General features: G+C 43.7%; 1 protein-coding gene and 3 long non-coding RNA genes across 11 annotated transcripts; 2 read left to right on the top strand and 2 right to left on the bottom strand.

Annotated features, from left to right (window-relative positions):
- Positions 1 to 3,159: 3,159 nt before the first annotated feature.
- On the bottom strand, positions 3,160 to 8,829 carry LOC125722453 (uncharacterized). Of its 2 annotated transcripts, none has more exons than XR_007386388.1 (2): positions 8,661 to 8,829; positions 3,160 to 5,724 (listed from the first exon to the last, which is right to left on the bottom strand). It is a non-coding gene; the product is annotated as an uncharacterized LOC125722453 (long non-coding RNA). The 2 variants fall into 2 exon arrangements; XR_007386389.1 differs by having other exon boundaries at positions 8,550 to 8,829.
- A 133-nt stretch (positions 8,830 to 8,962) lies between these two features.
- Positions 8,963 to 33,835, top strand: LOC125722454 (uncharacterized). The gene is made up of 6 exons (XR_007386390.1): positions 8,963 to 9,029; positions 17,840 to 18,868; positions 19,014 to 19,147; positions 29,387 to 29,464; positions 31,863 to 31,955; positions 32,363 to 33,835. It is a non-coding gene; the product is annotated as an uncharacterized LOC125722454 (long non-coding RNA).
- On the bottom strand, positions 13,934 to 18,079 carry LOC125722452 (kelch-like protein 10). Of its 4 annotated transcripts, none has more exons than XR_007386386.1 (6): positions 17,934 to 18,079; positions 16,914 to 17,403; positions 15,928 to 16,539; positions 15,269 to 15,418; positions 14,279 to 14,635; positions 13,934 to 14,142 (listed from the first exon to the last, which is right to left on the bottom strand). XR_007386386.1 is itself a non-coding variant. In XM_048998615.1 (5 exons), the coding sequence occupies exons 1-5, from the start codon at positions 18,077 to 18,079 to the stop codon at positions 13,960 to 13,962; spliced, it is 1,581 nt and encodes a 526-aa protein (XP_048854572.1). In that variant the 3' UTR covers positions 13,934 to 13,959. The 4 variants fall into 4 exon arrangements, 2 of the variants coding, with proteins under 2 accessions (XP_048854572.1, XP_048854571.1); XR_007386387.1 differs by having other exon boundaries at positions 13,934 to 14,145; XM_048998615.1 differs by lacking the exon at positions 14,279 to 14,635.
- Positions 33,836 to 57,968: 24,133 nt separating the features above from the next.
- LOC125722357 (uncharacterized) lies at positions 57,969 to 62,823 on the top strand. 4 transcript variants are annotated; one of them, XR_007386328.1, is made up of 5 exons: positions 57,969 to 58,166; positions 58,963 to 59,028; positions 59,518 to 59,559; positions 59,831 to 59,998; positions 60,191 to 62,823. It is a non-coding gene; the product is annotated as an uncharacterized LOC125722357 (long non-coding RNA). The 4 variants fall into 4 exon arrangements; XR_007386326.1 differs by having other exon boundaries at positions 59,871 to 59,998; XR_007386327.1 differs by having other exon boundaries at positions 59,518 to 59,998; positions 60,191 to 62,535; positions 62,701 to 62,790.
- Positions 62,824 to 72,089: the final 9,266 nt, after the last annotated feature.

Below are 72,089 nucleotides of genomic sequence, written 5' to 3' on the forward strand. Positions count from 1 at the left end.
GGAGCACAGACACAGTATGTGTCATGGGCAGAACAGTCCTGGCAGACGGAGCTGGAAAATGGATGAAAGTATTTGAGGAGGAAACTATGGGACGGCTCTTGGTGATGGGGGACATAAAAGCGGTTCAGGCTTGTGTCCTGGGGGTAGACGGAATGGAGAGAATGCTGGCAGTGGTGACAGGGACTCCGTGACTGAGTGTGGCTGAAATGAAGGTGGAGCCCGTAAAGGAGGGGGAGAGCCCAGCTGCCTATCTGCAAGCCCAAGAAAAGCGGTGGAGCACTGAGGCAGAGCAGGACCTGCAGGATTCGCTGTTTAGAGGTCTGTACCGGAGGGCACTGCAGGACACGCTCCCAAAGCCAGTGAGAAGCAGGCTAAGGCAAGTGGTGGGGCTTATTACTATTCCTGAGGAGCAGCTGATCCACGCTATTGACTTGTACAGAGAGGAGGAGGACTCTGCTGAAGAGCATGAGAGGGAGCTGACGAAGAAATTGAGTTAGTCACCGCCAAAAAAACAAGGCCTCTAATTGGCCTCTGGTCCCTAATTAGAACAGAGTGAGTATATACAATGGATGGGGGTTTCCTCAGAGGGCACCCATTTACTCACAAATTTGATGATCCTAGAACACGGAGAGACTGGGGAACAGGCTGATTCAGCTGGTGTGCTGGAGCTGTGATCAGCCTGGACACACCTGTCCAACCTGCATGTTCCAGAATCTTGTTTAGTAGATGTTCAGATAGGGGCCAAAAATGTAAATATGTCTAAACTAACATCAGAGCATATCCCAGTGAATTTGTTAGGCAGAGATGCTTTGTGTCAGCTGCAGATAGACATAAAATGTACGAAGGGGGAGTAGAGGTACTCAGTGGACAGTTCACCCTTCTGCAACAAAGGTTGTTGTCCAGCAGGGATAGTATAGCTTATACGGATTAGAAGAAGTTATTGGAAAGGTTTGGGAAATCCTAGAACAGTGGAGACCATTTATACAGGAACAATATAGCAATGTGCTAAATTGGAAATAGGATAAATACAGTTGTTAGTTGCGATGGGAGATTTCAGTGATCCTGGAGTGAGGGATGAGTGGGATCGGCTGATAGATCCGCTGCCTTGCCGAGAGAAAGACGGGATGCGCATGACGGCAGACTGGATAATATTAGGCCCTGAGGGAGTAGCCATTCAGATACGGAGGATGGGAGTAGTGGGAGAATGGTACAACACACCAGAGGAGGAGCCCCCCTTAGCAGTGGCTTTTAATCAGCCCACGCTGGATCTGGGAGAAATGATGGGGCGAGCAAAGCAGGTGGTTTGGGTGCCGACAGAACATGGAGGAGTGCAGGCAGCAGCAGGAGAGAAGCTGGTAAGGAGTCAGTCGAGTGCAGAGAGTGTAGGAGATTTCAGAGGTTTGTGGTTGTGGAGCATGATAGGAGTGCAGTGTGAAGGGAAATAAAGGACAGAGGAATGTTGGCAGGAGATGGAAGTGCCTGAGGAGGTGTGGTTCCGCTTTGGAACCCCGCCCCTCCCATCTGTGGTCAACCTTCCCCTTCTCAGTCTCTTATTTCTGGCCAGACGCGAGATCTTCATGGTTTATGCAGCGTGCAAGCGTTTTTCCCCTCCTTGTGTTCCTGTCTTCCTGTGTACTGATCTCTGCTTCGCCTCCTTGGCTCCAAGTCATGCCTGGCGCGCTTACTGCCATCTACGATCAGCCGACCTGGATTACCGACAGCGTCTGCCGTTTCAGCCCTCTGACAGCCGACGCCGGACCCCCGGTTACATAGGATGGATGGATGGCTTCGAGCTTGTATTTGAAATAGAAACATCGCAGCGGTTCTCAGGCAAGAGCTGGACATATTTATTTTTCAGCTTGTTTTTGGTAAAAGCAAGAAATATAAGCTTTGTGCGTCTGTACTCTGGTCTTACTCCCTGCACACATTGATTGCACGGAAGGACAGTCACTGCAGTCAGCTATTCTCACAGACTGACTTTCTCCTTTAAGTGCTGATACTGCAGAAGAAGATGGATCATTTGCTTGCTTAATAACCACAAGCACCCATATTGCAGAATGAATGAGACTGAAGTGGATGAAAGGCCACGTCATTCTGTCTGCAGTGAAAGAAATAATAGCAGGAGTTGGAATTGATTATGATTATGGAGAAAATGGCTGGCTATGGTGAGAAAGCTGTGGAAATTTGTACCAATTCACATCGGTGAGGGCATAAAGGGTTATTTCATTCAGTATGGGAAGAATTCACATATTTGTGCGAGGAAGGTAACAAAGGTTCACTAAAGTACACTATATTAACTTTGAATATCCTTAATTAAAATATTATGTACAGTATAACACTGCACCTTTTAACAGGCTGCATGTCTGGCAGTGAAGGTCACATTCAGTTTGCTGAATGTATTCTCTGTCTTAAATGGTCGGCCTATTTTTCCTTCTGCTGGATGATGTATCCAGTTTTCTAATAAACAAAGAGTATACTAAACAAGTTGATGTTCTGTGTGTCTGATACCTGTACCTGTTTGGCAAAGCAGTATATAGTTACTGCCTACACTTTTGGCTGTGCATGTGTGATTTTGATGGGAATATTATATTTTTATATCTGTGTAGACTTTTTCAGCAATAATTGAGTTTATCCTTCTGTACAGTATTTAAGGTTTTGGTAATTCATCATTTATTTGTATTTGTGCAGTGTGCAGTTACCAGGTTATAAATAAATAAACAAATAAATAAATGTGACATCAGAAGAGATGTACAATGACAGTAAAATGTGTGAAAGTACTGGAATGTGAAAAATGTGTGTGAGTCTCCACATGTATAAAGCGGCTGTATACCATAAGGAAAAGGAGCAATGGATGAATTACATAAAGTGCTTACTGTCCAAAACGACAATGAGTCATGTTTGGCGTAACATAAATATTCAGTGAGTTAACCCTTCGAACTCGACAAACGCAAAATGCGTTTTTCGCACCTATTAATCTGAAGCTCTTAACTTTGGATATGCATAATGCACAGACAAGAATCATATGTCTTTGGAATCAAGAGAACTATCAGCTAACTTCACCAAGTCACCATATGGATGCAAAATCAAAGATTTCTGCCTGGCACTAAGCATGTATTCCTCTGTCACGTCACCGGTGGGAAGTAGGACCCAAATGCAAGCTGTAGGGCAGAATCCCCTTCGTGGGGAGTTTTATTGACAGGCAGGTTTGGGCACAGAGACGCAAACAGACAAGGACACAACTGGAGAAGATAAGACTGGGCACTTTACCAGACTAAGGAATGGGAAAACACAAGGAAGCTGATAGTGACTGACAGAAGGGGAGGAAGGTTGACTAAATGGGCAAGACATGACAGTAAACGCCCCCCTCCCAATCCTGTGCCCTCCGGGTACAAGGGCATCATTAAGGGGACACACAGACCAGGGCAAAACCAAGGACAACAGGGGAGACTAACCCCCAGGACACAACTCATGACAGGCCAGGTAATCCAACAGGGATGCTGACTATGGACCAAAAGACAGACAGTGGGTGTCAGTGGGTAAGTGGGAACAAAGGACACAGTAGAAGGAGACAAAAGGGAGGGATTGGGCATCAAAAGGACCAAAGATGGCACAGGGACAGACAAGGCAGGACACAACCAGACAAGACAGGCAAGCAATGGAACCAGTGCAACAATAATATGGCCAGGAGAGGGGAACCTAAAGCGGGAAGCAAGAGTGACTGGAGTGGGGGCTGGAACAGTGAAATCAGGCTAAGAGGTGAAACCAGGGAGAGCCACGGGGAAGCAAGACTACAGACCAAAGACTGAGGTATTAGGAGGGGCAAGACACTAGGTAGCATGGGAGGTAAAGTGAACAGTTCAGGGCCTCTGATGGGCTCCGGGGTGCCGCAGAAGGGTCACGGCCAGGGGGGCCTTTGGAATCCTGTCTGGGTCTGTAGAAGCTCTACTCGTCTGCGGCAGCCGAGGGAAGAACAGCATCGGTAGACGGCGAGGGGTTGGCAGAGTCGGAGGGTGTCGAGGGGCAGGCAGGACAGGAACTGGACCAAACCAGGGACCCTGCAAAACAAAAACACAGGCCAGTACCAGCGCCATGAGGAGACCGGAGGTGGTTCCTTTTGGGAATCATTGAATGGGATAACCTGAAAGACCATCTTGGACCAAGCTTGGATCAGGAGGCAGGTCTGGGTAGCATAACCTCGTTTTTTCCTCCTGGACCTCAGCCCACGACTGGATTTCCGTTGACCCTGCCGTTGTCGCGGCGATAGCCTCCTCGGCTGGGGAAACTTTGGCCACGGGGCTGACACCACGGAGTGGGACTCAGGTCAAGACCTGGAGGCTCCCACTCCATGTCCTCCGGGGGAATGTCCTCCAGGTCAGCCCCCTCTGGGCTGGCATTGTCCGGAGAGTCTGATGCCAGGCTGGGGATGCCTTAATCCAGGCTGACTGTGCCTTAATCCATACTAAATGTAAATAAACATAATGAAATTTAAAAGAATAAAATGGTAATTAGAGGAAAATTTAACGTGTAAGTTTTAAAAAAAATGGGCTTTTCCTTTTATCCAGATGTCTGCAAGCGCTGTGACTGATGAATGGTGATGTATGAGATCCTGAGACTGGGCGACGCTTCCAAGGATGGGTGGCAGGTGGCATTTCCCAGGAATTACAGGCTGGAGATGCCTGAGGAGCTCTCCTGGAGGGAAGACAGAAAGAGAAGAAGGGAACAAGCAGAGGCTGTGGGGAGAAAAAGGCTGCAGAACCAGTTAAAGTTGTACAGGTGGATTGTACAAATGCCCTCAAGTCTTGGTCCATGAGGGTTCCTGTTTTTAATTTACAAAAAAACAATAAATTAATTTTAAATAAATCTTAAGGCTTCTCATTTACATCTTTCTAGTAGTTAAAACACATACAATCGAATAACTTGCCTGGTGATTTTGGAACTTCCGACTCCAAAGCAAAATAATACAGATTACAAGTACATGCATTATTCTACTTGCGGAAAAGGGATAAATTAAATAAAGGGTTAACTTTGGAATCTAAAACAAAAACAGCAATATCATATCAAGGGTCTTCAATACCTTTTTCCTGTGTCTGCTCCCTTTACATGTAGATACTGATATAAACACGTACCTTTAAAATATATTATGTTTAGTTTATAAGCTTATTTCATTACAACAAACAAGCACAATCCATAAGTGCACTAGGCCTAACACATGGTTCAGAAGCCTCCTACCCCACCTTACACCAGCCACATGGACACCATCTGTCCAACTGGGCAACTTCAGCGTCTTGTGCCTCCTGAAACGCCACCTCAGTTTCTTCTTCTTCCTCACATCCTTCTTCCTGAATGGTTTCCAGCCATGATCTGCCTCCTTGTGACACAATAGATCCCAAAGCATTCCCTCTACTTTTCTCTCCTTCTCCCTTAACCTCCTCCACATTCACTCCTACCTCACATCCATTCTCCTCACCTCCATTTACCATATGCATTACATTCATACCAGCCTCCGCCCCCTCCATCTCACCATTGGAGGCCCCTTTCTGATACCTCCACATTTTCCCAAGTAGCCCTTCCCAATCCCTCCTTATCCCCCCCAACCTGGACAGTGGGGGTGTCGCTCGTGAGCACTCCTCCACACCGACTCCCCAGTCGATCACCTCGTCACACAGGTTCCAGGCATCCCAGTACTGGGTGTTGATCCAGGCAACCGCTGTCTGAATTTGCTTTCTGAGGAGTAAATGATAGATAGCTAACCAGCTATTTACAGTGATAATTAAATGAATAAAGACCAGACAGATCTTCAACCATACACAAAATACAGTTGCTATAATTATTATAATCATGGGCATAAATTTTATTTAACAGTAGGGGGGGGACAATAGATATAAAATTTCTCATAAGCAATTTTTGAAGGGGACACAAATAATACAGTCAAATTGTACTTATGAAGATTTGTCCCCACAGTGAAAAACTTTATTTCTGTCATTATTATTGTAGCATGGAGACTGTGTCATTATGTTTATTTTCAAAGTTTTTCTCAGGTTCAATGACAAAGCAGATTTTTCTTCAAAACTATTTATTACATTTTTTGTTATGTTGTTTACGGTCAAGCCATCAACATTCAATAAAATTTAAACATGACTATTATTGTGAAAGATATAAAATAAGTAATGTTTTGTATCAAAATCAACAATTAAATTATCGATTTACAGTAACTGTTCTATGCAAAAAAAAAAAACATCTGCAATTTAAAGCAAACTTACATTAATGAATAGACACTAAACAAAAGTACCAAATGTGTTTTTCCTGGTATAACTGGGCCCCACAAACTCTTGGCATATGTTGTTTATGTTAAAGTTGTCCAGCTCGTCTTTCTGCATATTGCAGACTAACAGACTGTGAAGTCTGTCTTGGCCCATAGTAGCCCTTAGCCACGTCTTTAGTCTGCGCAATGCACTGAAGCTCCTCTCAGCTTCACATGAGGACACTGGAACCACCAACAAAATTCTGACAAGGACCTCAATCTGGTCAAACAAGCCTGAAGGGCCAGTGCTTTGGACAGGATCTTAGTCCGTATTCAATAAGCCTTTAGGTGAAAGGAGGTGTAAGAATGAGGATCTTTCCCCTTTTTTAGCATGAGAAATATTAGCTTGGGCAAGAGGTTCAGGTTGTTGAACATGTCCAATAGGAGAGAGGACAACTGGGGCCATAACTTTTTATAGAACTCTGAAGGAAAGCCATCGGGTCTGGGACATTAACCACTTTGCGAAGCAGCCGCCATGGTGGTCAGTTCAGTTACAGTGAGAGTGATAGTGACATCTAAATCATTCACAGCCACACATTCCTATGAAGGAATGGCTAAATCCCTAAAGAAACTATTGAACTCTAGACAACAAGTGAGAGGAGAAAAACTTGAATGCATTATTCATTTCTAGAGGATTTGCTCGTAATAATGAGACCTTGTTTGCATCAGTAGTTCAGCAGTATGTTGAGACACTAGAAATTCAAACTCTGCTTGTATCGTTAGATGCTCCTTATAAACATCATCAGATGGGGAGAAACATATCAATTGTCAAGATCTGCTTCACGCTGTGTTAAATATGCCATCTTCTCCTTCCACAGCTCTCTATCATTGCTTACATATCAGATAATCTGCCCACTGGTATCAGTCTGCAAGGTTTCCAGCGATATGGAAACAAATACATCTGGAGATATATTTAAAGAAAGAAAATTGGCAATTTGTTGTGAAATAAAATCAACAAGGAAAGCAACTGAGTGTTGAACCGTCAAGGACACCATGTTCTAACAAAATTTTCGAGGAGACTGGAACATGATCTGAGAAAGCTATTTTATCATAGCTACTCAGATATTGAGCAAGAAGTCTTATCAACTAAGAAATAGTCAATTTGGGTAAACGTGTGATGAATCTCAGAGAAAAAAACTATACTCTTTTCGAGTGGGATTAAAAAATTGTGAAAACACCTGACACATTAAATTTGTTGGTAAAAGAATTGATCGTTTCGACAGATTTTGAAGGCAGAGCTAACTTGGGGGATGGATGATCCAATTTCGGATTAAAGCGACAATTTAAATCACTCCCCAAGATAAGGTGATAGTTAGAGGTATCAGGTACCAGTGAGAACAGACGCTTAAAGAAAATATCATCACAATTAGGAGCACATGCGTTAACCAATAGTACAGGCGTAATGAACAATAAACTAGTAATTATGACAGATCTCCCATTTGGATCGGGAATCCACATCAGATATGCAAAGAACAAAGGGAATAGATGTATGCAACAATATTGTTACATCCCTTGCTCTACAGCAGAAAGATTGTAGAATGATAGATGTAATCTGTCCATCCACACCTGTCGTCTGATGGTTTAAAATGAGTTTCTTGAAAGAGCATCATACGAGACCTTCAGCGATAAAGGTATTGCAGTATTTCACTGTGTTTGATAGGATTATTAAGGCTGTTATAGTTAAAACTAAGCAATTTACAATAGTATCCCCCCACGCCTCCCTGGTGAGTCCCAGGTTAATCATTACTAAGGCGTACTCCTAACTGAAGTCTGCTATGAAAATTCGGGTTGAAGGCTGTGGCGCAATATGTTAGACTGACTGAAATAAAGCAGAGAAAACGTAATATAAAGAAGTAAGGAAAATAGAGGTTAAAATGCACGGTAATTTCTTGTCATATCGCCGCAAATGCACATAAAGTACGTACGAATTCACACTGTTACAACAACCGATTGCTGCACATATCGCTTTTGAAGGTGAATGCGTACTTGCTTACCAGTTATATCCATCCCTGCGTATATAGCTAACAGAATGTCAAACACCATTGCTGTGCTCTAGAAGTTGCAAAGTAACTTGCTTGCCTGCTAGTGGCACTCCAGTACATTTCTAAAAGCATGCTCAGGCAGTGCCATCTTGTGGTTTGTCATATGTGGAAGCCTCAACAAGCCAAAATCAGCTACTTTTTTTTCCAAAGTACAAAATTAATTTGTATCAGCTAAATGTATGAGTGTTTATAGCCACCGAGCTTACCTTATTGGAAGACAAAGCAGGACATTCACGTATCATGTAATTAATTTAAGAAAGCGGTATTTTGCCTCATTACGCGTGTATTTAAGCTGCAGTGTGGTGGAAGCTTATTACCTTTGAATAACATTCCTTTAAATGTTATGCCTCGGCTCCATTTGCTTGAACAAAATAACGCTTCCTATTGTACTGAACATTCGCTATACAATTTGTTTTTATGAAACTTTCTTTAACATTTAAAAGAAAAGTAGAACTTTCTACATCTGAACTACATAGTACGTCTTCGACATTCCCCGGAAAAATTGACTCTACGCAAGAGTTATGACGTAATACGCACGTAGCGTAATACAGCTCATTAGCCAGTTTCAACGTACGTACTATTACACTAATGTTAAGCGGACAGTGGGAGTAGTTTCCATAGAAACAACGTAAATATTCTTTACCGTTTGCAGCACAGCAAACTCTACGCATGAAAATGGCACTGAGGTGAGCAGTTTGTTAGCTCTCCAAAATTTCCTTTTATTCTTCAAATTATATTATGCAACTTTGATTATTTTCTCTTTTATACTATACTAATGTAGTACATGTCGATAAAATTATTGCATGTTTTTAATGTCATTAAAACTTGTGGTCTTTATTTTTATTGGAGGTGTTCTTATATCGAAGTGATGATGATAGACAGCTATTTGGTTAGTAAAATCTTCCCAAACTTCAAAAACTGTCACTGATCCCTAAAACGGCGGTGTAATTTGCCGGGGTGTCCACGATAAAATATGCGGAACGGTGGGAGATTGGTTATGCGAACGGAAATCCGGCACTAAACAATACAGACAGTTTTCTTTTTAATACGGCGCGAACCCGTAATAAACGGGACGGTAGGCACCGCCCGCCCCCCCCCTGAGCACTGAGCGCTGAGCGCGGACGGTACCGGTACACTGACCGGGGGCTGGGAACCCTTACGGTAATGGATGGTAAAATGTTTACTTAAAATGTTTAAGTAATTTGGGGCATTGCTTTCGTAATAAGGTAAATGCTTCAAGACTATTACATTTTTAAAAAAACAATGTTGCACAGAACTAAAAAAATACTCTTAGTTTTATCAGTGTTAACACAGTTCTCAGTAGCATTCATCTGGGTTTTCACTTGTGGAGGGCTGTTGTTTCCTATTCCATGTTAGTTATAATCGCTAGCACAGTTTTTTTCTATAAACCCCACAATTTCCATTTCCATTTTCCAAACCGCTTATCTTACTGGGTCTCGGGGTGTCCGGAGCCTATCCCGAAAGCAATAAACCCCACAATTATTCATTATAATCCATCCATCCATCCATTCATCCATTTTCCAAACCGCTTATCCTACGGAAGCAATAAACCCCACAATTATTCATTATAATCATGGGCGTAAATCGCGGGGGGGGACGGAGGGAACATGCCCCCCCCCCCCAATAAATTATTTTAAAAAACGCACTCTCTATTGTGAAAAATATATGTATGTATACCTAAAATAATTGTTTAGGTAGAAAATAAAACAAACGCAAACAATGCCTTTAGAAACAGTTGCGCCCCCCCCCTTCCTCACAGTGGTTTGGCCCGCTGCCTGCTTTCCCAGTTCATCTCACCTACTCTACACACACGAGTCAGGTGTGTGGCTGCGGCTCTATTAATGTTGAACTCCAATAATTAGAGTATTTTATTTAATTTAAATAAAGCGATTATCTTTAATGTAGTTAATGCAGACTCATTCATAAATTAGTTTCGGCAAAAATGCTGATTACCGATGTAATTTTCCATGAATCAGATATATTAGCGATTAAAATATTACTTATTTAGTTAACGTTCGCTTGTTTACAATAACTTGTTCCATAGTGCACTGCAACTAACGCGCCAGAGCCGTTTCCAATGCATGGTTTTATTTGTGACGACTTGGCATAATGGGGCGGCATGGTGGTGCAGTGGTTAGCACTGTTGCCTCACACCTCTGGGACCCAGGTTCGAGTCTCCGCCTGGGTCACATGTGTGTGGAGTTTGCATGTTCTCCCCATGTCATCGTGGGGTTTCCTCCGGGTACTCCGGTTTCCCCCCACAGTCCAAAAACATGCTGAGGCTAATTGGAGTCGCTAAATTGCCCATAGGTGTGCCTGTGTGAGTGAATGGTGTGTGAGTGTGCCCTGCGATGGGCTGGCCCCCCATCCTGGGTTGTTCCCAGCCTCGTGCCCATTGCTTCCGGGATAGGCTCCGGACCCCCCGCGACCCGATAGGATAAGCGGTTTGGAAAATGGATGGATGGATGGACTTGGCATAATATTAACTTAACATTAACGGCCACAGTTAGCATATTGTTTAGCTGTGCATTTACTAAATGAGCACTGTGCTACGTCCGAACTGACCCCACTGTATTTTTTTGTATAATCAGTTTCTATTCTGTTCTTAAGTGTCTTAATTAATTTTAAATACAAATTTAAACCTTTTTTAATTCCTTGTTTTTATTGTTGTGATTATTTTATGATAGTTTTACTTTCTTTATGTAAAGCACTTTTAATTACCATTGTGTATAAAATGGCTACAGCATAAATAAACTCGCCTTGCCTTACAGTGTCATAAACTAGATAAAATGACAGAGAAAAGGAAAATGGACATAGGAACATTTTTCAGTGCATCTAAACGCCAAGTAACTACGAAAAGTTCACATATTATGGCAATTTGGCTTTAAGAATGGGTGCTTATCATACCTGTCAAGTTTTGGATTTGAAAATAAGGGAAATTTTCCGGCGCCCGCCGCGAGCAGTCCCACCACCCCAACCAAGCTGCAGTATCCCTTACATTTTAAGACAGGCGACAAGAAAGCTAATCACCACTTGTCAACCACTTATAAACTACAACTGGCTTTATGCACAGCTGCACTACTTCCTGAACTTCAAAGGCAGCTCCTTTGTTTCCTGTCTGCCATTATTGGACAAACTAATTAATCCAGGTGATCAGTTTGTCCAATAATGGCAGACAGGAAACAAAGGAGCCTTCGTTTTTCCTGTTGAGTATTTTCGTGCAATAGCAGAGTCCGGGAACATGTCAGCTACACACTTGTTGAAGTCATCATGGAAGGAGAAAGGAATGTTGTTTTTGGCACACAGTATTGCCATTTTTACCTCTGCACTTGTGACCTGGTCTGCCTCAGTGGCATTTCTCGTCACGAATGCTGACATCGCCTGGGCATGTTTTTGTGCCTTTAGCCCGCGCTTGTGCTTGGCGGATTTGTCATGCTGGCAACATCATTCCTTCCCCCGTGTGCGATGCTAAAGTCGCAGTTACACATTTTACAAAACGCGTGACTGCCCCCCACCCTGCTCTTCTTCAGAAAAATTAATTCGTTGTCCCATTGATCGCGGTATTTACACGAGGGTTTTGGTTTTTTGGCAGGAGTGCCTTCCTTCTCTGTCCTGGCGTCCATCATCTGTCTGTTTTCTTCTTTTTTTCCCATGTTTTTTTCCCGCGTAGTAGGCTACTGCAGGTGGTAGTTATCGCGAGGCTAGTGACAGAGCTCAGATTTTGGGGGGGGTAACGCTTTTTTTTTTTAATAACGCAGGTTAAAATACGGGACATTTACGGGAAAATACTAATACGGGAGGACGGCGGGAAAGAAGGGTAAATTACGGGACTTTCCCGGCCAAAACGGGATACTTGACAGGTATGATTCTATGGCAAATGCCAATCGAGCTCCATGGTGCTGGGCAGTGAGCACAGGGCCCATTAGAGGATGTTGGACCCTCAAGCCAACCTCATGAAGTCCAAACAATCAGAAACATTCACACCAGTGGCTTGATGAAGGTCATTTTGTAGGGCTCCAGCAGTGTTCATCCTGTTCCTCCTTGCACAAAGGAGCAGATCCCGGTCCTGCTGATGGGTTAAGGACCTTCTATGATCCTGTCCACCTCTCCTAGAGTAACTGCCTGTCTCCTGGGATCTCCTCCATACCCTTGAGACTGTGCTGGGAGACACAGCAAACTTTCTGGCAATGGCACGTATTGATGTGCCATCCTGGAGGAGTTGGACTACCTGTGCAACCTCTGTAGGGTCCAGGTATCGCCTCATGCTACCAGTAGTGACACTGACCGTCGCCAAATGCAAAACTAGTGAAAAAACCGTCAGAAAAAATGCCAGTGGCCTCCACCTGTTAAACCATTCCTGTTTTGGGGGTCGTCCCATTGTTACCCCTCTAGTTCACCTGTTCATAATTTCATTAACACCAAAGCAGCTGAAACTGATTAATCACCCCCTCCGCTACTTAACTGACCAGATCAATATCCCAGAAGTTTAAAAGACTTGATGCTATACTCTAATTAAAAAGTGTTCCTTAAATTTTTTTGAGCAGTGTATAATCGTAGCATCACTTCCCTTGTCTTAAACTCCACACACCTAGACTTGTAACCCAACATCCTATTGGCCTTTTTTATTGCTTCCCCACACTGGCGAAAGTGGGACATAGAAGCATCAAGATACACATCGAGATCTTTCTCATAATCAGCTACCTTTATTTCAGTGGAACCCATAAAATACAAGTACTTTATATTTCTGCTCTCTGCATGATTATCTTACATGTATCTACTGTATGTTAAATTTCATCTGACAGGTATCAGCGCAGTCGCTAATTAAATCCAGATCCCGTTGTAGCCTCTCCGCTGCTAGATCAATATCTGCTACGCCACCCACCCTGGTGTCGTCTGCAAATGTAGCCAGTTTACTGTATGTATTGCTGTCAATATCATTAATGTAAATTAGGAACAGTACTGGTCCTAAAATTGAACCCTACAGTACCCCACTATGAACACAGACCCACTGTCATGCCCGGCTCATACGATCGTTGTGTGCCACGCCCCCTGATTATCCACGTGTTCTTCCCCTATCATGCCTAGCTGTACCTTGTCGTTTTGCCATGTCTTTTGTCTATATCAGTCCACATCTTGCCCTGTCCGATGTCCGTCATTGATGTTAGTGCTGTTGTCATGTCCCGTTCTGCCCATAGCCGTCTTCCCCCTAATAAAACCCCAGTTTTCCCCGTATTCTACCTCCCTGCTTCGTCCTTCCCTGCCTCCTTCCTGCCAGCCTGCCCGTCCGCACCCGCAAACTCTGATACCCACAATATAATAATATTGTGTACAGTACATACTGTAATCAATGCAGAGGTAACATCCCTTCTCCAAATTCAAGTTGCCAGTTATGTTTACTGTAGGTCCCAGGGGAAGGGGCTGCACTAAACCAGTATTTCAATTGATTACGAAAAACCTTAGTGCTTAATTAGCAATCACCGATGGTTGCAGCGGAATTTCTGAAGAGAACCGTCAAACGAGAACAACGTTTATCCAAAATGGGAAATTTATGACGCTTTCACAAACTAGATAATATGAAAAAGAGAAAACTTTATTTTAAGTATGCAATGTCAGGAGAAGATTCAACTCCGACCTCCAGCAGAGCTTCTCCCATGTCCTGGAGGACGCAGGGGACATTGAGTCCGAATGGGCCTTGTTCCATGCCTCCGTTGTGGAGGCGGCTGACTGGAGCTGTGGTCGTAAGGTGGTCGGTGCCTGTTGTGGCGGCATTCCCCGAACCTGCTGGTGGACAGCGGTGATGAAATGATGGAATGCGGCTTCGGCGGTCGTCGAGGCAAAAACTCAGGTGTGGGAGGAGTTTAGCGAGGCCATGGAAAATGACTTCGGGGTGGGGGGTGTAAATGAGGTTACGTACTGGGCATGCTGTTGTGGGCAGATGGGTTTCCTCCTTGGTGGCCATCAGGGACTAACGAGGTGAAGCGTATTGTATGATGCGGGGGTGCGCAGGCACTACGCAGCAGCTGAAGTGTTTTCTGGGTCTGCTCATGTCCTGCGCACGAAACCAGCTGCCTGTCCCCGCATCATAACACTCCACCTTGTTAGTTACCCTAAACCCATCGTGGCCGCCCATCACAAATAGGAGGTCGTCCACCACTGCGATGCCAAATTCACTGCGCGGTGTGGACATGGGGGCCACAGCATGCCAGCGGTTTGTGGTAGGGTCATAGACCTCCATGGTCTGCAGGTGATCAGACCTGTTGATACCGCCCACCTGAGAGATGCCAAAGATTCATTATCACTTGCTTGCCAAAAGGATGGGCAAACATCAACTTTCCCAAAGTCATGAACTCTTAAGCAATTTTCACCCTATGAAAGCAGGCTCCTTAGAACCTCCCATTGTCTATAAATGACACAAGCTTATATACACATGTCAACCTATATGCAATGAAAACATGGATTTGGGCAACAGAAAACTTGTATGATTCGGTGAAAACTGTGAGCCATCAAAAATGACTCCTTATGCTAATATATTTTGCTTTTTTATTGTTATTACTTAAAACGAACACTTGAAGCTAATCAGACACTGAAAAAAACAACAATCTGACCAATTATATCTAGAACTAGAGAAAATAATTAATAAAAAATCTAAACTTTACAGCCCGAGCTAGTAGCAGAGACCCCCAGCAGATCCATTTATAACCCAGAAATGAATGCAGGGAGGCTAAAGAGGGTAGCATATATGTTTTTATGTGTATTAAGATAAGCCTTTGCAGCAGGTATTTCTGGCATTTAACTGTTATGTTTGGTTTAAATGCATCACAATGAAAGACACAGCAGCAAAGACAAAAAAACCATGAGTCTTACAGGTAAAATGTGAGATTTGACACAGAAAGGAATCACTCACCGCATAGATCTTCCCTTTATACGCCGTGACTCCAAGGCTGTGACGGGGAGTGCTCATTGGAGTGATCAAGCTCCATTCGTTAGTGAGTGGGTCAAAGCACTCCACTGTAGAAAGGCTCTCTGTTCCACTGTGGCCCCCACAGATGTATATCTATGAAAAACAATTTAACTGTGAACACCGTTATACTGTATATGACTGGGGTTTGGAGGTTACAGATGAAGTTCATTGTGACTCAAAAATAAAAGTATGTGCTATGCATAGTGTATGACAGGGTTCCCCAGTTCCGGTCCTGGCGGAACACAGTTTGCAGATTTCCCTTCTCAAACACACCATAATCAGCTAATTTTCAGGTTTAGTATGGCTGTTTGAAAAGGGAAATCTGCAAAGAGTTTTCAATTCTGCTCCCCTAGGAACAGAATAAAGGAAACCTGACATGGGAACACCATTTCATCTATCTCACAAGTCTTGGATATGACACCACAGCACTACCCAATATGCCCCTAATGGAGACCAATAATGCATTTATCCAAATGAACTAAATGAATTATCCAAAAAAACTCAGTAATCTGAAGAGAAAGAGAACTCATGACTGTGTAAAATACTCAATTTCAAGGGGAAGATGAGGGTAAACACAGTCAGACGCCCTCCCATTACCCTACCTTGCCATTCAGGGTGGTGGCACTGGCATCGCTTCTCCTCTCATTCATGGGCTCGATCTGGGTCCATTCGTTGGTTACTGGGTTGTACCGCTCTACTTTATTGAGGGGCCTGAAAACAATATGGCCACCCATGGCGTAGATGAACCCATCGAGCACAACCACACTAACATTACAGCGATGCCAGTGCATGGGGGCCATCTGCTGCCATTCTCGTGTTATCGGGTCATATCTGCGCACGGAATTAATGAAGTGTTGGCCATCAAACCCCCCAATGCAGTACACAAATCCATTATGGTACACCATGCCATGACCAGCTAAGTTGCTCTGCTCCTCCTGCGTGATATCCACCCAGCGGTCGGCCCGTGTGTCATACGCATCAATGCAGTTAGTAGTGCCCATGTTCCATCCACCGACAGCCAGCAAAACGTCAGAGGGCAAGCGTGGGCGGATCAGCGGGTTCTCAAAGTCAGAGAGTGGACTTTCATCATCAAGATCATAGATGACCTTCATGACATCACTGATAATTCGCCTGCACGCCGCATTGGCCTTCACTAGATCGTTTTTTTTGACGATCTTCATGAAATATTCTGGATCCATACGAGCCATGCGAACCTACACAGGAAACAAGAATGAGAGAATTCCCATGAGTTCCTTAGTGCTTTCTGTGAATCTCTGGAGATGAGCAATTCCTAACATTAAGGATACAGCAGTAAGTGCAAATTTTAATTTCTTTAGCTGAAGCCATTTACATAGAAAGTCTCAGATGTGTCAGCTAACACTTATTTCATGTAAGACATTTGAGTGTGTTGTTTTCCATTATTTGTTACACTCTCCTCCCAGGTGTAATACCTGGAAGCCTTGGTTGTAGACTCATGGGACATGAAAATGGAGGTTCAGTCTCTAGCTACAGTAATAAGGACTTCACTCAATGAGCATTCTATTGTTATATACACAAGTCAATGAGAACATAGTATAACTATACTCACCTTGGGCAACAGAACTGAAATGTGGGCCTCTCGGGTGGCAGGATCGTGCTCGATCCACCGGAGGATGGCGTGAAACACCACATCCTCTTCTCTGACATTCAGTTCATCCCGCTCCATGATGTCACAAAGTTCTTCGAGCGTGAGTTCTAGGAACTCGTTTGAGTTGATGGCAACCTCCTTGAAGTTCTTCAGGAGGAATTTCAATGCAGACTGGTGCAGCTCCTTGAGGCAGTAGACATCTCCGATTTTGACAAGCCCAACACAGTTGTCAAGGCAGAGATGCTCATGCAGGAAGTCACAGCAGCGCTGCACGATGCCCAGGACACTGAGATAATCAGCAGCTGCCAGGAGGTTCTCCACATTGTCAGATGTGATGACCACAGAGTACGTGTAGGCGTACTCGATGACCTGCCTCAATGTTTCAGGGGAAATGCCTGGGAGTTGGTACTCCCGCTTTCCTGAATCACTCCAGCCGGTGGTGAACAGAGCCCTGAAAACAATCCAGAAGTGACTCAGCTAATAAATATGGGTTTTGCAGGCAAAGTTAAATAAGGGGTTTTCTAAATCTTCTGAACCAGGGACCCCCAAATGGAAATAAACCAGAGATAAGGACGCCCCGCTACAGATGATCACATAGGCATCTAAGAACTAGGGACCAGGGGCTTTAACTCTTATTTTTCCAACATTAGCTCCCTCTATAATATTTTTCACTTGGGCTGGTGGGCAAGTGCCCCGGAATACTTTGTTTTTGCCTGATGGACATGGTCCCCTTTTTATATATTTATACCATTATTATTATTATTATTATTATTATATGTTAAACGTTAAGGTGGTACTGTATACTTAAAAATATTTCTGATCAGCACTGACCTACATTAACATAATTTAATATAATATATATTAATATAAACTTTCTGTCATCCTAGAGCCTTATTGCCAAGGAGAAGTCATTGCTAACGAGAGAAAAAAACGGACTCCTTGCTGTTTTGGCATCGTCATATATGAGCCACAGCAACTTACTGGAAGTAGGAGCTACAGCCACACAGAATCACTCTATGGGCGTTGAACTGAACACCGTCTGCGATGAGGACCACGTCACAAAGCTGTCCTGCGAGCCGAAGCTTGTTGAACACTTCGAAAGCCGGGGACATCAGTACTCGCTCCATGTCGTGTGCCATCATTATTCAAAAATGTGGATGTCTCGTCTCTTTCTCCTTTTTATACCACTCGAAATGACGTGTTCTAATACGCAAAAACCGCACTTTTGCGTCACAGTGTTCTAAGATACCGTAACGTTTATTTTTAAATCTATATTTGAGATTCGAAATTGATTGGGGGGGAAAATATTTTCTATGCGCAATCAGCTGTACAAGAAGAACAAGTTAAATGTTTTTAACATCACTTTTGGAAAATGTATACCGTGCTTATCTTAGCATTTACGTTTTGTATTATGTGTGAATTGTCAAATCACGAATTCCCGAAATAAATAAAATAGTTCCTTAATTAATAAAAAAATGTTTTCATATTTTTTCTCCTCGGCTACGTTTCTAAAAATGAAAAACAAAAAAGGTCCTTTACATGACTGTCAGGAACGAGGCTAAAGTTCGTATCTTATTCCCTAGTTTCCACCTTAAACATAAGCCACTGAGCAACAAATGTCCACAGGACATTATTTTATGGGCTAAATCTGGTCGGCCCGTTGTGGCCTTTATTTAGAACAAAAATGGTCCTTGAAAATTGGGCTGCGTAGTCCGTCTGTTTTGGTCCACATTTAGCACAAGACGGACGTATTTTTCGGACCGCAAATATCCCCAATACAGTCATGAAAACATATTGCAGCAAGTGTGGAATTATCACAATGATTATTGTGCTGTGTACAGTACACTTCACCCAAATCCTGAACACTATTGCATATAATCGATTATATATTATAGAGCAGTTATGTTACAATCAAGGTACAGTGTGCAATATCACTCCATGAGCTATTGACCATTTTCCTGTTTTATGATCTTTTCTTGAGAAATCGTTTTTTTTTTTTTTTTTTTTTTTGTAATTCCTGACTTCTGCCGACTAACTTTAGTTTAATATATTTCCGTGCAGGTTTTTAAGTTTGTTTTCCTGCAGCTTCACGGCACCCATCGTTCTTGCGCACCCCCACACAGATGGACGAGTTAAGTTAGAAGTGGATGGGAGTAGCGGCAGGACAGATATTCCGAGGGCACCCATTGAACGATGTAAGTAATTATTATTTCTCGTTAGAATTCTCACTTAACACAGAATGTTGTGTTTGGCTGAAGTTTAAACAGTCGAGCTGAATTGTGGCAAGATAAGCTGAAGCTGTTCGCGTCCGTCGCTAATGCTCGCGCCATGACTAGCCAGCACATAGTGAAATGGCGAATGGATTTGGCGACATTTTCCGTTTGAATTGAGCACAGAGACGTAGGTGGTGTTTTATTTGTGGCCCTGCTTTTACAGTGGACGTGTAGCAAAGTGAAGTTGGGATCAGCTTGCGTCTTTTGCAGCTAACATCACACTCGATATAGCCTAGCTGCAGTGTATGGTGGAATCGTCATTTTGGGTGTACAAAACGCAAGAGCGCACGAGTGTTTTATATATTTATATATATATAAACAATTCTACTCTGGCTGAGTTTTTTTTATTATTATTATTTTTCATGCTATACTATATACAAACGTTGTACAAGTACATCTTAGGATATAGTTCACTGTGACAATATAAATGGTAGGAGAGAACTGAAACAGCAACGACTGTGTTTATGTAATTATTTAGGTCTGTGTATAATATCTTACTGTATCTAAAATCCCAAAGTAAATTAATTATTTTTACCCACCCACACACACACAAGACATATTAAGGATTGTACATTAACATATTTTATCGTAAAAAAAACTGTTGTCCGAACCATACTGAATTTAACTGGATATAGATATATACACACACAAACAAACATAATAACTAACATATACAGTACAGGCCAAAAGTTTGGACACACCTTCTCATTCATTGTGTTGTCTTTATTTTCATGACCATTTACATTGGTAGATTCTCACTGAAGGCATCAAAACTATGAATGAACACATGTGGAGTTACGTACTTAACAAAAAAAAGTGGCATAACTGAAAACATGTTTTATATTCTAGTTTCTTCAAAATAGCCACCCTTTGCTCTGATTACTGCTTTGCACACTTGCTAAACACCTCTGGGAACTCCTTCAAGACTGTTGGAAAACCATTTCAGGTGACTACCTCTTGAAGCTCATCGGGAGAATGCCAAGAGTGTGAAAAGCAGTAATTAAAAAAGGTCACCTCCAGCTTCTTTAAGTCATCACTCAATGGCTCATCAAATGATTTGTGAGAGAAGTGCCGCTTTGTAGATCTCTGTCTTTTCTGCTGTAGAACAGCCTCTACGTTCATGTCCTCACACATATCCTTGGCTGACATTTGTGCAGATGCAAAGCCTGTTGCCCTGTACTTGCGGAGACCTCTCTCTGTCTTTTTGAGGAGATTGCCCGCTACATCCACATGCATGTTGGGAGACTGCATGAGCTTGCTCACATGGTGGGTTTGGTTCAGGATGTCACACCACACCACTGTACAAATGCTGAATCTGTCTGATCCCACCTCCTCCTCAATGACTGACTGCAAGTGCCTTTCTGGACACGGTTAATATGCTCTTGCATTATGGGATCAAACCTTGCCATGAGTTCAACTTCTTTTAGAAAATTGCCATTTGATGGAGAAAACAATGTTTCTGTGTGTCCCCTTAGTGCTTAATTTCTGATTGCGAGAGACTGAATGATAGCAGTGAGACGAGTCAGCGCCGCTCTCCATCTTATTTTCTCAGCCTGCAGAAGTGCCATCTCTTGTTTGTTAATTGTTTCACCATTTTTAATCCTCACTACCAGCTCTTTCCTTGCTTTCATGGAGTTATGGTGTTCAGGACTATTGTCACGTGAGGTGAGAAGAGAACTGGCATGCTTCCAATCTATCAGCCCAGAACTTGTTAAACGGATGTGTCTTTTAGAAAACAAAAAAAAGCAAAAAAGGCTGTTGTTTTTCTCAGAATATACTAGCCAGCTTTTAGGCATCTTTTCACCGCTAACTAGTGTTTTCTTAAAATACTGCTGGTGGCAACTTCTTCCATCACCCTCATTTCTAGGAAAAACAAAGTCAGGTGCTACCTTACTTGGTCCTTTGCAAAACCAGCGGTATTCGAATGCTGTCAGTGATATCTGAAGGCCAGTTTGCAGGTTCTGTAGGCATGGGCTTATCCTCAGGGGGTTCAGCTCCAGGCATTTCTATGAGCATACATTTGCATTAGCATACACAAGTTATTTTGAATACACAGCATTCATGGTGGCGGAACAGTCTTTGCAAAATATTTTGCCACACACACACTCAGGCAACGCACAATCACACCTGAAGTGGCTGCTATTGGCTCTTCATCCTCGGGATCAGACATTTGTGGAGACACATATGTGGCTGAGGAGGTGGACGGCTCCTCATCTTGGGCGGTGGCAGTGGCAGAGGGTGCTCCAAAATGTTTCAGAAGTGCCCCTGAATAGAAACCCACTATAAAACTCTGATACATGCATGCATCATTTTCATGTTTAAAACAAACATATGATTTTGCCCAATTTATCAAATATTCAGAATTATATGTATAACAAGCATTTAATTGAATAGTCTATCACAACATCGCTGTTTGGAAGCAATGCATTACTCTGTAATTACACTAAGGTGACTTTCCTAAATAATGCAGCCTTATAGTGTAAGGGATTTTTTTTGCTAAGTCAGCTAGACTACAACAGAATTCTGTCGTCCGGTTTTCGCATAAGATAGTATGCAAACGGCTAACAAACAGCCATTATAATTCGTCATACACTGAGAATAGGACACAAATCAAAAGTACTTGTCCATCTTCCATCTGTGTTAATTTTGCACTCCAATATCAACACCCATCCCCCAGCCCGAGAGTCTGGTGCTTTTGTGTTTGTTTCTTTGTTTTTATTTTGCTTTATTTTGCGTGCTGGTTATTTGACGCCACTCCAGCCAGCCGGAGAATCCCCCGCCGCCCCGCCCATCCTCTCTCCTCTCCGCCCCTCCCCTCTCCTCCCTGTGTGGCAGGCAGCAGGCACACCCCACAAATGGAGGGCACCCTCACTCCCCACAATAGGGCAATATAAAACCAGTCAGTGCCCATGAAATCCCAAAAATGCGCTGGCATGATGTCGGGGCAGCATGGGAGTGCAAAAAAATATATATATTTTTTTGCCGATTCATGAGAATAGGACACAAATCAAAAGTACTTGTCCGTCTTCCATCTGTGTTAATTTTGCACTCCAATATCAACACCCATCCCCCAACCCGAGAGTCTGGTGCTTTTGTGTTTGTTTCTTCCGTGTTTTTGGGTTACACGATCAATCTCGTCCCCCACCTGCAAATTTTATTTGTTCAGACCAAATGTGCCAACTTGAGTGAGGATTGATAGTTTGATCAATGAAGCCATGCATCTCCAGGTAATGGGGGCACATTACCTGCATTGTGAGGGATTGTCAGTTAGGGCACTACGGCCATGTGGCGCGTTTCCCTGAGGGTGATCCGGGTCGCAGGATCCTCATTGCTGAGGACCCAAGCGGCTGGACCAGGCCAAGGGGACGCCCACGTACATGTAACACCTACTGTAGCTGTGGCAGATGGATGGCCGATGGATTGGTAGAACTGGACCGTGTATTTGCCTGGGGGATCGCCGGCCAGGATCCCGAGGAGATTCGCTGTGTGGTGGTTGACTTCATACATACAGATTCAATTTTATATCTTACATGAAATGCAAAACACAACAATAATCCTGATGTAGTTTTCTGAAAATCTGTAACAATAGAGTGAAGGAACTGATCAAAGGCTGGGTTACTCATATATGGTATGATGAATATAATTAAGTGTTTGTTTAACCCTTTAGCTAAAAAACACACACACAAATTCCATAGCACAGCTGATTATATATATATTTTATATTTTAATCATCCAGCGATATTGTTTAATGTTGTTTCGTTGTTCACATTTCGTGGTGTGTCAACAATGATCAATGAAAAACAAATTAAATTGTTGTTATTCCAGTCCTCCTGCCTGTCGTCTGCCTCAGTCTGTCTGTGGCTGAAGGAGCACAGATGCCCTCCCCAGCTTCCAGATGTCTCTGTATGGTAAAGTGCAGCAGTGTCTATTGGTATCATGGTCTCAGAAAAGAACAGCAGAAAATGACAGGAACAAATGTCCATCATCTGATACTCGGACTCCTGGTGACAGACAAGTAGTCTCTTCCCGCCTCCCAGCCCAGCATTCACCAAATAGCTATAGAGACACTGTTGCATATGCATGAGCTCCCACATAATTATTAGACTGAACATGTTTCCTTTGTGTGGTTACATTGCAGCATTCTTAGAAAACTAAGAAAGTATCCCAGTGTTCTGTAAGCACTATACATTTTAGGGAAAGAATTTGAGGGGGGGTGTACTTGAGGTTACCCACCAGGCAGGTGGGTTTATCTCCTCCTGGGTGGCCATGGGACTACCGAGGTGCAGCGTGCTGTACGATGCGGGGGTGCGCAGGCACTACGCAGCAGCTGAAGTCTCTGTTGGCTCTGCTCATGTCCTGGGCGCTAAACCAGCTGCCTGTCCCCGCATCGTAACACTCCACCTTGGTTGTAACCCAGACGTCATCAGAGCCGCCCATCACAAACAGGAGGTCATCCACCACTGCGATGCCAAAACGGCCTCGTGCCGTGAACATGGGGGCCACAGCACGCCAGTGGTTCATCGCAGGGTCATAGGCCTGGACGCTCTGCAGGTAATGTGACCCGTTGGAACCGCCCACCGGGGAGACACCAAAAGCAAGTGATCACTCAGGTACCAAAAGGATAAGCAAATATCAGCTTTACCAAAGTCACAAACTTTTCAGGAATTTTAGTCCTATGAAAGCAGGCTTCCATTGTCTCACAAGCTTATAACTCATTTGTGTTAAAGACACGTGAACCTAACTGTACCAAAGACAGGGATTAGGGTGGAGGGAAAACCAGCAGAATTAGGGGAAAATCATGAGCCTTCAAAAAAGACTCCTTATGCTCATATATTTTGCTTTTATTATTATTATTACTAAAAATGCCATTTGTAGTTAAACAGACTCTGACAAAAACAACAATTATGTCTGGAACTGGAGAATATAAAACTGTGATCAGAAATCGAAACTTTACTACCCGAGCTTGTAGCAGAGTCCCCCAACATATTCGTTTATAACCCAGAAATGAATGCAGGGAGGCTAAAGAGGGTGGTATATATTTTGTACATGCATTCAGATAAGCCTTCACAGTGAGTTATTCTGACAGTGAACATTTTGTTTGGTTTAAGGGAATCACAATCCATGACAGTAGCAAAGACAGATAGGTAAAACTTGAAACTTGTCACCTATGGTTCAAGGTGCAAGAAAGGAGTCACTCACCACATAAATTTTCCCGTGATAAGCAGCGACCCTAAGGCCACGTGGGCGAGTGCTCATGAGAGCGATTATGGTCCATTCGCCAGTGAGTGGGTCATAGCACTCCACAGTAGCATGTGTATCAGCTCCATTGTAGCCGCCACAGATATATATCTAAGAAAACCAATTCAAAAGTGATGAGTGTCATGATGTACATGATTGAGATGGAGATCCAGAAAGTACAGGGTCGTAGTGAAGCTGGAGCCGACCACAGGAAGCACATGGCACAAGGTAGGAGATTTACAGATAAAGTTCACCGTGACACAAACATAGAAGAATGTGCAATGGATAGTGTAGGACAGGGTTCCCCAATTTCCGTACTAGCGGGCCAGAATCCAATGAGCTACAGAGCTGCACAATGTCCAGGATGTTCAGCTGATCGGCGGCCGCCAGGAGGTTCTCCACGTTGTCAGTCATGACGAGCACAGAGTACGCGTAGGCGTACTCTATGATCTGCTGCATCGTATCTGGGGAAACGCCTGGGAAGTGGTAGTCCCGTTTTCCTGAATCCTTCCAGTCACCGGTTAACAGAGCCCTGAAGGACAGTACAGATGTGAGTCATTTAATTAAAAATAGGGTTTGCAGACAAAGTTAACAAGGGATTTTCTAATTCTTAAGTTAAGGAACCTCCACTACAGATAAGCACATATGTACTTAAGAACTAGGAACCAGGACAGAAAGGGCTTTAATATTTTTTTTTTTTGCGGCAGTGGGTCCCCATTAAATTTTTCACTTGGATCTGTGGGCAGTCCCCTGCAATATTAGTTTGCCTTTGAATGACGTGGTCCCATTTCAATATTTTTATACTACTACTATAATAATAATAATTATTATACTAATAATTTTAAGTATTATTTTTATTATCATTATATGTCCAAAGTTAAGGTGGTTCACTTAATAACTAGCTCAGAAATATTTCTTATTAGCCCTGTACTCTAATTTAACACAATTATGCATTTATGAAACTTTCTGTCATCACAGACGCTCATTGCCGGGGACAAATCATTGCTAAAGAAACAAAACTAACATTGAATGTAAGAAAACAATATATGTGATGTTTAGTAAATTCATTTGAGTTAAAATACCATTCTTTTCATGAATGGTACATGGAGCAGACGTATTGCATGGTGCTCTGTAAAATTGTGTTAAAATTTGTAACACCGATGTTTAAAGGGACTTTAAGGGACTAGTTCATATGTATGCACGGAGCGTATTTTGTGACAAATGTTTTATCACCTTTGGAAAAAGAAATAAAGTACATGTATAATTAAAAGGTTTTAGATTTTTCCTATAGGCTTTTCCTTTGAGTAAAAAAAAGCAGTGAAAACGGGCTTTCAGGTAATTTACCTGGAAAAATAAAGTTTAAATAAATGAAATAAATGCTCTAATAGTACACGTAAGTTAGTGGTTTATTTATTGTTAGTTACTGTAATGTTGTGCTGCTTTATTTGTTTAATCGTCTAGTCTGTGAGGAAGGCATTCAAGTACGAATTGCAATGTATTTTGTACATGACAATAAACTCTTAATCCTTGGAATAAATGTATTTGATCTTTTTCCTGGCAACTCTCTTTTTATACAGGGCCATTATATACAATAGTAAATTTTTTTCACTGCTGAGAGTTTGTACCAGGACTTGGTTATTGTAAATTTAATGTGCATGCAGGTGTTATTTGTATAGATTCATCTACACCCTTCTGGCAGTGCTGCTATCGCAGTCAGGTCTCGCACACTTCGAGCAGTAGTTTATACTCCACCCCTGCAGCCGCCGGCAGATGGCGCTCCACGTCCCGTCAGCTGCACACAGACCTAAGTCCAAGTCGTTAGTCCAACGCACCCATAGTCTTGTGATGACATGTGATTGAGAAAATGTCATCAGGTGGCTGTTTAGCGGTTCAGAGGATTAGCTGGACTTGATTTTGATTGAATGACACCTGGAGGAAGTTTTAAGGGTAGAGGACCTTGTTTAGAAGCAAGAAGGGGAGAGAGACGGCGGGGTTGTTTCGTGAGGCAGGGACGGTGTTGGATGCTCAGTTGACAAGAAAGGATGTTTTGTGCCATGTTGGATTGACTTTCGGATGGAGTGACCAGCGAGGGACGTGTGGAAAGACTTTGTGTGCGTTTTCGGTGGGCTTTTGGGACGCAGATACCCACAGACTGATCTACGGACATACGGGATGGTCTTGGCGGCTACTGGACAGAGGGAAGTTCGGTGGTTGTTTTAATCTTAGATCCTGTGAGTGTGTGTGTGTGTGAGAGAGAGAGAGAGAGAGAGAGAGGGGGGATTAGGGAGGTATATTTACTATGGTTTAGCGTGGAAAGTGGGTGGCTTATTGGGAGTGTTTTATGTATTGAGCATTTATTTATGCATAATAACGAGGTATGTTAAAGTCTAACCTATCCCTGCTTTAGACCTTTTGGGGGGTGTGCAACACTGCATGATGGTGGGTGGCGCTAGCTGCTGGCTTGGTGCTCCGTAGGTTAGATAGCATAACTCGTATTCCTGCCTGCATTCACTTAAACCTGGTATCTTTTATGAACAGTATATTTAGTAAAGAATAAAGGAAAGTGTATTTGTTACCGTGTTCTGTGTGGGTTTTTGTGAGGAATCTGGGGGGGACGACCTGACCGGTTAAAAGAGGCGGTGGCAGCGTAAGGAAATTGCTGTGACATTACAGTCTATTGGGTGGGTGGTAACGGTGACTCTTAGCATCTTGCGAAGACTTCAAAGGTAAACCTTACAACGAGAACACGTGTGTACTTTTCTAGGCGTGCTTCCAGAAGAATCCCATAAGACGTTGCTTAAGGGACAGCTTGACTGCGGAATGAAAGAATGTGGTGTTCTCTGTAAATACAACACTGCAGGAAAGCTTCACAATCAGGATTGAGGAGAGCCTAAAAATGAGACGCAATTTGAATAATCTAACCGTAAATTAGATTTTCGCTGATCGGGTGCAGGATCCCGCCTCCCCAGCTTGTAGTATCACAGCTTTTTATTTGTATGCATACGTTCTTTAAAATGCCTGGTGCGTATGTCATTGATTTTTGGGATGAGCAATGCCACAATAGCCGAAAGATTGTGTTACTGTTATAACGTAAAAGAATTTACAATGTGCGTTGATTACCTCATTAGTACTATTCCAGGGTGCTTTCTTAGGGAAAATATATTAAACTTGTATGAAATGAACCTGCAGTGTCAACTCAACCTTATCAACCAAAGTTTTGTTATACCGCGACAAGGCTGAAGTTGTCTTCTAATTCTCCAGCTTCTTCGCAGGATCCGTGCCTCCTTAAAAGGGGATGCCGTTTCGACCGAATCCACTAGAGGGCGCTGCTAAATTGAAGGCTCCATAAATGTATTCCTTATGTCTGAAATTTGTTCTTTTAAATTAAATTTGGAATCTGAGCTGTGTATTTGATTTCTCAGATATTATTTGAAGATACGTCACTACAATTTTCAGTTTAATTCCCTCTGAAATTGGAAGTCTTTCATTAAGATGTACTGCACAAGCTGCAGTTTCTGTAACTTGTCGGATTTAAGGTACCGCAGTTTAAATGGACTTCATATTCGTTCACTTACATTTTGCCCAGACTACCTCAAATTCGACAAGATACTCTGATAAGCCAGTAACTCCGCTTCATAGTACAGGCCGCTGTTCTCGTTTAGTTACATTTATTTTTGTTCCTTGTTGTGGTTTGTGTTTTCTAGGGTCGGTGCCTGGTAATTGTTCCAATCGTTGCTCGTTGTCCTGCACCCTCTGTGATTGGTCGATTGTCTGATGTCCCACACTTTGATCCTCTTATTAGCCCAATTGGCTTGTTTAACTGCCTGCCTCTGCTCAGTTGTTTACTCGGTCATTGTGTGTTCATGTTGCTGTGTGTTTTATAATCCTGCTTCCTCTGTTATACCTCGTCTGTGTATATGTATGTGTGTGCGCCGAGACACATTAGGGGATGATGAGGTTCAATATTTATTAACTTCAGCTCCGGGTCTAACGCACACACACTCAACTTCACTGTGTTGCCGCCTTCGACTTCCCGCCTGTGCTGCCATAACTATATGCTACTACTGCCCTCTCGTGGTTGAATCCAAGCTATTACAGTATCTATGTATGTGTGTATTTATATGTATGTATATATAATATAGTGTGTGTGTGCAGGAATATTTCAAAGACAAGTCTGGTGGTACCTGTAGCACAGCCGTCTCTGTGTTGCACAGTTGGTTTCAGTATCCAAATGTCCCTTCAATTACAGTACGTGCTTCATTCTGATAACGCAAGATATTTTGAATGATACGGTTTGTTCTTTATAAATGTATATAATTTTATTTCAGTATTTCATTAAACAGTATGATTGAGTGAAAGGACCAAAACATATATTGACCAGTTCTTGTCTTTTTATCAATCTTGGAGGGACGTCCAGTTCTTGGTGACTCTGCGGTGTGTTTCATGGTATCTAAGGCCGTGGAAACTTGCCCTTCCTGCTGACACACCTTTCTGCAATATGATCCTTTTCATGTTTTTTTTTTAAGCTTTCTGTGAAATATGACTTTTGGTGTAAGATACAACTGAGTAAAGGTCATGAGAGAACCTACCTGGACAGCTGAGCTTTATTTGGGGTTAATCAGTCACTTAACTGATGGCAGGTGTGTCCCCAAAAAGCCTGAATGCTGTAATTAAATCAAAAGGTGCTCCAACATAATATTAGTTTATGGGTGTGCGCACTTAGCTAGCTTATGTACTTTTCTTGTTTAAAATTTTTTCCCCCCAAACACATTTTTGTTTTTCGGTTGAATTGTATAGATTTTAGGTCACGTTAAAAGTGGAAAAAGTTTTGAAATGACTTGTGGTCAATTTTTTTTTTTTTTACATCATGAAAACCTGGCATGTTAACAGGGATGTGTAAATTTTTTATCTCCACTGTACCAGGGCATAACAATGTGGAACAACTAAAATAACCAATCAGCACAGGACAACAAGAAGCAGACGGCGTAACAAGGACCGAAAGTAAGAAACCTTAAACACTAAGGGTTAATAACGCTAGAGAAGACTTGGAATAAGAGTCTAAGCAGAAGTTAGACAAGCAGGTTACACCTTAAACAGGGACACAAAGAGAGACAAAAGATACTAAGGAAACCAAAAACCAATAAAACTTTGAGGTGAACTCATGACTGGAGGGGTTTAGCCTCTAAGCCATGTACTCAACCCACTGAGCGACACCTGCTGATCAAAAGGACACAAGACACACAGGACAGGTTCGGACAGGTACTGGCGCAAACGTTTAATTGTCTGGTAAAATTTAACTTCATAGAGGTTTAGGAACTGAAGTGGTGTCCATTTAGCCATCCAACAAGATATCAGTAACTTTTTGGAGAACAGAAAAAATTCTTGTTAGTTTTTGTTTTACTTTTTTTTCTGAGCATTTTACTACACTTTCTAGCCACATAAATAGCTTTAAACATTTTCTTTGACTGCCTACGACTTTTCTTCAGTACTGTGTATGCGTCTACATGCATTTCCTCAGACAGAAAAATGACCTGGAACATGTCGTCCTTGGTTAAATTTGAGGCATTTCTGTATGCGATTAGCAGGTAATCTGGGTGTTTAATGTCATTGCATGCTTGTTGATTTTGACTCCACTCTTCTTTGTACACATTATTCTCACAAATAGAACATGACAGCTGTACAGCCAAAGGATTTATAGCATCTGTTTTACCCTGAGACACATGGGGCTCTGAGGCTCACAGCTGGGACTCAAAATGCTAAATGAGAATCACTGAATATTTACTACCACATGTATGTATGATGCCCTTATTCTTTTAAAAGTTGCACAATTTCATTTTCGTAAATACATTAATAAAACAAACCTGAGCAATTTCATAATAGGAAATAAATGCTTTTGCATGATTATTTGTCCAGCTATGGACATTCAGTGGCACCCCCAGAAAATATAGATTTAGATCCTTCCCTGAAGACACCCACAGCGTGAGGACCAGTAATATTACTTTTAAGGAGGAAAAGTTGCAACTACTTGAAGCTAGTCCATAGCCATACTAACAACTGAAGCTTACTTTATGTTCCTCATTGGAGTTGGTACGTTCCAACGGTCTCTTCTGCAAGCTCAGTCAGTGATGCAAACAAGAGATGTGATTAGTGCGGATATTTCTGGATGTTTGGCGCAGATTATGGTTGAGTTTCGATACAGAGAACTGTCTATACAGCATGCCAGTTACTGATGGAAGAAATCACTGAGCCATTTCTCCAGTTTATTTTAGGAACCTTGGTTCCTGTTTCTGACCTGTGTGTTCCTAGTTTGCATGTTCTCTCTCTCACGCACGGATCTGGCAGTTCTAGATTCCACCTACAGGCCAAAGACATACAGTGAGGCTGATGGGTATCTCCAAAGTGCCTGGAGGGTGGTTTGCCCCATGATGGTCCCGGGTGAACCCAGCTTTGTGCCCTGTGTTACCTGATAGACTCTAGTCCAGTCTGTAGTGCTGCACTGTATTCCGTGGTAGGAAGGAAGAAGTGGGGTTTGGTTAGGCTTCAGAAATATTGCATAGAGGTTATAAAAAAACGCAGCCTTGCACAGATGGCACAGAAGGGTGCAGGGGCATGTCAGATGAGCCGTGGTACCTCCTCAATGCCAGTTCTAGTGACCAGTTATCAAGCCCAGTCAAGCGGGCAGAGAGGAAATGATTCTTATTCCTCCATAAAAGTTGGTGCTCTCCTCCATGCATGGATGGATGGATGATTGCAGGAGCCCGACCATGACCTGTAGCAGCAGCGTTTGTCACCACTCAAATCACACGTTTGCCTGTGGCCCCCTGTTGGCCAGAAGCAGTTACTACACTAAATATTATGTATACACATTCCATCCATCCATCCATCCATTTTCCAAACCGCTTATCCTACTGGGTCGCGGGAGGTCCGGAGCCTATCCCGGAAGCAATGGGTTATTCTGTTTCTTTTCTTCTCTCTGTTTGCCCCTGTCTCCCGACCTGTCTACCCCCTACTGTGATGTTTGTGTACATGTATGGTCGGTTGATGGCCTGTTTTTCGCTGGTACTCGTGACTAGTGACATGGTATATTGCAACAGCAATAAAGGGTTTTCATCATCATCATCATCGTCATCACTTTCGTTTTACTGTAATATTTTATGGGTTTTTTGTTATTTCAGTCTTAGTTATGATAATCTATCTTTTTATATATTTTGTTTTTCCCAGAAGCTGGTGAAAAAAATATTTTGATGCGCATATGTACAGTGTATGTTAGTATATGACATGTAAAATTCCCGGATGGAGTAATGATTAATGATATATACATGTAGACTAAATGAAAATGGAAATTATATAACGGGGACATATGTGCTGTAAGTGAAAATGTAAATGTTTTATGAAACAGGCCTGGGGGCTGAAGCTAATTCAGTGGTAAAGACATGAGCTCGTCTCTTGGAGGTCGACGTGAGGAGGTCTGCACTGGAAAAGACCACACTGAGTGAGTGTACCCTTATTGGTAACTGAAGGGTAACAGCGGGAAGCTGTTACCCTTCAGTCAACTTCACTATCCAATGTTGTGTCAATAGTCATGATCAGCAAGGAACATTCTTAGATATTAAAGTCGTTTACTCTGGTATTTGCGCTCTGGCTGTGAATGCAGCAGGTGTCCACAGTGTAACAGGCAGGCAGGTACACAGACAGACTGACTGGCAAGCAGATAGATAGACAGACAGATGAAGAGGCAGGCAGGCAAGCAGGTAGAGAAATAGAGAGACAGGAAGGCAGATAGACAGGCAGGCAGACAGACAGGCAGGTAGATAGACATGTCTATGAGGGCAGAATGAGGCTGTGCGACCCTGATAAATACTCCTGCTTCCTGTGAGGTTTTATGTATTTCCTCTCCAGGACCAAACAGCTGTCTCCCTTCCTCCATCTCTGAGCTACAGGATGGTATGTGTCACCTAACCTCTGCACACTGCACGCAGTGATTTGCAGTGATTTGCATATGCCATAGGATGCTTGGCCCTTTGCCTCCTTCCTGATCCAAACTTCTAGGGTCTCCATGGGTAACCAGCATCCTGATGCCATGAAGAGGGTGTTGAGGAAGAGGAGAAGCTTCATGGTGTAGTAATACCAGCCACATTTAAATCAACATGTAGGAAAAAAAATCACCTGAGCTGCAAAACACATAGCAATCCAGTGGGGGCGCTGTTTGGCTCATTGAGTTTGGATGCTATGTCTATGATGGGAAGGTCACCTGTTCAATGTCACTACTGGGCCCCTCCGTAAGGCCCTTAACCCACCGTTACTCCAGGCACTGTTTGGCCCTGCTTTCTCAAAAATGTCGCTTTTTATGAAATTGTCTGTTAAATCTAACATTCATTTAATTGATAGAAATGTGCATCACTGGTGAAAGGTAAGCAAGTACTTAACAGTGATAAATTCAGTGTCTTACTTTTAACAGGGTTCTAAATACATATATAAAGCAAGCTGTGATTGGAAAGCAGTTCATACCCAAAATGGTACAATGGCCAAAAAAATCCATCCGTCTGTGTCTGCACTCGTTCTGCCGTCTTATTCGAAACCAAAGCGGGTCGTACCTCCCACTTCACCTGGTGTCAGTCAGAATGGCACAGGTGTAATATTCACTGTCGAGGTGTCACTTTTCATTCATGTTGTAATTATGGAGACCCCAGCTGCCTTACTGTGAGGTCAAAGCGAAACGTGGCTTTCATGGGTTTTTCAAATGTTGCCACACGAATGCAGCAGTGCTATTACCTGTCAAAGTTTACAGGTTTTCAGTGACTGACATTTCAGTCACATTTAACTGATTTTACTGGGTCACATGATCGGGGGCGGGGCCTCAGGATTGCATTTCTCTCCACAGTGGGATTTCAGTCACTACAGTCATTGATAAAACAAACACCCAGCAAAGTATTTTTATTCTGTTCTTCAGCTGTATGATCCACTGAGGTGAAATATCGTTCTCGTTGGTTATAGAGCAAATGAAATGATAAATAGAATATAAATAGAGACATATAAACGTGATATTTTAAGACATAGATAAATAAAATGCAGTTGAGCCACCTGAGTTACTAGTCCTTAAAACAGACCCAGTCTTAGACTTGAACTCTCAACAAAGACACTGTGCTTTCTGTGAACTTTCCGAGGGAACCCTGGGCTTTGAGTTAAAGCCAGCGGTTCATTTTCAAATAATGCCAGATAAAAATAAATTCCCCCATGCCCACTGGCGCCCTGCTCCTCAATCACATCAATGCAGTGTAACGGCAGTAAGCTTTATTACAGTGTTGGCGTTGTGATGGGAAGCATACTCAAACTGCAGAATCATGTGTATGCCCCCCCACCCCCACACACAAAAACCACCCCCTGCCCTCCAAAGTATTTACTACTCAGCAACCCAAAAAGGCCAACCTCAGACAGCAGACATATCACTCAATACTGACTCTGAAGGCAAGAAGGGCCACGAGAGAGGTGAGTGGACTTTCCTTTCTGTTGCAGTGGCGAAGAACGTGCTGTAACATCTGTGTGATTTGGCTACGCTGAGCAGTAGGTTGCTTCCAGGTTCAAAATTTCTGAGACAGCAGTACCCAGGAACAATTTGAGGAGACACTGGGAACGACCAGAAACCAGCCAGGTAAAGGGCGGAAGCGACATTCTAATGGCAGAGATGACCGTCAACTTATCCGACAGGTTCTCATGAATCGTAGGAAGACATCAAGTAACCTTCAAAAGGAACGGGAAACAGTGTTTGTGTGTGTATCACTAATGTGCCAATATGAGAGAGTACAGTGTGAAAATAGAGCAAGAGGTAATACATTAAATTCTAGATTTTTTTTGTCTTCAAAATCAATAAAAAAGACATTGAAAGTCATTATTGTCAATTATCTGTCCGTCAAATAGTATCTCATCACAAGCCTTTTAAAGGCAAATCCTCATTTTTTTCTAATTTCTTATGTGTGCTGATTAATGGTGGGTCAGGAGGACAGCGGCAGTGAGCTTCATGTGATTACCGTACATCTCAGATCTCAGAGTGAGGAGAACAGAGGGACAATTTTCCTCCAGTGATATGAAGTCACAGCACAAACTCTTGGTGTGAAAGGTGACCGTCGAGGGGTGTGCTGCTGTGCACCTCAGTGGGTCAAGATGCTATGCCTGTGATCAGAAGGTTGCTGGTTCAACTCTCACTGCTGGCAAAATGACTTCACCCTTAACCCCATACTGCTCAGGGACGGGCTGCCCTTGCTAACTCAGAAAAAGCTGTTATTTTGTATAAAATAATTTGCTACGTAAATTAAGATGCCCTTTTACTTCACTGGAACATCGCATGAACATTCATGTCTTACTGTGTAATCTTACTGGGACAGCTAAGTACAGCTACACAAGCTACAAAGCTACTGTACACATATAACAGCAAGTATTACCTAATTAACAGTTACTAAGGTGTTCACTAACATTTACGTATACGGCTTTAAATTATACCTTACTGGTTAAAATATTTGTTGATTTATTACAGTTAAGTGACGCCTTGATCCGGAAGCACAAAAAATGCTTTCTCTCACAAACTTTTTTATCAACAAATATCAGAAGTTTGTCACTTAATCGAGTTTCTAAGACCATCTTTTACTGCACCTGTCTATGTATGATGTATTAGACTAGCACAAAATAATTATGAAGCTTATAAATAGAAATGAAAATTCCTATGAAACCGGAAACATAAGCTTGCCGGCAGCACTGTGTCGCACGGCACACAATTTGCTCATTTTTAATTTGATTTCTGCCTCTACTGACACATCCCTATTTGGCTGTGTCACCCTGGCATCGGGCTCCGATTGTGGGTCACTTATATAGTGGGTGTCACTCTGTCACTCTGCTTCCTGGTGAGATGGAAGCCAGCGTGACTGTCAGGTAAAAGAGAGTCAGGTTCTGAGACAGAGAGCCTCAACCTGCGTCTAAAACGGGGAGCCTCCATCCATTTATAAAACAGAGCCTCCGCCTTCCTATAAATCAGAGAGCCTCCATCCATTTATAAAACAGCCTCCGCCTTCCTATAAATCAGAGAGCCTCCATCTACCTCTAAAACAGAACCTTTACCTGCATGCCTCTAAAACAAAGAACTGCCCCCAATTTATTAAACAGAAAGCCTCCATCTACCTGTAAAACAGAAGGCCACTATATTTGTCAAGGGTGACCTCGGCAGGTCTTTGTCCCATCCGCTAGCAATGACATGTGGCAGTATATAAAACCATAAAAACATTCCTTCCAAGTGCAGTTTAATTTTCTGTATACAGTAACAGTGGTAACAGTGCAACAGTGCCCCCTAGGGTGGTATCACAGTAACTACAGAGCTGGGTTTCACTATCCTGTTCGATGCTCTCATAAATACCACAAAGTTGAGAAAATCAATACAATTTCGACCCAACCCACCCTGGACACAAACTTGTTACACCTCTGCCATCTGGTAGATGCTGCAGAACCCTGTACGCAGACACAAACTGGCTGAGGAACAGTTTTTACCTCACATCCATCACACTTCTGAACTCACAGCACTGATCTCAAACATTCTGATGCAATACCCCACATGTGCAATATCCATATTTATGTGCATTTAAAACACTTGATAAGCTCAACTTCTGTGAATTGCTCACCCACCAACTTACCAGCACCTTATTGTGTGTGTGTGTGATTGTATACATGTACAGTGTCTGTACATCATTTATTTTCTGATTCTGTTTTATGCCTCGGATTCTATTTAAATGTAAGTTTACTGTGCATCTGCTGGCGTGTTCCAAACTAAATCTCATTGTACTTACAATGACAATAAAGCATCTCTATCTTCGTCTGTATATAAACTAGGCAACAGTAACACTGTTGCCTCACCAGTCAAGTTAAAAGGGGTAAAATTCCACCTCTGCTGACCGTGGCGTGGGTTTCCTCTGGCAGTCCAATGACATGTACACAGGCTGCGTGGTACCTTTAATAGCCTAGAAGTGGACCTGCATCCTGTCCTCCAGTGCTGTGCCTCTTGGGATGGACTCCAGCACCTCAAAACCCTGACAAGCATAAATTCAAATTCAAATTTTATTTGTCACATACACAGTCGTACACAGTACGATATGAAGTGAAATGCTTACACGACCGCCAGTGACCTAAAAGAGAATTCTTTACATAAAAATAGAAGTGTACTGTACATAATAGAAATAAAAATAGAAATGTGCTGTACAATAGAAATTCTTTCACATTGAAATTAGGTGGAGGAAGTATGGTGTGCAAGTATGCATGAAAAAAGTGCCTTAAGATGCCTTATTAAAGTGACTTTGTGCAAGGGTCCAGATGTAAACATGACCATGTGAGGTCAGATGTGAGTGTAGATGTGCATGAGAGTGTCCATAGTGTCCATTGGCGTTAGCAGGTTGTATTAGTTCTGTGTTTGTGTGTTGTTGAGTGGCTAGAAGCTGGATGAATGTGCACCTGAAGACACAGCTCAGATATTTTACATTGCTGGATAAAGTATGAATAAATCTGTACCCGCTGAAAGGCAAACTCTGTTGATGTCCATCTAAGAATAAGGATTATTTCTCTGAGCCTCAGTGTTTACTTCTGTCTCTGTTTTTGTCTACAGCGAGGTGCCTGAGTACAAAACCTCAATGACAATACACTGACATTAGGTTTATATTTGTCTTTGTTTTCTTCACCCATTGGCCTAGTCTACTTTTTGTTCCTGGGAAAAGGATTTGCATTCTTAAGTTCATTTCACACCGTTAATCTGGAATGTTGGTATAAGCTATATCAATGAATAGTTTCCCAATAATAGCAGGAAAATCTATTTGGCATAATTTGGCAGCATTTAGTGATCGGAGATGTAAATTCAGTAATTAAGCAGTGTGGGGGTATACTGGTGTTAATTAATAATATGTTCTATATTGTTACAGATTCCAAGGGCTTCCTCAAGATTATTTGGACAGTATTGCAGATGTCCTTAAAAACACAGTCCGCTACCTTGAGAATCCAATTCTTGACGACAGTGATTTTATTTACTATAGAATAGAACAGATAGAAACTACTCTAATCAGATGTTTTCTGAAACGTGAAACTGATTTAGTTTTAGAAAACCTGTCAAGAGCAAAGCTGCTCTTGAAGTGTGAACCCAAAAATGTCTGCATAGGTTTTGTTGTAACACCAAGTCATACAGGTACTAGAGGTCAACCTAAAATTAATGTCACCAAAGATCAGTTGGAGTTTTTCCTGGACCATAACTTCACAGTTCCACAGATAGAAGAAATGTTGGGTATTAGTACAAGAACTGTCCACAGAAGAATGGAAGAACATGGACTTTCAATCCATGGCACTTATCAATATCTGAGGAAGACCTGCATAACCTGGTGACAAATGTGATCACAGAGTTTCCAGATTCAGGCTACAATAAAGTGTCAGGGTTTCTTTGCAGTATGGGAGTGAGGTAAGTTTTAGATAAATCTTAAGCATCAACCATATTTGTCTATAATCAAACAACAAATTTAGTTTTTTATAAATATATATATATTTGCTTGCCTCAGAACGTATGCAGGTAACTGCAGCACATACTGTACATTCACTACTGTCTGTAGTAATTTGAATTACCAATTAATCTTTTTTATGTCTTTCAAAATTTAGGGTGCAGAAAAAGAGGCTAAGGGAAGTTATGAGGGCTGTCAATCCCATTGGTGTTTTCTTAAGGGGCCTGACAATTAACACCATCAAGTGAGGAGGCTATAGTGTACCATCGCCATGGGCACTCTGGCACATTGATGGCAATCACAAGTTAATCAAGTTAGTAATAAACAATTTACATAAATATTATGAACATTTCTATTACTGAAAATCAAACTGTTGCTTCAATTTGACCAGATCATCTTAATATAGTTACAAAATTAATATAAAATATATAAATATTAAATGATTTCTTTATTTTTTAATAGGTGGAGGATTATAATCCAAGGAGGAATTTGTTGTGATCGCCGGTGAAGGGGGTGATCGCACGGGCAGGCAGACGGGCAGGAAGCAGGCAAGCAGACGGAATACGGGGAAAAACGGGAATTTATTCACGGTACAGGGACCAGGAAACATCTGACATCGACTAACATCCATGACGGACAAGACATGGACTGAAATAGACGGGACTGGGCGACACAGCTGGGCAAGATCAGGGAAGCACACGTGGATAATGAGGGGGCGTGGCACACACGAGGAGCGGACGAGCCGGGCGTGACAGAATTGGTGGATACAGCAGAAAAATCATGTATCTAAAAGCTGGCACCAATAACAAAGCCTCAGTTATTAAAAACTTTCTTGAATCTGTGAACCAGTAGTGTTAGTGAAGAATACTGCTGGGTTTTAAACTGTAAAAATTTCATACAATGCAACATCAACTACGCGTAAACAAGCCATTCCAAAACCAGGCGAATTCTTAATTCCAAAGTCCATGTCGCATTTGAAATCTTCATATGAGGCATGGCATGATATTTTTAAGATGTTTGAACAAGTGCTGGCTTGAGGGAACCTTGAAGAATGATGAAGAAAATCAAGTGTAGGTGCAGGGTTACAGCCAAGAGCTGGAATGCTTTCACTTCCGGTGGCAAAAATAAGGATGTCCTCCAGTGTCCGTAAAGGCTGGCTGCTTTTGCCAGGCTTCATGTATAAAGTAAATAAGGCTGAATGGTACTTAAATATATGTGGTTAGAGTGCTGATAGGGGGCGGCATGGTGGTGCAGTGGTTAGCACTGTCGCCTCACACCTCTGGGACTGTCGTGGTTATTTCTCCTTCTCCGCCAAATCAGAAGTCAGAGGTCCGCTTGTGCAGTATCCAGAATTCAGTCTTTATTGCAACAATGAAGTTACAACCAAGGCTAGACACGTAAAAGTGTGTCCAGTACTGTTTTACACAAATTTTTATAAGTTCTTATCATTTAACAATATCTCGTCACTTAAGCATCATCATTCCTTCAGCCATTCACAATAATTGTTTTTTCCCTTAAATCCACACCCCTAGGTGATAAGTTTGTCCATCATTTCTTTTACCGTTTGGTCTCTCGGCTGAACATAATGGTGGCGTGAGCAGCTCCACTTGGTTTTTTAAAAATGCTCAGCCGTGAACTTCTGGTGAACTCAGGCGAATCCCTTCCTTCAGTAGTAAACCTAGGCAGTTTCAGCCTTTTACACATTGTCTAACTAAAAGGTTGATAATATATTTGTCCTTTAATATAGTGATAAAATATACGCTAATAAAAGTGAATATTCATAGATTCAGGACTAACATAAAGTAACTAACAGAATCTCAGACTAACAAAAGGTGCAAATACATACTCAGTTGATTACATTGTGTTGATTACATTATAATGTTTATATTGTAATGATTACATCATGGATATTTGGCATACTTTTTAATAATATCATAATACTTGTATTCTACGTTATATAGTACTAAATAATATTCCATAGGACCCGGGTTCGAGTCCCCGCCTGGGTCACATGTGTGTGGAGTTTGCATGTTCTCCCCATGTCGTCGTGGGGTTTCCCCCCACAGTCCAAAAACATGCTGAGGCTAATTGGAGTTGCTAAATTACCCATAGGTGTGCATGTGTGAGTGAATGGTGTGTGAGTGTGCCCTGCGATGGGCTGGCCCCCCATCCTGGGTTGTTCCCTGCCTCGTGCCCATTGTTTCCGGGATAGGCTCCGGGCCCCCCGCGATCCAGTAGGATAAGCGGTTTGGAAAATGGATGGATGGATGGATAGAGTGCTGATATTATGAAGAATTATCATTCTTTAGAATTCCACATCCTTCTAAGTTTGGTTCTAATTGTGGTTGAGGAATACTTACTCTTAGCATCCAAGAGATAGTCTCTCCAATGGCAGATGGCTTCATTTTCGTATGTGTCGCTCCCTCGCTCAGACCTTTGTTCTGTAAACAGCTGTTCAATACTCTCAAGCTTTTCGTTGATCTTTGTAAATACTGTTCTGAATACGCCTGGATGGCTCTGGATAGCATCCAGTAGTCCACGGCAACAAAGACCATCCTGGAACCTATAAAATAGGGAAAAAAACCACTAATTTTGAATGGCCTAAAAACTTTGAACATGGATAATACATAATGATGAACACACCTTTCAAAGTGTGTCCTTGTGCTGAAGGACAAACCAATTAATGATGTCTTGCACCAGTTCGTTTTTATTGCTGACAGTGATGCTTTGCAGACATCCAGCTAGTATCAGGAGGTTCTCACATCTTTTAACAGCTTTGTCCAGGTTTTCCTTAAACTCTGAAGCCACAATCTGATATTGGATTGAAAACATTTATTTTTACAGTGAATTATTTCTTCATCCAAACATTAATATAATATCAAGCTTTTCAAAAACGCACGAGCTGAATATCTCATAAGGAGAACTGACAAGACTTACTAAATTGTCACGCCCAGCTCGTACGATTCTCGTGTGTGCCACGCACGTGTGCTTTCCTGATCGTACCCAGCTGTGTCTGATTATGTTTGCCCAGCCTTGTGTATTTCAGTCCGTGTCTTGCATTGGTTCCTGGTCTGTCACTGATGTTAGTCTGCGTCAGATGTTTCCAAGTCCCCGTTACCGAAATAAATCCCCGTTTTTCCCCGTATCCTGCCTGCCTGCCTTGCCTGTTTCCTGCCCGTCTGTCTACCTGTTCGCCGCACCCGTTAACCGGCGATCCTGACAGAATGACGGACCACAAGAAGAGAAAGCAGAGGAGAAGGAGACCCGATGAGCCGACGATCAGCCTGGGAGCTTCCTCTCTCGCCAGGCTTTGGGAGCAAGTAGGAGGAGGAACTCCTCCTGCTCCATGAACGGGAGCCGGTCACCGAGGAGCTGCAGCCACCCCTCGAGCGGTATTACTTCCGGCCCGAGCGGCTGGCTAATAGAGGGGCCAGAGTGGTGCGGGACGCTATCCCGCGGGTGCCCCGCACCCTTAAAGGGGCCACGCCCGTCTCTCCTGTGCGGGACCTGGAGGTCCCGCCGCCTGCAGCCGCCCAGCCCGAGGCACTCCCTTCTCCTCTGCCAGCTGCAACCGCTGCGCCTCCGCTGGTGGTTCCAGTTACGCACGCGGCCCTCGCAAATCGATACTTCACCCTCCAGGGACTTTATTGGAGGGTAATGGACGAGCCGGCCATACAAGGCTCCCAGAGGAGGACCAGCTCGCTGCGCAGCTACAGCGTGACTTCGCTGCATCACCTCCCGCCTCTCTGCAGGAGAATCTGGAGAGATTAGTAGAGGGCCTCAGGAGGCTGATCCAGATCCGGAGAGCCCCGCCCCCTGCTACGAAGCTCGAGCCGCCGCCTCCTGTGCCCGCGGCTCCAGCGCAGCCCGAGCAGGCGCTCCCTCTGCCCGCGGCTCCCGAGCAGGCGCTCCCTCTGCCCGCCGCTCCCGAGCAGGCGCTCCCTCTGCCCGCGGCTCCCGAGCAGGCGCTCCCTCTGCCCGCGGCTCCCGAGCAGGCGCTCCCTCTGCCCGCCGCTCCCGAGCAGGCGCTCCCTCTGCCCGCGGCTCCCGAGCAGGCGCTCCCTCTGCCCGCGGCTCCCGAGCAGGCGCTCCCTCTGCCCGCCGCTCCCGAGCAGGCGCTCCCTCTGCCCGCGGCTCCCGAGCAGGCGCTCCCTCTGCCCGCCGCTCCCGAGCAGGCGCTCCCTCTGCCCGCGGCTCCCGAGCAGGTGCTCCCTCTGCCTGCCTAAGCGATCACCCGCTCCCCAGCGTCCGCGGCGAACCTGACACTAAAGAATATGTAAACATTGCTATAGACACTATTTTAAAATTGTACAGCTGTCTGAAATACAATTACACATCTTCTTCCCCTACCTCTGACAGCAAGCTTTTTATTTCATGATCATGAATGTCAATGTCTCAATGTCAAAGTAAGTTCATTGTAATGAGCAACTGTTCTTTCAACATTTTGAGATGTCAAGTTTGCAGCATTTAAGTGCCATTTCTGTGACAGTGCATTTACATGCTTGAAAAGATATGCAAATCACCAAATTAACCCAGAAAGGGGCTTCAAGGTGGAGAAAGGAGCAAAAAGACAAGCTGTGAATTCAAATGTTCTGTCTCTTATTTCAAAAATAGCTGACTTTGAGTGGAGGGAGGAGCATAAGTTGCCCTCATAATGCGATCTCTGAACATTGTGAATAACAAAAGTGATGGATGGATGTACACAAGAAGAATTTTGCTATCTTTTAAAAACTGTATGCTGTCATTATATATGTAAAAACCTACTTAATTTGTCTGTATATCCATCTATCCATCCATTTCCCAAACTTATCCTACTGGGTTGCGGGGGATCCGGAGCCTATCCCGTAAGCAATGGGCACGAGGCAGGTAACAACCCGGGATGGGGGGCCAGCCCATTGCAGGGCACACTCACTCTCACATGCATTCCTTCGGGCAATCTAGCAACTCCAATTAGCCTCAGCATGTTTTTGGACCATGCGGGGAAACCAGAGTACCCGGAGGAAACCCCACGACACCATGGGTAAAACATGCAAACTCCACACACATGTGACCCAGGCGGAGACTCGAACCCGGGTCCCAGAGGTGTGAGGCAAGAGTGCTAACCACTGCACCACCATGCCACCCCAATTGATAAATCAACCTGTTTAGTTCAAGGCAACATAACTTTTAAATGGGAATATTTTACATTATTGATTTAGTTTTAATAGCAAGATCCCAAAGCTGGTATCAGTATCAAAGTCAAAATTTTGGTATAAATCCATCACTAATGTGATGTATTCATGACATGCAATGTCTATACAGACAGGCACAGAGGCACACACACACACACACAGAACATGGCTGGGGTTCGAGTGGCCTGTATACCTGGAAATGGGAGGCCACCATGCCAACACTATATACTATATGGTTCTTATTTTTAATTATTGAAAATTATCTAGTTATTTATATGGACCATAACAGTGTATGCAGAATTATACTCGTATGTGGCATTAATGGCTGATATAATAGGTATGGAATACATACTGTAGGAGACTGTTGCAACAAGTTGTCAGGTGCCTGACCAAGCCTCTTCTCAAAGGAAAATCGAGAGATTATGAGCTTAAGGGCAAATAAGGCACAGTTTACGTCTCTGCAGTGTAATTAAGGAGAAGCAACTCTCAGCATTATTACTGTACATGCGATGTAATGATCGTGGGCAGTATGGTGGTTAGTGCTTCTGCCTCACAACAAGAAGGTTCTGGGTTTGGTCCTGGGTCCTCTCTGTGTGGTGTTTGTACACTCTCCCCATGTGCGTGGGGGTTTTTGCCAGGCGCTCCAGTTTCCTCCCACAATCCAAAAGAGTGCAGGATAGGTTGCCTGGTGAGTCTAAATTGGCCCCGCGGTGTGTTGGCAACTGCTCAGGTTTGGTTCCTGGGATAGGTCATTATGAGCTTAGCTGAACCTGCTTATGTGATTTATTTTATTTTGTTATTCACTCTCGAAAAAAAAAAGGCAAAGTATAATATCGGCAGATTTTGGGGTGAAGGATGGTATCTGAATACACAAATCACGAGTAATGCCACTATTTACTGCTGTTTGCTGCGCAGGGAGAACATGCTGCTTCGACAACATCTTTCCTCAGTGGAAAAATCGGCCAGAAGATCTTCTGTACCCGTTTCTGCCTGCTGTATGTTTAAATTTTTTATTTTTTTTGTGAAACTGTGCAGCTGAATTGATTGTTATATAAATTAATTAATTAAAGACTCTTCCCACCTGTAGATGGCAGCAGTGAGCTGCTAGGGAAGGTTGAAACTGACCCTCCGACAGAGGGGTCCTCTTGCTGCAGGAGGTCATGCAAGAAAACAGAACACTGCAGTGAGTGTGTCCATTTGCTGCTGTTGTTTTATCTGCTTTATCAATGTTTTTCCAGTAGCATATTACGTCATGCGTTTCACTAACACCTATTAGTTCAAAAAAAAAAAAAGTTGACTCAGTTTCCTACCTGTGTTACTGCGACCAGACCCCTAACCAATACTTAACATATGCACCAGAGAGTGGAAAAGGGAGCATTACTCAACCGCACCCAGTCCTCCAAGCAACAGGGGGCGCTCCTGTCACTTGAAAATGCTCAGTTGCTGCACAAACTGGACGAACTGCAAAGGTTTGATACGCCTGTGATCTGTGTTGTCTCACCTCTAACCACATGTTGTAAAAGTGTCTGCTGCATGTGCCGGTTCATATCGGGCACCGCACACGCCACCAGCTGCTGCTCGGGTCCATCGCTGTGTGGGCGAGCTGCTCGCTGCAGCCTGCAGTGTGTCCATCATCAGCTGCCAATGGCTGTCATCAGCCCCCTGCACAGATGCCGTGCTGTGAGTGTCTGCATGTCAGGACACAGGAGTATTACAGTTATGATCTGGGTCACATAGCACCCAGACACCAAACTGTTTGACATTTTACTAGAATGATTAAGGTGCTGTTTCTGAGAATATCAATATTCTGTCAGCTGTCCCAATGTAATTTAACAGGTAAGTTCAGCTTTTAAGTAGACTGTGTGTGTGTGTGTGTGTGTGTGTGTGTGTGTGTGTGTGTGTGTGTGAGAGAGAGAGAGAGAGAGAGAAAACCTGTTACTTTGACCTTGTGAGGACATTTTTCCAGTTCCCACAATGGAAAACTCAATGTTATAAAAAGTCTGTCCATGCAATTGATGAACTAAAATACCAAAAGTCCCGTATTACTTATGGTTAAGGTTAGGGCTGGGTAGGGGTTAAGGTTGTCATAGTTAGGATTAGGGTTTTGCCAATAATAACTTTAATCTTTAAAGTTAAATACGCTATGTAAATTTACTGGGCTGGGAGTACGGGGTCATAGTGAGTTAGTTAATTATGGGGCCGGCTCAGTGTTGCGTTTGCAACATGTTTGCCCTTCTGGACGTTAGTGTCCAGTCGGACTTCATCTGCGAGCGATGTAAGCTAGTGGACTCGCTCATGGTCAAGGTTCGCGGCCTTGAGGAGCAACTGGCTCTCATCCAATGCAACAGTGAGTTAGAGGAGCAAGTTAATACGCCTTTTAGGGATAAGGTGTGTACACCACTAGCCGGGAGGGGGGAGAATGAAGAGCAGAGAGGTCGAGAGAGCTGGGTGACCATAGGTCGTAGACGCAGGAAGGGGCGTACACACGTTGCAGAGGCGGCATCACCTGAGGTGACTGTGTCGAACAGGTTTCAGGTTCTTCCAGCTTTAGAGCCGGAACGGACTGGGGAGGCAGGTGGGCCCTTGGGCACTGAGGAGCCCCCTCCCCCTAGGAAGAGGGAGGTTGTGGTTGTCACGACCGGTCGCGGAGGTAAGCGGCGATCGTGCGGTAGGGCGTGGAAGGAGCAGGCAGGCAAGCGGGATAACAGGAAAACGGGGGTTTAATGAGGTAACGGGGAGCAGGAGACATGTAACGCCACTAACATCAATGACAGACAAAGCAAACTGGGGAGACCAGGACTTAAATACACGGAACAAGGCAGCAGGAAACAAGACACGACTGGGCAGGATCAGGAAATCACACGTGGGTAATTAGGGGGCGTGGCACACACGAGGAGCGGACGAGCCGGGCATGACAGAACCCCCCCCCCAAAGGCGCGCTACACCGGGCGCGCCAAGGAAGGGGGCGACGGACGGGACGAGGCAGAACAGGACCTGGAAAACAAGAACAGAATTAACGCACGACGGGGAACAGGACCGAAGCACAAAACAAGGCAAGAGACAGAACATAGGACAGGAGCTGACAAAGGGCCGGGAAAGCGGAGAGACAGATTAGAAAGGGAGACACAGAGGGAACAGGCGGGACAAAAGGACCGGGAGTGAACGGAGGGAAGCCAGAGGGAGAAGGAGGAACACAAGGAGCGAAGGGACGAGGGACAAAGGCGGAAGGAGGAGAAAAGACAGGCGGGACAGAGATGGGAAAGAAGGGAGAGAAGGAGGGGGAAGGAAGGGGAGCCCGAGGGAGCCCCAGCGGGCGACGGGCGGCAGCCGGAGGGGCCGCAGGCGGCCGGGAAGCCGGAGCCGGAGGGGACCGAGAAGGGGCAGAGGAGACAGGGCGAGGGACCCGCGGAGGGGCCAGGGAGGGAGCACCAGGGAAGGGGACGAGGGAGCTGGAAGGGGCCAGGGCGAAGGCACGGAGGAGGGGGGAGCCGCAGCAGGCGGCGATGTCCGGGGGAGGGCCGGAGGTAGGGGCCCCGCAGGCGACCGACCAGGACCCGGAGAGGGGAGCGAGGCAGGGCGACGAGGCACCGGAGAGGGACCCGCAGGCGACAGCCGACCCGGAGGGCCAGGACCCGCAGGCGCCAACCGAGCCCCAGCGCAGGCGAGGCAGGGCGAGCCAGGGGGCAGGGCGGGCGGGACCCCAGCCCTGCATCTGTGTCCCCTCCCTTTACGGGACACAGACATGACCCCAGGTCGGGGTCGAGTTCGCTGGGGCGAGGGAGAAACTGTCACAGGGGGAGAAGGGACAGGAGCGCGGTCAGGAGCTGCAGGTGGCTGCAGTGGGGGCGCCGGCCCGGGAGCTGCAGGTGGCTGCAGTGGGGGCGCCTGGACAGGAACAGGAGCGCGGTCCGGAACAGGAGCGCGGTCAGGAACAGGAGCTGGCTGCAGTGGGGGCGCCTGCCCGGGAGCTGCAGCAGGCGGCTGCAGAGGGGGCGCCTGCCCGGGAGCTGCAGCAGGCGGCTGCAGAGGGGGCGCCTGCCCGGGAGCTGCAGCAGGCGGCTGCAGAGGGGGCGCCTCTGCAGGAACTGGAGCGCGGTCAGGAACAGGAGGTGGCTGCAGTGGGGGCGCCGGCCCGGGAGCTGCAGGTGGCTGCAGTGGGGGCGCCGGCCCGGGAGCTGCAGGTGGCTGCAGTGGGGGCGCCTGGACAGGAACAGGAGCGCGGTCAGGAACAGGAGCGCGGTCAGGAACAGGAGCGCGGTCAGGAACAGGAGCTGGCTGTAGTGGGGGCGCCTGCCCGGGAGCTGCAGCAGGCGGCTGCAGAGGGGGCGCCTCTGCAGGAACTGGAGCGCGGTCAGGAACAGGAGGTGGCTGCAGTGGGGGCGCCGGCCCGGGAGCTGCAGGTGGCTGCAGTGGGGGCGCCGGCCCGGGAGCTGCAGGTGGCTGCAGTGGGGGCGCCGGCCCGGGAGCTGCAGGTGGCTGCAGTGGGGGCGCCGGCCCGGGAGCTGCAGGTTGCTGCAGTGGGGGCGCCGGCCCGGGAGCTGCAGGTTGCTGCAGTGGGGGCGCCTGCCCGGGAGCTGCAGGTTGCTGCAGTGGGGGCGCCTGCCCGGGAGCTGCAGCAGGCGGCGGCGGCTGCACGGGAGCGGGGTCCGCCGGCAATGGCGGCTGCACGGGAGCGGGGTCCGCCGGCAATGGCGGCTGCGCGGGAGCGCAAGCCGCAGGTGGAGGAAGCTGCGCAGATCTACCGGACAGCGGCGATGGCTGCTCCGGCTGCGCAGGTTGCAGAGGCTGGCGCTGCGCTGATAGCGCAGGCAGAACTGGCACGTCCTGGGAGGGGGAGACGGGCGCGGTCCTCTTCGGGACCCGGGGTATCGAGTCCCTTACGGCCCTAATACCTCCCCAATTAGCCAGGTGTTCGGGCCGGTGATTATACCGGTACAGGGGCGGTAGTTCATCCGGAGCGAACGGCTCCAGCTCGGGATACGAGAAAGGAATGTCCTCCTCGTCGCTGCTGGAAGCCCCGACTCTCACCATGAAGTGGACTCCCCTATGGAACGGGTCAGGGACGGAGCCCTGGACGAGCCCCTCTCTCTCGTCCTCAGCGAAAGACCAGGAGTCGGTGAGGGAGCATGTGCCCAGTCGGATGGGCTCAGGCAGGGGCTTCCTTCTCCTCTGCTTCCTCCTTTTCTTCTGGTCTGTCATTCTGTCACGATCTGGCGCGGGGAGAGCGGCGATCGTGCGGTAGGGCGTGGAAGGAGCAGGCAGGCAAGCGGGATAACAGGAAAACGGGGGTTTAATGAGGTAACGGGGAGCAGGAGACATGTAACGCCACTAACATCAATGACAGACAAAGCAAACTGGGGAGACCAGGACTTAAATACACGGAACAAGGCAGCAGGAAACAAGACACGACTGGGCAGGATCAGGAAATCACACGTGGGTAATTAGGGGGCGTGGCACACACGAGGAGCGGACGAGCCGGGCATGACAGTGGTAGTGGGGGATTCCATTATTAGGGGAGTAGACAGTTATGTGTACACGCGTGATAGAGGGTCCCGTACGGTGTCTTGCCTGCCTGGTGCCCAGGTAGGAGACCTTCCAGATCGTGTGGATAAGCTTTTGGCCCCAGCTGGGGTGGATCCAGTTGTCGTGGTGCATGTTGGCACCAACGACATTGGCAAGGGTAGAAGGGCTGTTCTGCAGGATAAATTTATAGAAGTTGCCAATAAGCTTAGAAGCAGAACGTCCACGGTGGTATTCTCCGAAATACTCCCCGTGCCACGTGCAAGTCAGGCTAAGTTAGCTGAGATAAGGAAGTTAAATGCGTGGCTAAAAGGATGGTGTAGGAAAGAGGGGTTTAGGTTTATGGGGCATTGGAGGACCTTCTGGAACAGGTGGGACCTGTTCAAGCCGGATGGGTTGCACCTGAACCAGAGGGGAACCAGTGTATTGGGGAGGCGTATGTGTAGAGTAGTTGAGGAATGTTTAAACTAGGGACTGGGGGGGCAGGGAGGTTAGTTAACTATGTCAGTGGGGGGAAACGGAAAGCCCCAAATAATCATATTGTAAGTGGGCACCGTAATAGGCCTACCCTTTGTTGTCTGTATTTAAACGCCAGAAGTATTAGGAATAAAATTCATGATTTAGAGGTTTTTATCTCATCGGACTCTTATGATATTATAGGAGTAACTGAAACGTGGTTGAGTGAAAAGGATGGACAAGAATATAATATGGATGGTTACACGTTGTTCCGTAAGGATCGTATAGGAAAAAAGGGAGGTGGTGTTGCAGTATATGTAAAGGAAAACTTGCAGGCAAGGGAACTTACTGATATAAATAAAACTACGGAAGCAATATGGGTAAAATTAGATGCTAAAAACTCAAATAGCCTAATTGTCGGTGTTTGTTACAGAACACCTAATATAGCTGCTGAGGAAAGCAGATTGTTATACAGTGATATTAGGACTATGAGCAATAAAAATGATGTGGTAGTTATGGGTGATTTTAATCTACCAGGAATGCAGTGGGACATTGTCACTGGCTCTTCAGAAAATGAACTGGAGATGGTGGAATTAGTACAGGATTGTTTTTTTACTCAGTTTGTTAACACCCCTACCAGGGGAGATGCCATTCTTGATCTTGTTCTCTCTAATAACCAGGACAGGATTGGTAAATTAGACGTTTTAGAACCACTTGACAGTAGCGATCATAACATGGTCAAATTTGAGGTTAAGTTTAGTGTTCGAAGAGCTAAGTCCAAATCAAAAATATATAATGTTAGGAAGGCTGACTTTAAGTGTATGAGACTAAAACTAGAAACTGTGAACTGGATGGAGTTAAATAACAAAACTGTTGAAGAGGCCTGGGAATTTTTTAAAAGCACATTATTGCAAGTGCAAGAGGACTTCATACCTGTTTCCAGCAAGAATAAATCTAGGAAATTGCAACCTAGGTGGTTTACTAGGGAAATAAAGCATAAAGTAAGGAGGAAAAGGGCTTTGTTCCAGCAATGGAAAATAACTGACGATGACAGAATTAAGCAGGAATATCTAAGTCTACAGACTGAGTTAAAAAATGATATTAGACGAGCTAAAAGAAATGTCGAAAGGATGGTTGCATTGGAAGCTAAGGATGACGTTAAAAGTTTCTTCCAGTATTTTAACTCTAAAAGAGCTATAAAACCTGAAATTACTAATCTGCAGGATAGTAAGGGTCTTATAATAGTAAACGACATTGATATAGTAAATGAGTTCAATAAAAGTTTTGCACGGGTATTCACTGTTGAGGACCTTAGTAATTTACCAGTTATTACCTATCCAGCATTGTCTATAGCTAATATATATATAACTGAAGCAGATGTTTTGCAAAGCCTAGCTAAGCTCAAAATAAATAAATCACAGGGTCCTGATGGCATCTTACCTATAGTGTTAAAAGAGATGAGGGATATTATTTGCCGACCCTTAACTTTACTGTTTCAAAAATCCTTATCTGAAGGTGTGGTACCTTCTGATTGGAAGCACGCCTTCATAACGCCTATTTTTAAAAAAGGGGATAGAAGTAATTTGTCTAACTATAGGCCAATCAGTCTAACTTGTATAACTGGTAAAGTTATGGAGGCTATAATCAAAGAGAAAATGGTAGATTACCTGGACTCTAATAACATTTTGCGGGATAGCCAGCATGGATTTAGGAGAGGTAGATCCTGTTTAACAAATCTGTTGGAGTTTTTTGAGGAAGCTACTCAGGAAGTTGATGATAAGAAGGCCTATGATGTCATCTACTTAGATTTCCAAAAGGCTTTTGATGTTGTCCCCCACAAGAGGCTCCTACTTAAACTCAAAGCGACAGGTATTTTAGGTACCGTAGCGACCTGGATTGATAACTGGTTAACAGATAGGAAACAGCGAGTAGTTATAAGAGGCACAATGTCAAAGTGGGCTTGCGTTCATAGTGGGGTACCGCAGGGTTCGATTTTAGGACCACTATTGTTCCTAATTTACATAAATGATATGGATACCAATATATACAGTAAACTGGTGAAATTTGCAGATGACACCAAGGTGGGTGGTGTAGCAGATACTGAATTAGTGGCTCAGCAGCTACAGCGGGATCTTGATTTAATTAGTGACTGGGCCGATACCTGGCAGATGAAATTTAACATCGATAAATGTAAGGTACTCCATCTAGGGAGCAGAAATATAAAGTACAGGTATTTCATGGGTGTCACTGAAATAAAGGTAGCTGATCATGAGAAAGACCTTGGTGTGTATGTTGATGCTTCCATGTCCCATTCTCGCCAGTGTGGGGAAGCAATAAAAAAGGCCAATAGGATGTTGGGGTATATCTCCAGGTGTGTGGAGTTTAAGTCAAGGGAGGTAATGCTAAGATTATACAATTCCTTGGTGAGACCTCACCTAGAATATTGTGTGCAGGTTTGGTCACCATATCTTAAAAAGGACATTGTGGCCTTAGAAAAGGTGCAGCGTAGGGCCACAAAAATGATTCCTGGTCTTAGAGGAATGTCATACAAGGAACGGTTACTTGAGCTAAATCTGTTCAGTCTCAAGCAAAGGAGACTGAGGGGGGACATGATCCAGGTATATAAGATTCTAACAGGTTTGGATGCTGTTCAACCAAATAGTTACTTCAGCATTAGTTTAAATACACGAACTCGTGGCCATAGGTGGAAATTAGCGGGAGAACACTTCAAGCTGGATTTAAGGAAGCACTTCTTTACACAGCGTGTAGTCAGAGTATGGAATACCCTTCCTGATAATGTAGTGCAAGCTGAATCCTTGGGTTCCTTTAAATCAGAGCTAGATAAGATTTTAACGACTCTGAGCTATTAGTTTAGTTCTCCCCAAGCGAGCTTGATGGGCCGAATGGCCTCCTCTCGTTTGTATAGTTCTTATGTTCTTATGTTCTTAATAGAAATGAATGGAGAGTCCCCATAAGGATATGAATACAAATGTATTGATATCTATGTGTGTCTCTGTGTGTGTGTTTCCCTAACATTTATAACACCGCCCCAGCCTGTGCGATACCTGTGTAATTAAGCAGTTCAAGTGAAATTTCCATTCCAGTTTCTGAGAAATACACACTTAATATTTAATGACCTTCACGACTGGTCAGGACTGCTGTAAGATTTGATGCACCTTTCATCTCTGCCATACCTCTGTTTTGCCAGTTGGTGGCACTGCCTCCTCTCTGGGCCCTGCAGGCTGTTGCCTGTGGGGAGAAATATCCAGCCCAAACTGAAATCCAGAGTGAGCCTCCCAGTCAGAGCGCAGGACTTCATGGACGGAGGAGGTGAGATTGCCTCTCCAAATATCAGCTGTCAGAATATCAGAATATTTAGGAGCTTATATGTATGTTTAACATGACGTGTATGTTTATGCACATAAGTGTTTAACACCACATGTGTGTTTATGTACATGTATGTTTCACGCGACATATGCTGTGTGTGCCCAGCTCATGGACTGAGAGCAGGGGCCACGTTCAGCATTTCCCGGCTCCGAGGGACAGCAGGGCCCTTTGGGGTCAGCCTGTGGAGCCCCAGTCCTGAAGTTCTCCCATCAAGGTGCTCCTGAGTGCCCCCCTCCATCTCGGCACTGAGCAAAGGAGCCACAACTCACTGAAAAGCGCAGTGATGTTTCAGTGATAATGGCTTGCAGCCTTAAAGATCATCATTTTGAATGTCTATATGGCTCTTAAAATGTAATGTTCATGTTTTTGCATTGCATTGAACTCACTTGGTCCCTGCATAGATCAACCATAAATGCAAAATGACTCTGGCTAAAGATCCTCTGGCCTGTTATCATCCAGAGCAGCAGATTCAGATCTGATTGACAATCATGGGAAGCTGCCAGGTTTGGCCAGATTTGATCACATGACTATGAGCGCATGTTCACTAGCCACCACAGTAAAATGCAGATAATACCTTTTTATTCTCTGTTGTTCATTTTCCAAAATAATTAAATTCATTTGTACATCCATCCATCCATTTTCCAAACTGCTTTTCTTACTGGGTCGCAGGGGGTCCAGAGCCTATCCCGGAATCAATGGGCACGAGGCAGGGAACAACCCAGGATGGGGGCCCAGCCCATCGCAGGGCACACTCACACACCATTCACTCACACATACGGGCAATTTAGTAACTCCAATTAGCCTCAGCATGTTTTTGGACTGTGGGGGGAAACCGGAGTACCTGGAGGAAACCCCACGACAACATGGGGAGAACATGCAAACTCCACACACATGTAACCCAGGCGGAGACTCGAACCTGGGTCCCAGAGGTGTGAGGCAACAGTGCTAACCACTGCACCACCATGCCGCCCCCAGGGTCATGAGGGTACAGCAGACAAATGTGCTGCAACTGTGTGGCCAGTGTGTGTATCTTCTTGACAAAGATTAACTGGCACCAAATACAGCACAGCAACAGAAAAAGGTTATATTTGGAAGAAAAGGGGTGGTTATACACTGGACCCAGTGCCTTGAGACCCTTCCTGGCAGCAGATGCCATAACAATCACTGTTATTCAAAAGCACTATAGTACTGTTAATCATTAAACGATCAACAAAAATCTCTTACTTTGAAACAGTGCTGGGCCTCAGCTGACACCTGTTTAAAGTAGAATAGAGAATTTCATATTCGTTTTGTGAGGGAAAGTATCATTCCCCACTCATCGGATCCTCCCATGTGGCCACGCCCCCTCATCAGCGTGTGGATTCCACATGTTCATTCCTGTCATTAGTTCAATGTATTTAGTTCCCGTTTCAGTTTGTTTCCCCAGACTAGTCATTATATTGTCAGTCTGTGTTTGCTGCTTGTTCATTCCTTTTCGCTTTAATTAAACCCTGCATTTTCCTGTTTCCTGGCGTCCTGCCTCCCTTTCTGTGCCAGAAAACTGAGTGTGTAAGTATAGCATACGTGTATATCACATGCACGGTCTGAATGAGGTCCCAACGTATATTTAGCTGTAGTGCTGAGGATTCTCACATTATCTACGTTGACATTTTACGCAGGATGGTGGTGATACCGCTCTGTCGGTGACACTGGTCCTGCGCTCATATTTCTTGGCTTGTCTCGGTCAGCAGGGGGCGTAGCAGCGTCGCCCCGCTTCGGGCAAGAAGATGGGCAACCGTTGAGCAGCAGATACTTATATGAAGCAGAATGAAAATTGCGAGAGCAACAAAGAACGTACGCGGTGCGCTCTGGCCAAAACGCCGTCTGGCATTTCCAAAGGGTCCAGGCGGAGCTGGGTAGCTCCTTGCAGGTGTTGCACCGTATTTTGTGACCATCGTAATGTGTGACTTCAGGGTCGCTGTTTCACATGTTATTGGGAATGAAGGTTCCTGTTCACATGCACGTGCCTTCTGCGAATTTTATGTAACGCAATTATTTTAACTTTTCTAGGCAGTAGACTTCTTCAAAGCAGCAGCGTTTCCACTTTCTGTTCCTTAATGTGAAAAGGGTTAATGTGGTCTAATGTATCAAAATAGCGACACCAAAATTCTTACACACATATCTGGTCATAAATACTTTCACTTGACAAGAAATAAAATATTAAATGCTAGGAATATGGACTTTAAACTACGTTAAGTGTTTTCCCCTCCATTGATGCCCATTATAACCCACATTTGAGTGTGTGTATGTGTACAAAAAAAAAAAATTGTTGCACTTTCTTAACAGTGTTCGGATAGATGGTATTCATAGCTTGGGTCCTTATTGAGCTAGTATCGGAAAAATTCATCGCAGCGTCTTGAAGCACTTATGTAAGTCGCTCTGGCTAAGGGTGTCTGCCAAATACTGTAAATGTAAATGTTATAAGGAAAAGGCTTAAAGTGACTTACTGTACTGTAATAGATTTTCCTTGCCACTAGAGGGCGATATTTAAACCTCGGTAAACAACAGGTTAAGCTGCCACCACCTTTAATTATACCCCGGTCTTGTCCAGTAGGTCAGAATACTCCACTCAGAATCAGGGAAACTGAGGCGATAAGAATACTTTATTATTCAATTATTTCATTAATCAATGGGCTCACGTTGGATGCCTCGCAGCACACAATTCCCACGCATACACTAAGGGCATCTGATAAAACAGCACAGCACACGTGAAATAAGGTAGGTTACGCTCTCAAAGCAATAAATCATTCCAGCTCATCACAGCACGGCACCAATAAGAAAGTCTACACAGCAATCAACATCGCAATCCTGACCAGGAAGATACACACGTGATAAAAGACAGAATTCCCATTAAATCCTCAGTCTCATTATCTCCAGGTGAGTGAATGTAGCAGTCTCCGTCAATTAACCCCCCCCCCCCCCTTTCCAAAACAGAGTCTGTACTGGTACTTCATCAGTCTTCATCATATTACCAAAACAGCCACCAATAATCACCAAATTACTCACACATATATATGGTCATAAAGACTTTCACTTGACAAAAAATCAAAACCGAAATACTAGGAATATAGACTTTATACTCTTTTCCTTGCCTGTGCCATGTTATGCTATCACAGAAAAAACAAGACACAAGCAGGATACACCAAAAGCCAATGATAAAATAAAACCCTAAAACAAAGTGGTGAGACAGAACAAAGTCCAGCCTTCTTCCATGACTGGAAGGGTGTCAACTTTTAAGCTGCTCAAACAACCCATTGAACTACATAGCAGGCCAGGGAATAAGGATTCCCTGTCATTACACAAATAAATCACTCCAGGTAATAGCAGACGCTATAGCAATGGAGGTGAAAAAAGACAAAAGAAGAGATGGAGGAGAGGGGAGAGAAAGCAGAGGAGTCTGAGATCAAGAGACGAGAACGAGAGAGTGAGCTGGGGCATTTGGGGCAGCAGCTGCAGAAGCTGAGGCAGTTGGGGCATTAGGTGTAGGAGCAGTAGTAGGAATAGTGGGTGTAGCTGTGGGGGCTTTGGCTGCAGCAGGAGCTATAGGAGGGAGGTTGAAGGAGCCAAAGATGCAGCCAGAGCAGACAGTGTAGGAGAGGCTGCAAAAAATGAAGCTGAAGCTGTGGCAGAGATATCAGGAAAAACTGCAAAAGAAACTTGGGAATTAGGGCTGACAAAAGCAAAGGAAACACCTTATAAAAAACTGTAGTAGATCAAATGTAAGGGAGCATCTGCTTCTGTGAGAGATGCAAGTAAATAGCTGCTGCATTTATTAGATGCAAGGAAAGAGCCGCTTCATTAATTAAGCCGCATGGCAGGCAGGACTATCTACTGTGACAGAAGTGTGGGGAGCGACACAAAAACTAGTCAGACCTGGAGAATAAGCTGACACACAGCTTCAGCAGAGACTCTGCTAAGACAGGATGACTCCTCCCAGCATGAATGCAATCAATTGTGATCAAATGCTGCATGGGAATCGGGGGGTTTAACCGTTATCCTACCCACATATTTACATACATGGGCTACCGACTGGGGGCATCAAGAACTAAAAACAAACACTAGTGTTAGAGCCCTGCGCAGGACTGTTTTTTTTTAACCCGCTCTCACGGGCTGTCTCTGTCACTCCCACCCGCCCCCGCAATATTTCTGTCCAATCCCGCCCGCACCCGCAGATCCATTAACAGATATACTGTATGATTAAATAAGTTTATATGCATTCAATTTTTATTCCAGCAGAACAAGAACTGAATAAATAAAACAAATTCAACAAAAAATCACGAAAAAATGTAAACTGAGCCCAAAAACTAATCAAATGTGCAAATATCTGCAGTTATTAAAAACAACAATAACCAAATTGATACAACAAATGTTTAAATATCATTATAAACAAACAAGATCAGCTTAAAAACAAAAGATAACCCTGAACCCAATTTCAAAGAAATACATTCAAACTAGCTGAACATCACAACTTAATACAATGGCTCAGAACAAACACGAATATATAACACAAAATAAATGACATCAGTTACATTCTCCATCCTGCCAATAATCTTGGGATCCGCTGTCTATTTTTAGCCGCCCGCTCCCGCGAGATTTCCGTTGGGGCCCGCTGGATCCCAGCACCAATGCAGGGCATCCATATGCATAGCAAATTATTTTACAGTGCTATCTTGTATAATAGGACATAAACAGTGAATTTGACAGTTATCTTTTATTTTCACATCTGAACACAACACACGGACATTAAGGGATTGTTTGCATTTGCAACCAACCCCTCTGCAAAACCAAGCTGGAAGGCGGTACTGCTTCATGTTCACATGAGCTAGATGGCTAGTTAGGATGGATTCAGAATGCACTGTACTACAACTATAAATGACGTAACGTGATATAGTAAAACAATTACTAACCGGCAATGCACATTTGCATTACTTTAAACGACAACTTTACCTGTTACTTACCAGAGTCGCCTATATCTTAGCGGAATGACAGCAGGCAAGAAGGCGGCGCGTTTTCAGTAAGATACCGTGTTAAACTTATTTGCAGAGACTTTTAACACAAACATTGGCAGCCATTAACTCATAGGTGGCAGTAAAGCTGAAATGACTCTTTCTGTGTTAAAAAAATGCAACACTGTCATTTTGATACTTTTTTTGTTTGTCTTTTACTTCCTCCCATTTGTCTGTCTCTGGTTATTGACGTTTAGGAGAGTGCCAAACACATTAACGATGCACATTTTTCAAATAAAGACAGACATAACACTAAAGAGATGAGAAAGACACAGTTGAATATGTAACATGCGTTTTATGCAGAAAAATAGTGTAGTTAAAACCATCTGGGATTTAAGAGGTTAAACTCAATTGGCTTGAGTGAAGCCACGCCCTCTCATAAGTGAAGAACAGGAATATTCCGGTTTTTCCAGGTTGCCTGAAAAAATTTAGTCACGTAGTTTTCTTAGACGGTGTATTACAAAGAGCAAAAAGTTTTTTCTTTTGGAGATACACCGAAATATTAAAGAAATATTCAGAGAGCGAGACAACATTGGTTGTGATGGCTGAACGTTTTTTCCTGCTACTAGTCACCCGTGAGGCACGGAGCAGCCGCGTGAGCACATTTTGACCAGAGGTACATTTTCCTTATTCGCTAAACGTGTGTGCAGTAAAGAGGCACAATTTAGTAATTTGGTTTAGAAATATGTGTATTTTGAGTGTATTATATAATTCAATACATTTCGGTATTGAAGTGAATGTACAATTCTTTATGCTGTAAAAGAAAGGTAACTAATACTTATCTCTCCGGAGTACCTGTTAAAGAAAGGTTATTTGTTGATTAGCCCACTTAAAAAAAAAATTGGTTCTCGTACTTGTTTGTAGATTTGCATTTTGTAAATTCCTCGTGTTTCAACATGTTTTAATACACGTTCTTTCTAGATATATATTTTAAAATCTTGGTTGTTCATTTAGAATGGAAATGACAAACAGAATATTGGTTTCAAATAGTATCATTTTTATATTCACGAATGAAACATCAGCATAAAGTATCCAAATCCATGGTTAGGAAGGCATTTATGAGATGCACATGGATCAAGGAATTTATATTCTTGTACTTTCTTACATTTAATATATTTGAAACGCAACAAACTGGAAGAACTGAGGAGGCGTACTAAGTAGGTCTGCTCTCTTCGGTATGTATTTTCAAATATGTATTTTCTTACATATTTGAAAGTTCAAACAATCAATCAAATAAAAAAAAAAATCACTCCCCCCCTGATCCACCCCCTCCAAAAAAAAGGACATTATGTGTAAAAGTATTTTCTTTGATATAGTGTCATATATTTGATTAATTATAACTGTAATGATTAGACAGAGTGACTGATATAGTAAATATTGTAGTGTATTATAATACCTGTTTGCTTACGCAGGTCAGGTCCTTTTAGCGGGAACCTAAACTTCCTGGAGCTGCATTCGAATATCGTTGGATGTTGATGGTGAGTCACCCAAGGAACTAAACCGATTCTTGTGTTGACAACTCATATTCATTTAACTACCGGATTTGTGGTAGGACTGTTAAATTGTTTTATGCAGTTTACGTAACTAATTTGTATTTCATTTAAGTTGTTATATACTTACCCTTTCTTCACCTGAGTGGAGTTGGACTAAGAAGGGTAATCAAAAAACATATTGGAACTGGTGAACCTAAATCTAAAAACATCCCTAAGTGTAATCTACGGCCAATTACAATTTAATCTTGACGTAATTGGTTATTGATTCTAAATTTAGCTATGAAAGTCTAAACATACAGTAACTAAACCTAAAATAGGGTAAATTGGTTAAAGAGGAATTTAAGTCTAGTTTTAATCAGAGAAACTAAGGGTATAAAACTTAAGCTCACAGATTCAGTTAATGTGTATTTTATGTTTGGTTGTGCATTTTATTTTCTGTGTATGTCTTTCCATTTTTCATCCCTATCCATAAAGCTGGAACTGGCGTGAACAGGAAGTTGGGGGAGGCACTCAATGGTAGGGCGTCACTGCACTTACTCAGTACTTCCTCTACAGCTCTCTGTGTAGAAAAATTGAGTTTTCAGTTACCATGGCATTCACAAGGTCCAAGGAGGACGACACTAATTCAGTATACCCCAGCTTTATCCATGCAAAACACCAAGACAAGCTTAAGCTACAGAATGGTAACAGAGATGGGACAGGACAAGGATTCACTATTGTGAATAGCACATCTTTACCTCAACCACTTTGACCAACTCGACCAGGTCAATTTGGCGTGACTCCACAGGCTGGGGGATCTCAAGACTGCTCTGCTTTGCATCCTCCAGTAAAGGCTCAACTGCGAGAAAGCATGGATTTGCCAGGTCAAGCGTCTGAGCCTGAGGAACTGAGAGATGATCTACTAGTGTGATTTATGCTGATGGAATTTACCTCTGGATCGCTTCTTTTGTAGCAGGTACATGAACCAGTTGAAAATCTTCACAAATCGATTTACTGCTTTAAGCTGCGGCGCTTTATCACAGCTACTAGCTGGCAGTGTCTTTGGAGTGAAGCCCTAGAGTGTTGGTTTAACATGCATCAGTTAAGCAAACCAATCCCATACATCCATCCATCCATCCATCCATCTTTTGTTACTGTAATTTTATAGGAAGGGTAAATACCAGTGACCTCAGCAGACCAGCTAATCATCCACATCCCACCAGTTTGCAAGTGGACCAACCTTTGTGAAGAACTTGTGGCCACGGATATTCTGCGATGACGGGCGATCCTGTGGGTCGATTTGAAATATTTTGCCCATCAGTTTCCCAGCTTCAATACCGAGGTTCTGGGGTAGAATAAATTTAGCTTCTTTGATGTTCTTTATCATTTCACAGCGATCGTCGTGATCGAATGGGATTTCCCCAACCAGAAGCTGGTACCTGTAGTAAGAAAGGCAGCAAAGGTGTTTGAGGTCTTTCACATTTGACATAAAAATGCTGTGCTTCCAAAAGAGCAATTCCTCTCAACTGTGTGCCAGTATTCATTTTTCTTTTCTATTTCAAGTAGAAAAAAAAACATATTTATGTATGTTAGACGCATGTCTTCTTAAAATGTTAGACAGATTTTATTAGCCATGCTGATCTTTGGCCGGGAGGAGGGTTGATAGGGTATACGTACATGACACAGCCCAGTGCCCAGACTTCTGCTTCCGTTCCATGGCCCTCTCGTTTCCACACTTCTGGAGCCATGTAACATGGAGTACCACACACTTTTCTACAACACACACAAATGGAAAACGTTAAGCGCACATGTGCTTTAGCTTGCTGTATAAACAAATTTGAAAGCTTAGCCAGGAATTCTGCAAAAAACACCTACTTGTCCCTCGGCTCCAGCTTGACCGCCAGTCCAAAATCCCTGATTTTCAGTTTCATTTTGTCACTGACAAATAAGTTTTCTGAAAGACAAACAAATTTGCATTAAGGATAGACTCAAATACTTTGCCAAACTGCAGACTTTACCAAATTGATAAATGAACACTACACAGAAATCCAGACGAGCTACACTCGCAATGCCATGTGAAATGCCAGCATTATTAAACAGAGAATTGAGTAAAGCGTGAGTGCATGTACACATATCGAACTAGATTTCCCTATGGACATAACATTGCCGGTAGATGTGTTTTATCCCCGATATCAGCTGTTGAATGTAATAGCGGACTTCGGGGTCAATCAGAGTCCCGCGAGCTTTCAGGATGTCACCAAGTGTCTGGGCAGGGAGAAACAGGGGCAGCCTGATCCATCACAAAGTCTTTGCCTTAGTAAGACGTCTATAAAAGTCAGGGACTCACCTGCCTACTGCACAACTCCATGAAAATATACATGAACAGATCGTCTTCAAAAGAATGGGAGAAGCCCACAACGTTCTTGTGCCGTGGTTTTTTTCAAAATTTCCACTTCTTGACACACCTGAGTGAAATATCAAACACACCATCTCATCAAGTATTGTAACAGGGAAATGCAGATAAACTGCAAAGAGGGATGACATTAAGCACAATCCATACCACATACCTCCTCCAGTCCCCAGGAATGTGGAGGTATGACCATCACAGCAAAGGTGTCACCACTTTCAAGGTCGGTCATCTTGTAGCACTTGCCACAAGCACCCTAAAGAACATGTCAATAAAGGGCATTTCTGACTGACCCTGTTCAAGCATCTCCTCTCCGCAGAAAAAGATCAACTGTAATCACTTTCAACAACAACTTTGTGGTGCACACCTGTCCCAAAAGCGGCCAAGACAGCTGGGCAATTTGAACTTGCTAGATGGATTACATCACCACATTGAAAATTCCATGGACGGAAAAAGAGGTGAACTTGCTAAGACATTGCAACAAAACACGGATAAAAACTTTCATTACAATCAACTTCATTGAAGAAAAAAAACCCGTCTCCGTTTTGTACACCAAACATTCAGTTTCGGTAATGCAGTAACACATGCTCAGGAATAAAGACTTTTATGTAGTGTGCAGTGACTATCACATCATATGTTACTGCGGCTCTTTAGGCACTCAGCTATCGGTCTCACTTTGTCATACAGAACAGGGATTCATTTCCTGGTGAAAAACTTCCTATGTGGTATGTGATACCTCAGCTCCAAGATGTGGAGCAGTTATCTATTACACCGTAAGGCTGGATATTTTTACAAATAAAGGCAGCAATGGTGTCGGTTATTGCCTTAGAACGAGCTGTTAGCTGGCAGGGTGTGAAAATTAGGGCGTTTATTTTTTTTAAAGAGTTTTGTGTTATTTGAAAGCATTGTGAAATGTAAAAAAAAAAAACAGTAATGATATGATGAAAATGGGAATACTGACGTTGACAATGCCAATATAATATTTTGGTATGTTAAGGCATGTTTGTTCTCTGCTTTAAAGAAAGGGGGATGTGTTGATATGTAGTGCAGTACCTTTGGTGACCAGCAGAGAGACCTGGAGGGTTGGGAGGAGGTAAAGACAAGGGGTAGGGAGACCGACGGCACAGAGCAGGTTGTGGGTTTGCATGGAAGATGTTGGTGGTTAAATAAAAGTTCATTGTTCATGAAACAAGGTCTCTTCAATGACATATGAACAACACAATGTATCTCTTCCTTCTCATGATAATCTGACTCGCCAAACATGCCTCCAGCTCGCGCGACGTGGCCGAGGGACTTGAGGAGAATTATACACTGACAGCAGTGGAGATGAGAGCGCACTTGAAATTATCAGGTAAGAGAGGGTTAATCGAGCAAAATGTACAATTATTGGTCAGAAAATGTCAGTCAAATTTCTAAATAATTATGGCGTACGAATAATGATATATCCGTAAATCGTATTTTACCGATTTAAAGATGTTCATTATTCATTGTATTGTCACGCCCCCCTCGGGAGAATGCAGCGGCAGCAGCCACACCTGAGTTACGTCAACTCCCTGTTTAGTTCTGCTTGGCGCTGCATTATATGCAAGGTACTGTTGAGGGTTTTCATAAGAAGTACAGGGCGGTCTTCCTCCTGTCTACCCCGATCCGGTCCATCTGCCTGCTTTGCTGCCATCCCATCCCATCCCATCCTGATCCACCCGGACCTCTCCCTTGTACTTGTCCTGCGTCTCGCATGCCACCTGTAGAACTGGCTTTTGGACTCGATTGTACTTGCTGATTCCAGTCCTGTTTGCGTGTTCCCAACAATAAACCCCGTACAGTACGTTGCCTTCTGTGTCTCTACCATCCTCCGGGGTTGCATGTTGTGCAATACTGTAGTAGCTTGGATTCAACCATTAGATGGCAGTAGTAGCATATAGTTGGAGGGAAGTAGAAGAAGGCAAGAGAGGGAAGTTGAGTGTTTGTGCGTTGTTCCCGGAGCTGATAAGTTAATAAATATTGAACCTCTTGCCATCCCCAAATGTGTCTCGGCTGACTCTCAATATATCAAAAGTACATACCGTCTATTTATTTATGTCTGCCCTTCAAACCGCTAGATTCCTTCACTAAGCAGGAAGTTTGTCACGACAGCTGACACCAAATCTCCTGCTGAGCTGGTTCAGACAGAACTATCCTCAATTCACCACGAGGGGGCGCCAACGCAGCAGCTTAGTTCTATTGTTTCGCTTTTTCAAAGACAGTTTTTCTCTTCACAAAAGGACAACTTAACTGAATAATGCACTTTCATAGTAATTGTTTTTAATCCGTGTTAATGTTCTGAACAATGACTACTAAAGGTTCTGTAAGGTTGTCCCACATACTATGGATTTTAAGTTTTTTATCAAGGTGTTAAAACGTACCATCTATTTTCTGCTGAAAGTTGCCAGTCCTGTGTTTTATGTCTAGCAATTTGTACAGTTTCTTCAGTATGGCACATAAACACATGCCATCATCTACAGTATGAGAATCTCCTCCAGAACTCTGCATTTCCTCAAGATTTTTTTGTAATATTACATAGGTGCATCTCATGAACCTTAATTTGCCAAGCATGTATTGACTGGGCACAGTACAGTGGTGCAATTTCTGACAATGAAAGAACATCATGGACCCCTACTCCCCATTCCTTAACCCGATCGAGGGGCTCTGCTCAGCATGGAGTTAGAAGGCTTACGATCGCTAGCCACATGCTCAGATGGCCCTGCTGGCTGACATGAATGCAGCATGTGAGGACATTACAGCAGATGCCTGCAGAGGCAGGTAAGACATTAGAAAAGATTCCTTTTTTTCTTATGTTTTATTCTTTCTGTTTTTTCTTATGTACTAATACATAAGTGCACATTAGGATGCTTTTTCACTATTACGTAAGTTCCCATGTGAACAGCCAATCAGATCAGCCTGATGTGTGTCTTGTTCCTCTCTGTTTCCTGCCCTTTCATCCCGACCACGACCATGATCTCTCACTTAGCAGCAGAGCAGTTTATTCTAAACAGTGGAACCGCAAAGATGTTCAGACTCTTTGGTCTTCTCATTTTCATTAGTAGGGTTCTATACTATTAAATCATATTTTGGGGGGATTTTTATATATCCTGTACGATGTGATTAGTGTAATAAGTATTTGGCCATTTAATCTTCATCATATGTAATAGGTATTCTGATTATTATTATGATATTTATTTATTTGTTTGTTTGTTTATTCATTTGTGTTTCTCTCTTTTTCCAGACACTTCACTGGCTGTGGATGTTGTTCAGCCCAGCTACCTGATGAGGGTCCAGCATGGAGACAGTGTGACCCTGACATGCTTCTGTCCAGAAGATATTTCTTTTGCAGTTTGGTTTTAGCAAGCTGCTGGTCAGAAGCCCCAGCTCATCGCGAAAGCACTTCTCTACGTACCTGGTGAATTTTACAAGGAATATAAAAACATAAAACGTTACTCCTTACTGAATGCAGAGGGGAGTTTTAACCTCACTATTTCTAACGTGGAGCCGTCAGATTCTGCAGTGTATTATTGCGCTGCTCTGTTCTATAATGAAATCGCATTTGGAAATGGAACCTTTGTCATAATCACAGATAAATGAGATTCCAACTATTTTCATATTTGCTTTATTAAAGTGTCAATAATATTGTCCTTTGACAAACATTTTTGACAGTTGAGCTCTGTGTCAATATAAAATTAACCAACATAGTTGATGTAGATTGCGAGCATTGGTCCTTGAATGTTTTTCTATATACAGCATTAAACAAAAACATTTATAAAAGCTTTCCAATTAGAATTATAAACTTTTTATTATTATTACACGCATAAATAGCTGAAATATGTAAAAATAAGTATACAAGAATACAAATTAATAGGAGGCATTAAGTATCATCTTACTTGTGTGAAGTGGATTTAGTTATGTGTATACAGTTATGTGTTGGACCCCTCCTGATGTTACATTTATACATGAACATGCACTGCATCACATCATTATACAGTTTGTTACATTTATACATGAACATGCGCTGCATCACATTATTTCACAGTTTGTTACATTTTGCTTGCTGTCAGAAATCTTCAGCCATATGGAATCTTCAGATTTGGAAAAATGTTACACATTGCAGCCTCTTTCAAATAAATTAAAGGAAAATGTTTACATTTCAGTTTTGAGTTGATATATATATTACTGCGTAAAAGTCTTAGGCGACAAAGAAAATATATTCTTAAAATTTTTTAACTCAACAGTCATTGTATATTGTCTCAGAAAGACATGCTATAATATAAGAGTCGGATATGCACCATTCAGAACTGGTTTGAGAATGGACCTTAAATTTCAATTAATTTTGTTCATCTGAAATAAAGTTGAATCGCTGTTGAAAACAGGATGCAGAATTACAATTCATTTTTGAATTTAAGGAAGCAGAATGAATACGTATTTGAATTCAAATAAATTCATATACATACAGTACATATAGCTACAATATAGCTTTTAGCTATACAGCCAAATATTTAAATATGAATTACACATAAGCACATTAACATTGTTGTGTATCACTATTATAATTTTATTCAGAATGAAATAATGCAACATTTGAAGTGTCACCTAAAACAATAATTATACTGTCATTTTGTGCACCATGGTGGATCTGCTCATAGGAAGAGCTGAGTGTCTCTCCTTAAAAGTCAGTGTTGGCTGCAGTGACTGCAGTTTCTAACCTAAGAAACGTCCCAAACACTTTTCCTGCATCAAAAGTCAAACTAGTGCCTATTCCTGCCATGAAAGCTTCACATAATGTCACCGATACCTGAGCCAACCATGTTTATCAGAGGATGCCAACCCTTTGGCTGCAGCTTTCTCTGCACAGGCTGAGAGAGTTTTCAGTGTAGCAGGAAAAGATTTCAGGCCAGACGATTGCAGATTAAATCATGAAACCTTTGAAGATATTATGCTAATCAACTGTAATATAATAATAAATGTAATCATGTTTATTTGAATAAAGCATAATTGCATTTGCCATGATGTCTTGCTTTTTGCTGTAGTGCTATGGTAGAAAGGAAAAACTTTCCTTTCAACACACAAGAAAATAAATAGTAGAAACCGCATGAAACCAAGTAATTCCTTTTGCGGTGCACACTTCTTATTTAATGTTTAAAAAATAGACAAACAAAATGGTCAACATAAGCCAGAGGGATATTGATAGTCACGAAAATCATGAAAATATAAAATACACTTTACACACTTCATTTCTTTACATTGAAATTAATTAAATTCATCTACCTTCATGCACTAACATGAAACATATGATTATACAATTATAATGTTTGTTCTTATCATATAATGTTTGTTATTGTCATGCCCATGCAGGCGGAACCCACCGAATAGCCCGTCTCGATCACGCCCACATGGGCGGGACCAGCCAGGTGCTCCGTAGAACGCTTAATGACGGAATGGATTTAAGCACTGAGCTCCATCGGGACATTGCGAAGTATTGAGCCATGCTATTGAGCCATACCGAGCAATCTATTGTCTATCGTCTACCCGTTGCTTCCTACCTGTTCCGTCCGCCCAGTGTACTTACCTTGTCTGTTCCTCTTCCTCTTCCCAGACCCGTTCCCAAACCTGAACCTCTTGCCCCGCTGAGACCGGCTTCTCCTGGTACTCTTTCCCTGTGTTGTCGTGTCCCGTGTTTGTTCCTCTTTCGGCTTCAGACACATGCTTCTGCCCCTCGACCATTCTCCTCGCTTAGCCCCTTTCATTGCTACGTACTAGTGCTGCCAATAAAACTTCTGGCTGCGTGCAAATCTAGATCTCCGTTCCACTTCTTGGGCCAGTGTTACAGTTATAATATAATCTTTGTTATCATATAATGTTATCAATGTATATTAAAGCTGTTAAGGTATGTTAGGATATTAAGGTATACGAATTACATGGTGATTATGAATGTTATATGAATGCATTGTAAATGTATAATGTAGGTGCAGTTAATGTAAAGTGTTACTGAATATATACTAATAAATAGTTATACAACAAAAAGAGACAAGAATGTCAACTATTCTCCAAGAAGTTACTTATTTTATGGATGGATAGAACAACATGACATCCATTCCAAAATATTTCTAAAATCGGCAAGAAATATTTTTCAGGATCTGTGTTTTCCATTGTGACTCTCAAAGCGCTGTCATCATCAACATTTTGCTTTTCAGGTAAAGACTCCAACAGCAAGACTGTGGTACAGCAGCCTGTGTCTGACACTGTGTCTGACACAGACTCTGTGAGTCTGCAGTGTACGATAGAGACTGGGAGCTGTGCAGGAGAACACAGTGTTTACTGGTTCAGACATTGTTAGAGTGTATCTGTGTATTTTATCATATTATTATCCTCCTATATGTGTACGTGCAACCCTTAACAACTAACCCATGGCCCAGAAAGGGTTGCAGACAAGATGTCCTCACAGGGGCCTACCAGATTGTGACGCAGGAATAAGAGACCTTGAGAAAGGAAACAGATTCTGTCAACATAGCAGGGGGCCCACCTTGAGATATGTAATGCTTTGTATTAACCCTGTTTCACGGAGGCCTCACACAGCATTGACTAGTTTAAAGACAAGACCCATGTAACCCCTCCCCTACCCTATAAATAAAGAAGCCAAGGGACTGTCCGGTGTGACACTCAACAGAGGCGCAGATACTGTCTGTTGCACCTGAAGTGGGCACCCTTGCGCAAGTAAAACAGAAAGACGTGTGCTGTCTCGATTATTCCTGGGTCCTAGAAGTGGAAGTGTGTGAGTGGTAAGCTGCGGCGCTTCCTCACACAGGAGATTGTAGGAGTGAAAGCTACGGCGCTTTCTCCAACATAACTAGATTGTAGGAGTGAAAGCTACGGCGCTTTCTCCAACATAACTAGATTGTAGGAGTGAAAGCTACGGCGCTTTCTCCTAACATAAATTGGTCCTTCGAGCCGGATCCGGAGAGAGATACCAGAGGGCGCCGACCAGTCCGCCGACGAACGACACCGAAAGCTGTCGACAGTCTCGCTCATAGGGAGTGAGTGAAAGACCTGCGACGTGAATTCGCCACAGGCCGGTGGTTAGAACTGTTCCCGGACGGCTGGGCTGGCGCCTGACGGGTCCCCGGACAAGAACTAGAACCACTTCGTCATAAAGGAAGGACCAGGTGAGAAGCACGACGCTGCAGCAGGGAAAGCGGGTGTGAGTGAGAGGGCATCAGCGGCCCCATACACCCGACCTAGGTGCAACAACATACTGGTGACCAAGGGAAAAAGGACGGGTTTCACCCCTGAAAACTGACACCGCTGTCTCTTTAGAGGACAGTAGAAGGCCGTGCCAGTGTCCTCCCGAGGTCTCATGCCAGGGACTTGCACTTAGGGGTTATTATTTTTTGTATATAAAAAAAAAATGGGGCAAAGTCAAAGCAAGGTAGAATTAGCGGGTGATGAGAAATTCATGGAAAGGTATAAGGAGGGGGCAGGAATAATAAGCAACCAAAAATGGCGGAAAAAGCATGGGTTTTCAGGAACCCTGAGTACAGAAAATATTCTGAGATTACAGACAGAATTGAAATTAGAAATGATGTCCGGCCGCTGTACAGGCAAGGACAAAGTACAGAAAAGACGAGAATATGTCTTATCCGATGTTTGGTTAGAACAAAGCAAACTCCGTGATATAGCCAGAAAAAAGAAACAGGAAAAGAAAAAGGAGACGCTGCAAGCGGCCCTTGTTAACATAGACGAGGAAACACCGCCGTCTGCTCCCCCGCAGACACCAGCGGACGGCCCACCAGTACTACAGCATCCCCCACCATAGCATAACATGCCAGACCCCCCACTTCCTGCTGTGCGGGGAGCTGAAGGAGGGAGTGCAAGGCCACACCAAACGAGAGCGACAGACCCGCATTTACGAATGCGAATAAATCCCGAGAATAAAAAAAACACAATGGTACCGTTCGGATTCCGAGGATGAATCTGAACTGCTTGCTCCCATGGTAGAAGTTGCAAACCCCCGTATAGCCCCTGGCGAAGGAGGCCAAGCCTCACCAGCAACAATATTAGTATACCGCCCCTGGACAGCGGAAGATAGGGCTGCTGCCCTAAAAGGCATTCCACCCATAGAGGATGGAGTACCTGAATTCTGGTCCGCCATGACTGAGTTGCAGGTCAGTTTTCACCTAAATGGAAGAGAGCTGTTCCGCTGTTTTAGACAATTACTTAATCATAAATGGGGCCGGGTGGCTGGAGACTTTACTGGACAAGGAGCAAACAATTTGCCCCTCGGTCACGATGACCCACAATTACAACAAGCATTGGGCGACTTGAGACAGAGACTAGAAACAACATTTACAAGACGAGTTGATTACGGGAGAATAGCCCAATGTAAGCAAAAGGAAGGCGAAGAGCCAGAGGATTTCTTGGACAGGGTACGCCCGTTGTTCAGGACAAACTCTGGGATTCCTCATGGGGAGGACGAGAACGGGGTGTAATAACAACAATTAAAACGGACTTTCCTAGCAGGGTTAAAACCTGAAATAAAGAAGTATATTGATAAATACTGGGTCCATCAAAACACAGGTACAGTGCAGCAAGCCGTTGAGTATGCCCAACACGCTCAGAAAGCTAAAAAAAACTAAACCAGAAGCAACATTCGTAGCCCGAGGAGATCAAATAGTGGCGTATGCAAAACAGAAATACAGGAACAGACAAAACCTCGCGCTGATATTGCACTAACTCCAATTCCAAGCGCCATAACCTTATTTGTCGATGGCTCTGCAGCCAAAGACAGATACGGGGAAAATAAGGTTGGATACGCAGTTGTGACTAAAGACAAAGTAATAGAGGCAGGAGCCTTACCATCCACATGCTCAGCCCAAGCAGCAGAATTATACGCTGTTATCAGAGCCTGCGAGATATATGAAGGGCAACAAATTACAATATATACGGACAGTCAATACGTGTTTTCTGCAGTACACCACTATGCAGCAGTATGGAAAAATAGAGGATTTAAAAGCTCCCAAGGAACAACCTTGACACACGCAGCACTTCTACTTCGATTGTTAGACGTTGTACAAAAACCAAAGACACTCGCGTTATGTAAATGCAAAGCACACCAGACTGATAATTCAGAGGAAACGAAAGGCAATGCGTTGCTGACCAAGCCGCAAAGGCAGCAGCCCAGCAAACGCCAGAAAAAACAGAGAAGGGGTTATTCCTTATAGAACAAGATGTACTATATGATGCACAACAACAAGCTCCTACGTCAGAGAAAGACAAGTGGATTTCGCGAGGAGCCACACAAGAGAAAGACCTATTCAAATTAGACGGAAAACCTATCTTACCCCACAGCCTGTATAAAACCGCCGCGGTTGTGAGTCATGGGGTAACCCATGTCTCAACAGGAGGGATGGTACATATAATACAACAACATTTTTACACTATAAATTTTTCCAATTTTGCAAAAAACTACTGTAGAGCATGCCTTATATGTTGTAAACATAATGCGCAGGGCAATCTAAGACCCAAACGAGGCCAATTCCCTAACCCTACACAACCGTTTCAGGCAATACATATGGACTTTGTGGAATTAACATGGTCACAGGGAGTGAAATACTGCCTAGTGATAATAGACACTTTTTCAAAGTGGGTGGAGATATACCCAGTAAAACACTGTGATGCAGTCACAGTGGCCAAGTGTCTGGTGTCCCATTTCTTCCCCACATATGGAATACCGGAAGTAATACGGTCAGATAACGGATCTCATTTTGTGAACAAGGTGCTAGATTTATGCTCACAAACATTGGGTTTTGTATTAAAAAATCACTGTGCATATCATCCGCAAAGTGCAGGTTTGGTGGAAAGAACAAACGGGACAGTAAAAAATAGATTGAGAAAAACTATGGAAGAAACAGGCAGACCGTGGCCAGAATGCTTAGCATTAGTAAAACTGTGGATGAGAATAACACCCAGCACCCTGGCAATCTGCCAGAAGCGTCTGTGTCTACTTTACAGGAGACGGTGAAGCCTGGGGATTGGGTGCTGATAAGAGTACTACAAAGGAAAGACTGGACCTCACCTCGGTGGGACGGGCCATACCAAGTCCTCCTGACGACACCAACAGCCTTGAAAATCGCGGAAAGACCTTCCTGGATCCACAAGAGCCACTGTAAGCTCATTCAACCCTTACCAGATGCCTCATTCGAGGAGTAACAGTGGAAGTCCGCTACAAAGGCACGAAGAAACAATAGGTTTTCGTTGTCTCAACCCGGTGAAGAAAACAGCTGAACTGTACTCCTTTAGGATGGCTCTGGTAGGGTGTCCGTGGTGGGCTAAGGGAATATTGGGAAGTCTTTTCTGTCTTATGGTAATGTTGATTCTATGGCTGGTACCAGACACTGAGGTGCAGGAGAAGAAAAGGTGGACTCCGGACGGAGTGCACCTCACTAGCATAAAAGGAGACGAAACCCATCCATTCCTACGGAACTATTGGTATCGATATGTATATGATGTGGTATCCAATAAGAATTTGACTAACTGCTACGTTTGTTCTGTCATGCCACACCACAGCGAAGGACCGACCCTATATGGGGCTACCATGAACATATCACAAGCTAAGTGTGCTTCTTCATTCGGTGGG

Source organism: Brienomyrus brachyistius, unplaced genomic scaffold (genome assembly GCF_023856365.1).
Source record: "Brienomyrus brachyistius isolate T26 unplaced genomic scaffold, BBRACH_0.4 scaffold38, whole genome shotgun sequence".
Taxonomy (NCBI): domain Eukaryota; kingdom Metazoa; phylum Chordata; class Actinopteri; order Osteoglossiformes; family Mormyridae; genus Brienomyrus; species Brienomyrus brachyistius.

Excerpts from the sequence above, each read along its gene's own strand:
- LOC125722452 (XM_048998614.1), bottom strand. The coding sequence starts at position 18,079 with ATGGAGCGAGTACTGATGTCCCCGGCTTTCGAAGTGTTCAACAAGCTT. Across the intron at positions 17,404-17,933 it reads GGCTGTAGCTCCTACTTCCA|GGCTCTGTTCACCACCGGCT; the intron begins GTAAGTTGCTGT and ends GATTGTTTTCAG. Across the intron at positions 14,636-15,268 it reads ATAAAGGGAAGATCTATGCG|GTGGGCGGTATCAACAGGTC; the intron begins GTGAGTGATTCC and ends GGCATCTCTCAG.